At 46.1% G+C, this 60,948-nt stretch overlaps 2 protein-coding genes across 3 annotated transcripts; one reads left to right on the forward strand and one right to left on the reverse strand.

Moving 5' to 3' along the window:
* Positions 1-14,492: 14,492 nt before the first annotated feature.
* Positions 14,493-42,352, reverse strand: SAR1A (secretion associated Ras related GTPase 1A). Its single transcript, XM_044298769.1, has 7 exons — positions 42,197-42,352; positions 25,060-25,132; positions 24,846-24,965; positions 19,941-20,006; positions 18,643-18,746; positions 16,311-16,442; positions 14,493-15,611 (listed from the first exon to the last, which is right to left on the reverse strand). Exons 2-7 carry the CDS (start codon positions 25,115-25,117, stop codon positions 15,495-15,497), a joined length of 597 nt encoding a protein of 198 aa, XP_044154704.1. The 5' UTR covers positions 25,118-25,132; positions 42,197-42,352; the 3' UTR covers positions 14,493-15,494.
* A 4,035-nt stretch (positions 42,353-46,387) lies between these two features.
* Positions 46,388-60,042, forward strand: LOC122942491. Of its 2 annotated transcripts, XM_044300144.1 has the most exons (6): positions 46,388-46,510; positions 48,892-48,957; positions 49,033-49,158; positions 49,371-49,584; positions 52,879-53,037; positions 59,366-60,042. In XM_044300144.1, exons 2-6 carry the CDS (start codon positions 48,892-48,894, stop codon positions 59,512-59,514), a joined length of 714 nt encoding a protein of 237 aa, XP_044156079.1. In that variant the 5' UTR covers positions 46,388-46,510; the 3' UTR covers positions 59,515-60,042. The 2 variants fall into 2 exon arrangements, with proteins under 2 accessions (XP_044156079.1, XP_044156078.1); XM_044300143.1 differs by lacking the exon at positions 46,388-46,510 and having other exon boundaries at positions 48,690-48,957.
* The last annotated feature ends 906 nt before the right edge of the window (positions 60,043-60,948 follow it).

Here is a 60,948-nt window from a genome sequence, read left to right on the forward strand (position 1 = left end):
TCGGATGCAGACCCATTCACTTCAATTGGGCCGCAAAAGATGCAGACAGCACTCTGTGTGCTGTCCACATCCGTGGCTCCGTTCCGCGGCCCCGCTAAAAAAATATAACATGTCCTATTCTTGTCCGCGCTTTGCGGACAAGAATAGGCATTTATATTGCCGGCGCCCTTTCTGTTCCGCAAATTGTGGAAGGCAACACGGGCGGCTTCCGTTTTTTGCGGATCTGTGGTTTGCGGACCGCAAAAAAACAGAACGGTCGGATGCATGAGGCCTTGAAAGCAGGAAAATGGGCAATCAGAAGGATCTAAATGACTTTGACGAGGACTAAATTCTGATGCCTAAACGACTGGATCAGAGCATCTCCAAAATGGCAGGTTAAGTGGGTGTTCCCAGTATGCAGTGGTTAGTACCTATCAAAAGTGGTCTAACAAAGTACATGCAGGCAAATTCCATTCTGCACCACGACAGTTTTCATCCAGAGAGCGTCAAACAATCAGTGCCTTATGGGCAATTTATTAGACTTAGGCCGAATGCACACAGCCGTTGTTCACAGTGTTCACATAGATCATACCAGTGTATTACTGTACTGTGGCGGCAGCAGGGAGCGCACGGTGTCATAGCAACCCATGACGCCGTGCGCTCCTGCACTCAGCAGGAATCCAGGCCGCGGTTCCACGGACCGCTCACGGCCGTAAACAACGGCCGTGTGCATTCGGCCTTAGAAGAATGAATAATACAGATGAGGGATTTCTGACACAGGCAGGAGATTTGAAGGAGAGATTGATTAGAAGAGGTTATTTAGCAAGTGAGCTTGATAGAGCGATACAGAGGGCGTACGCGCATACAAAGGAACAACTACTGCGCAGAGAATAGGTCCGTGTTCACATTCCAGTTCAGCACGGTATCTGACTTGATTAGTGAGGTTATTTGCAACAACTGGGATACATAAAAAAAAATGAACCCAGTCTGAAAGACGTAGTCATAAAAAGACCTTCGGTAGCGTTTAAAAGGTGTCACACACACTAAAAGCTACATTAGTTAGGAGTCAATTTACAGACAATAAGACCACTAACTGTTAGGGCTTGTTCACACGACCGTATGGCTTTTTCTGTGTTTTGCGGACCGTTTTTCACAGATCCATCATTCCATTTTTTGTTTCTGTTTTTCCATATGGCCTATACAGTAGTCACAGAAAAAAATGGGCTGGGCATAACATTTTCAATAGATGGTTCTGCAAAAAACGGAACCGATACGGAAGACATACGGATGCATTCCCGTATGTGTTCCGTTTTTTTTTGCGGACCCATTGACTTGAATGGAGCCACGGACCATGATTTGCGGACAAGAATAGGCCAAGACTCAAAATCTAGCGGAACAGAATTGCGGACATACGGAAACAGGAATGCTCACGGAGTAAATTCCGTTTTTTTTGCGGACCCATTGAAATGAATGGTTCCGTATACGAAACGCAAAAAAACTTTCATGTGAACGAGCCCTTAACCAGCAGAAAACCGGTGAGAAACTATAGGTGCGGGGATTGTTCATTCTGCACCTATAATCACCAACAAAAATATGTCATGTATGGCGGGGTGAACCACAAAGTAACGCAATTGATCACCTGTAGGACAGTGTATGTGGTCTATATTGTTATGTGTCGATGCAGAGCTTTTTAATGGAGGAAAAACTATAAGACCAATGTTTGAAAGATTTTGAGAACATTTGATGACTTAAGGAGGTAAGATCTTTCCAGACCCCTACACCACTGTTATCCCCTATCCCAATAAAACACATAGTCCGTAATTCTTGGTGGAAAAGGCCATAGCAGCCGTTTATTAAATAGCACTAATAATCAAACATCATTTACAAACCATACATTAATAAATATCAATCAATAAATACAAAACATATCAATACAATGCACTAACATTTTACTTCTGCGGAAGGATCCTAGAAGGCAACCCTAGCAAGCTGCGATCTTCACTCCACCCATCTTTCCTTTACCCTCGGCCGCACTCGCCGACCCAAGGGCACCAAATCCTCCAAAACCATATATTCCTCTACCCCTGTAGGCCTTTTTAGCCCAACAGGAGCCCCCAGCTTTCAGCTTACCGAACCACATGGATGCATGCTCCAACGTGTCATGCACCTACTAAACAAAGTATTGCCTTCCAGGACCCCCCGTTAACCTGCCCCCTGCTATGACAAATTGAAAACAAGACAACCTAAAACAAGGGCGGGAGGGTGGGCAACTCTCCAAAAGAATAATGACCTCCGGTGCCGCCCCTCCCCCTCTACCCTGCATATAAACGGCCCGCGAAAATGACACGACACCCCCTACTCCTTCCCCGGCCCAACTCCACCCCTTCCATGAAAATTAACCCTATCCTGGTCTGCTACTTACCCCTCAGTCAACTGTCACTGCGCTACGCCTGCGCCTCGCTCCGTTGTCCTGAATTCGGTGAGGAAGGGAAAAGTGTGTCCCTGTCTCATTGAACATGTGCGCACAGCTCACAGAGGTAACATTAAGAGGCATTGAGGTTGTTCCTCCTTTAGCGCAGGGAGGAGATAGGCACCGCCTTTTGCTTAAAAAAGAAGTAAGGTGGATAATCCGCTCAGACGCGATTGATGCGCTGGGCCTAAATGAGAGGAATGACCGCAGTGCCTTAATCTAATAGCCTAGTATTGCTGTCAGATATTTTTGTTAGGCTTTGTAACTGTTTTGAATTGATGGCTAAAGGTCACAGGTGCTGCTGTTAATTGCAGGTTGTGACGCTTAAAAAGGACGCCGATACTGCACCCTATCGTCAGTAGCAGAAAGAAGCGCTTTGTGCACGAAACTGCTGTCGCTACTTTACTTTTTGGGAGATGTTAGTCCGCCCCAGCCCCATCTTTGTATGACAAGTTTGTCAAAGAATAAAGAAGTTTAAATCGTCCAGCGGAGAGTGCCACCTGTTTATTCTGTTCTCTACAATCAAGTTATTTCTACGGGCTGAGCACCATGTACACTGCATGATACAAGGGTCATCAGATTGATTTCAGTTGGAATACGTACTGAGCGGTGCCGCCAACGATTTCTTTTCGGTCTCTATTTTTGCCAACAAAGTACATGTATTTGTAAACTCGCAACAGGGCCAAGGCTCATTGGCCAGCCTGTCTAGTCCTACCGAACAGAAAAGCTACTGTAGCGCAAATTACTTAACGCTGGCTATGACTGAAAGATATGAGTCCACACAGCAACATAGTACATAAGGCCGAAAAAAGACATTTATCCATCCAGTTCGGCCTGTCATCCTGCAAGTTGATCCAGAGGAAGGCAAAAAAAAAACTGTGAGGTAGAAGCCAATCTTCCACACTTAAAGGGGTTGTCCGGGATCAAACTTATTTTTTTAAAAACATCTTACTCACCTTTAGTAGCCAAGTCTATGTTCCCAAGGTGGTTTGAGGTGTCTTTTACACTGGAGCATGGCTCCTACAGCCCTGAACAGATTGTTTACATAGCTGTTTATCTGTTTCTTCACTTCCTGCCGCACTGCATTGTGGGTCTCAGTGCAGGGCAGCATCTGCTGATTTCTCCTGTCTAACATAGTGTCCCTGCACCCACCCCCCTCATACATATTCATGAATCCTGCACAGCCTCCACTCCTCCTTCAATCCGCCCCCCTCATACATATTCATCCTCTTGCCTCATATTCCTCCCCCATATGTACACCCATAAACTTCTCCTTACTCTATCTCTGGCATCTGTCATGTGCTCAGTGTTTGCAGAGCTTAGAGACAATCGGACACCGTCACTGTAAGGGGCACGCTCCCACATGCATCCATAAACATACCGGACACCGTCACACTGTAAGGGGCACGCTCCCACACGCATCCATAAACATACCGGACACTGTCACACTGTAAGGGGCACGCTCCCACATGCATCCATAAACATACCGGACACCGTCACACTGTAAGGGGCACGCTCCCACATGCATCCATAAACATACCGGACACCGTCACTGTAAGGGGCACACTTCCACATGCATCCATAAACATACCGGACACCGTCACTGTAAGGGGCACGCTCCCACATGCATCCATAAACATACCGGACACCGTCACACTGTAAGGGGCACGCTCCCACATGCATCCATAAACATACCGGACACCGTCACTGTAAGGGGCACACTTCCACATGCATCCATAAACATACCGGACACCGTCACTGTAAGGGGCACGCTCCCACATGCATCCATAAACATACCGGACACCGTCACACTGTAAGGGGCACGCTCCCACATGCATCCATAAACATACCGGACACGTCACACTGTAAGGGGGCACACTTCCATATATATATATATATATATATATATATTTGTGTAAGGGGCTTACGGTAGTACAGTGAAGAGCCCTGGGAAAGCAGGGAATGAGTGCAGTCGGTTGTGGTGTGCCGAAACCGAGGATGAGGTAGGCCTGAGAAAGAAGAGGGCCTACCCAAGGAAAAGATATGGAAGAAATGAGTTGTAAATGAGTGGAGTTGTAAATGAGTGGAGTGGTGGGAGGGTCAAAAGCTCAGACCTCAATGATGCAGGAGCCAGGTAAGGGGAGTGCCCTAAATAGGCTGGAGGCGGACCTCAGCCCCTCCCACAAATCCAGGCAATCTGCCTCAATACTTGTGTAAGGGGCTTACGGTAGTACAGTGAAGAGCCCTGGGAAAGCAGGGAATGAGTGCAGTCGGTTGTGGTGTGCCGAAACCGAGGATGAGGTAGGCCTGAGAAAGAAGAGGGCAAAAATGGAAATAACCAGTTTATTGTAACCAATTGATGTATCAATGGCTTAACCCGACATGTTTTAGAAAGCCACTCTTGACTCTTGTGTTGGATTGGGAATGTATTGCGCGTAAGCGGATGACTCCCAGCGCCCCAATCCCCTGATGACATGAGTGAGGATGTTGGCACTGGAGGCCGTGGACGTGGCTCCAATGCGAAAGGAGTGCCCTGAGTAGTTGGCTGCGTTGAGGCCTAGTTGTGTGAGGGATGACCCGACATGGGTCATGAAGGTGGTGGTGGTGGTGAGTACCGAACCATGTAGTTGAAGTAGCGGTTGAGAGGGTAGAACTTGTGACGCTGTGAGCATCCAGGACCCTGACTGGACACCATCTGTAGTGCGTGGGGTAATGAAATGTTGACGGGTAAGTGCTGACTATTCTTGGAGTGAGGTAAGGACAGGATGTAGTGAACCATGCGTTTTGACAAGTGGGAGACAAGAAGACAAGGTGAGGTTCGGGTCGTGGAGGCTGTAGGAATTTCCAGGAACTCAGGAATCCGTAGATGGCCAAGTAAATTGCCGTTTTGATGATGGAGTTGGTATCTGTTTCAAGAGGCGTGGCGTCCAGTAAGTCGGATAATGCTTTGAAGATATGATTATGGGTAGCCTCTGGGCTGGACGTGCGGGTTCCGTTTCCTGAATACCTCTGAATATGGATTTGATCTGGTGCGAGGACATGAAGCTGATGTTATTGGGGTGTGTGATTAGCATATGATGTTGAAATGCCAGTGAGATATAGTTTGATGGTGTTATATGACATGATTTTGAGGTGGCAAAAAGAAGCCAACCCCGGAAGAGACGTCATGACAAAAGGGTGCGTGATGTTGTGTTCCAACAGGACCTGTTGAATAGTGTGAACGCTCTGTCGTGTGTTCTATGTGTATCGTCTGATAGTGCTAAGCGGGACAAAGACTGGCTATGCCGCATGATGCCTTCTAATCCAGAATGAGCTGTTTGAAATGATGGAGTGATGGAGGCCGTGGGTGACGCTGATGGGAGAGCTTGATGAAATGCCTGAAATTTGACGCGAGACAGACTGTCAGCTGCCGTATTGCAAACCCCCGGGACATGGAAACAATGTGAGAAGAAATTATTGCAAGCGGCCAACCAAGGAAGTCTCCGCAGAAACCTCACGATTGTGAGAGATTTGGAACGATCCTGTTGATGAACTGGCAGGTCGTATGGATGTCTGAATAGCACCGGACCGACATGTTTGCCCCTGAATGACCCCACGCTACGGCAGCCGCCCCGATGGGGTAGAACTTGAAAAGCGCTGAGGCAGCGGAGAATCCCTCCAAACCCGGACCGCAGGAGGCCAGCTGCCCCACAGCCAATCGTTCCCAAAAATGGCCGCGAGGCCTGTGGTAGATGCCACATCTGACCAGATAGAGGGGGAAGAGTCCGACGGCTGAGGGAGAAACAAGCCCCCGCCACTCCAGGTGGACAGAAATCTCCCCCACATGCCCAGAGCTGCCTGCAGCGTGGGCATCCAGGGACACCCCGTGCGAGTCGTGTAGGAGAAAGGGGAGAGGTGCAGGAGCCGTGATATAAATGAGCGACCCCGAGGTGGATGCGCATGGCAAAGATCAGGGAGCCCAACAGGGACTGCAGTTCTTTGCGGTTGCCGGTGCTGAGTTGAAGGTAGTTGTCTATGTGGGCGAGAATGTCCTGGATCTTGCCGGATGGCAAACTGGCTTGCATTGAGGCTGAATCCTACTGGGTACCCAGGAAACGTGATGACCGTGTCTGGCCCTTCTGTCTTCTTGGTGGCGATGGGTACCCCAGGTTCCTCCTCCGGTATTATGTGCGCCGGGCTGACTTCTTGGTCCTCCAGGCTAACGGTCGACGTGATCACTGGCAATCCGGCCGGCGCCGGTGACGCTGCCGGTGGTGACCCTGCCAAGGAGAGGGTCGCGGTGACTGATTCCAGCCTCTCCAACCTGGCGTTGACTTTAGACATGGATGACATTTAGGGAGGACAGCATGGTATGTATATCCCCTGTGCTGGACTGGCTAGGTCCTTCCCCTGCCTCCCTGTTATCGATTGGCGTGCGCAGCAGCCGGAAAAGCTCTGCTTCCCTCGCCGTGGCGGGGAAGGGAACATGCCGTCACCTTAACTCCGTCGTTATGCGCGGGATTGTCCAGGATCTGATGGGTGCTGGACTGGCTAGACCGTCTCCCTGGGTAGCAGTGACGGATCTAGCAGGGGTGCCAGGTAGGGAGAAGTTCTCTATCCCTTCCAGAGACATGGTAAAACAAAACAGTTGATTAGCTTGGGGAAACACAGGATCGTGCTGGCAAGCTAGCTAGGCCGGATGGCGAAAAATTATACTTGCATGGTGACAGATGAGGCCCTGCTAACTTGCCAAGCGGCTTGAGAGGCTCTACCTATGATTTGGCGCGAGGGGTTAATGAGGCCACTTGTGGTAGTGGCAGGAGCGTTGGCCTCTCGGTGACTGTAAGACAGGACTAGGGGAAGGGAGTGACAGGTGAGGCCCTCTCTATGCAACACGCGAGGCGGCTTACTAACGAGGTGGCGCGTTGGGCGGGTGCCTCTGTACGTTTGAGGCGGGGTGTCGGCCTCGCGGGACCACTAACTGCTGGCGAAGCCAAGAAGGGGGTAACCTAGTGGGATGATGGTGCCCCTAAAGCCAGCACGCTGACCCTAACGGGATTATTCGAAATGTAAGGAAGACTTTTGTTAATGAGCAGGTGAACATACCTGGTGGTAAGAAAAAATTCTCCGGATACATGGTAGTGCAAAATACAATATAGGTTGACCGCCTGAAAAAAAGGGGGAGGGTAGACATAAGATAGTGTGATGAAATGTGACAATGTACATGGTACATATGCATGACCCGGAGGATCATGACGGTTGTTCATGAAATGATAGCTTGCGCCTGGTGTGAGAAGAGACCAGCGCGTGGCGCATGGCCATGCACAAGTGGGAATGTGTATTTTGCAATCCAATGGAACGTATTGGTCTGTGTCCTTTAATTAGTTTTTTTTTTTTGTGTGGGGCTGCTGTGGTGATGTTTGACTTTGGAGGGGCGTGCTGGAAGGCCCCCCTTCAACCTGCACAGGAGGCTCCCCCTGTATGACCGGAGCCCCCTGATCTCAGCCGACCAGCCGGGCCGGACCATCCGACGGCGGCCCCCCGTATCAGATGCGGCGCGCACGCCCGCCGGGACACCGCGCACGCGCCGACGGAATCGCTACGCATGCGCAGAACCCCGGCCGCGCATGCGCAGACCAGGCACCAGGACGCGGCCGCGCGCCATCGGCCGCGCTGCAGGAGGAGCGGCAAACAGGCAGGAGGCGGTTTGGGAGGGGATGTCTGTGCAGCGGTCAGCCCAGAGGAGGTTGCAATGAATAGGGGGTGTGCCGGTTGCACCGCCGCTGGCCCCTGTAGCTGTGCACGTGAATACGGGGGGGGGGGGCATGAACGTTGCTGGCGAAGTTGTGTGAATCATGTGGATCATGCTTGGAAGTTTATGCGGGACCACTAACTGAAGCCAAAGAAGGGGGGGGGGGGGTACCTAGTGGGATGATAGTGCCCCTAAAGCCAGCACGCTGACCCTAACGGGACAGTCCGAAATGTGAGGAAGATTTTGGTAAATGAGCAGGTGAACGTACCTGGTACCAAGAAAATTCTCCGCATACACGGTAGTGTAAACAGTATAGGTTGACCGCCTAAAATAAAAGGGGGGGGGGTAGGTAGACATAAAGTGTGAGGAAATGTGTAAAGCATGTGGTACATGCATGACCGGGAGGATCATGGCGGTTGTTCATGAAATGACAGCTTGCGCCCCATTTCCACCTATCCATTGAGTATGATGCAGCAATTGTGATTTTTTATTTTTTTTTGGACAAGAGGGCCTGCTCATGATCTGCCATGTTTATTTCCAGGGTGTAGATGTGTTTCCCCGCCTCTGTGGGGCTGCTGGGGAGTGTGACTTGAGGGGCGTGCTGGGAGGCTCCCCTGTCGCCCGACGGCGGGCCCCCCGCACCAGATGCGGCTCGCACGGCCGCCGCGCATGCGCAGAATCCCGGCCGCGCATGCGCAGACCAGGCACCAGGACGCGGCCGGGCGCCACCGGCCGCGCGGCAGGAGGAGCGGTGACCAAGCAGGAGGTAGCGGAGAGGGGAGCCCCGTGGAGGTGAAATGAATGGGGGGTGTGCAGGTGCACCGCCGCCGGCCCCCGTGACTGCGAACGTGAATGACCGGGGGGCCATGAACGTGAGTGGGTGTGGTGAGCGTGGCCATGGAACATGCCTGGAGATTGTGACCGTGAGGAGCGACACCGGGAGCACGTGAACACCCATTTACTGGTGAACCCATGCGTCCGGAGTTCGCCCACGGCCGCCGGGACACCGCGCATGCGCAGAACCCCGGCCGCGCATGCGCAGACCAGGCCCCAGGACGCGGCCGGCCGCCATCGGCCGCGCGGCGGGAGGAGCGGCAACAGGCAGGAGGCGGCGGGGAGCGCAAGCCCAGCGAAGTTGACATGAACGGGGGGGAAAGGGGGGGGGGGGGGCCTGAATGAAGGATGTTGAGGGGTGAACCAACGGGGAGTGGGGCTGGGACCGACGGGGAGCTGACCGGAATCTTGTGGGGAGACGTGAGAATGCCTGAGAAATGAGCTGGCGGTGACTGCTGCGAGAAGCCGTGACCTGGGTGCAGCGTGTGTAAAACCCCACAGAAAAAAGGGGGATTACACCAGGAACCATTGCCGCATGCCGCCAGAGTGTATGACCGGAATGTTGGTGCAGATTGTGAATGAGAACGCATGCACAGGTGTGACAGAAATGAATACTGGTGACTTGTATGAGAAAACCGTGACATTGGTGCAGCGTATGATGAAATGAAATGAAATGAACCGGTACAGGGGCAACCGTGAGGCCCCGGCTGTACCGTATGGATGACTCAGAAACCACTGCCTGCAGCCGCAGGGGTGTTGTCCGGAGTGGTGATACGGTGTAGGTAAATTTATACATGAACAAGACATGACAGAAATGAAATGCTGGTGACCTGGGCGAGAAAGCTGTGACATTAGTGCAGCGTTTGGTGAAATGAAATTAACAGAAATGGGGGATTGCCCAGGAAACGACTGCATGCTTGCCGCAGGGGTGCTGACCGGAATAGTGGTACGGTGTAGACAAATTGTGCATGAACAAGGCGTGACAGAAATGAAATACTGGTGACTTGTATGAGAACACAGTGACATGGTGCAGCGTTTGGTGAAATGAATTGAACCGGTACAGGGGGCAACCGTGAGGCCCCGGCTGCACCGTATGGATGACTCGCAATTTAACGGGCAAAACGTGACCCCCAGTGAACCTGAGTAAAGCCGGAAAAATAGAACCGAAATGCTCCAAATCCAGAACTGATGGCAACGAAAAACTCCCAGAAATTCAGCGACTCGCAGGCAACTCTCCAGACACTCCACAAGCGACCTCCTCTCTCAAAAGCTCAGACCTCAATGATGCAGGAGCCAGGTAAGGGGAGTGCCCTAAATAGGCTGGAGGCGGACCTCAGCCCCTCCCACAAATCCAGCAATCTGCCTCAATACATATCTCTCAAGGTAAACCTTATATACTGACCAGTTGAAACCGATGTATAACCACAGGAAAGGGAAATGCACACACTGCAACTCCAAAAGGAGAATGTGCAAAAAAAGATTCATTCCAAAACACAAGTACGGGGCTAAAAAAATTATTTTAAACTAGACAAAAGCAGCCCCATTACATAAATAGGATTATCCGTTTATTTCAAATCAACAAAAAAAAAAATAAAGCAGACTGATTACACTAATATTACCCTTTTCTTTCAACTGAGCCATTGTTTTATCATCTTTTTTTTTTTTTTTACACAATCAACATGCCATTGTCTAAATGCAATATATGCAATCAGCGCGGCCATGTCATCCTGTGGTGAAAGGAATTCCTCCTTTCTAAAGCCTTCTGCCCCATTAGCTAGTAATTCTGATGGGAGGAGTTTTCTATGCTAACAAGCATAGTAATCCTCCTCCATTCATTGTAATGCTGAAGGGCCGGTGACGTCACCGACTGGGGGCGGGGCTTAGCGCGATGCCGGCCGGACAAGTAACCGCCCCTCCAACCTCTCTGCATTATCACCTAGACTGCCAGTGACGTCACCAACTGGGGGCGGTGCTTAGCACGATGCCGGCCGGACAAGTAACCGCCCCTCCAACCTCTCTGCATTATCATCTAGACTGCCAGTGACGTCACCGGGCTCCGTGAGCAGAGGAAGAGGAAGCTTTGCTCGCCTGCCAGGGACCCGGTACGTCACTGAAGATAAGAAAATACTCACTTCCGGCCATGAATTGAAACCAGGAAAACAGGGCTTCAGCAATATGCTCTAAAGCAGTGTTTCCCAACCAGCGTGCCTCCAGCTGTTGCAAAACTACAACTCCCAGCATGCCTGCACAGCCAAAGGCTGCCTGGGCATGCTGGGAGTTGTAGTTTTGCAACAGCTGGAGGCACGCTGGTTGGGAAACACTGCTCTAAAGGTCCCACATGCATATTTGTAATGTTTATGTTATTAGATTACTAATAGACAAATGTCCCCAATCCTGGACAACCCCTTTAAGGGGGGGGAAAACATTCCTTCCCGACTCCAATCAGTAAATTAGAATAAAAGGCCTCATGTACACGACCGTTGTTGTTCCGTTCCGCAAAATGGGGTTCCGTTATCCGTTTCCGTATGTCTTCCTTTATTTTTGGAGGACCACCAGACATGAAGGAATGTAAAAAAAAAAAAAGTCTTAGACAGGTTTGCCATGCAAATGATAGGAGAAAAACGGACGCAGACGACAATCTTGTGTGCCTCCGCGTTTTTTTTTTAGCCGTCCCATTGACTTGAATGGGTCAGCGAACTGTTTTCCGCGAAAATAATAGGACAGGTTATATTTTTTTTTGACGGACTGGACGCGGATGGAAAACGGTGCATTAGCAGAGTTTTCAACAGACCCATTAAAAATCAATGGGTCCGCAGAAAATCACAAAAAAACGGCACAACGGACATGGAATAAAACAACGGCATGAGGCCTAACTCCCTGGATCAACGACCCCTCTCTAGTAGCTATAGCCTGTGATATTATTACACTCCAGAAATACATCCAGGCCCCTCTTGAATTCCTTTATTGTACTCACTCAGTGTTCTATAGTCTCACTGCTCTTACCGTAAAGAATCCTTTTCTATGTTTGTGTACAAACCTTCTTTCCTCCAGACACAGAGGATGTCCCCTCGTCACAGTCCTGGGGATAAATAGATGATGGGATAGATCTCTGTACTGACCCCTGATTTTATATATAGTTATTAGATCTCCCCTCAGTCATCTTTTTTCTAAAGTGAATAACCCTAATTTTGATAATCTTTCAGGGTACTGTAGTCCGCCAATTCCAGGTATTACTTTAGTTGCCCTCCTCTGAACGCTCTCCAGCTCTGCTATGTCTGCCTTGTTCACAGGAGCCCAGAACTGTACACAGTGTGGTCTGACTAGTGATTTGTAAAGTGGTATAGTGTCCTCCAAAAACTGTTTATGGGAACTGGCACTTTGCATTTGTTAAAGGCTATGGCAACCTTTGCACAGATTTTATTTTTATTGGTCATATTCTTTACACCTGCAAAATTAAGCAATTTTATAAATAGTATTCATTAAAACTTTCCTACCATCTTGCTTTTGCAGTCCTTTGCCTTGTTGACCTTCCTGCAGAATCTGACATAAAACTATCAACACACTCCCATTTCTGATGTCTCTTTGCTCGCCCCTTTTCTGTTAGCATCAATGGCTCATCACAAGTGAGAAGAAATCCCATATGAGCTCCAGAAGGAGACATCACTCCAGGAATGAGGATGTGCTGATACATGAGAGCTAGCATTGACAGCAGTATCCTGGATACACCAACATCAATGTATCCACCAACATATGTAAAAACCATGCTTTTCACAGCCTTTAACCCTTTTTTTTCGGCACATATATGCTAGATGTCCCTGTACAAACAGTTTCTGTTTCTCAACAGGGTCATTAATTGGCCCTTTACTTAAATAAATAAAAAAAAAAAACACAACATATGGAGGATACTTGACAGAAACAAAGAACAGTAATATTAAAGGAAATGTGTCACCAAATTTTTTATCTGCCAGTTAAAATCAAATAGCAACACACATCCTTTTTTCTAATCTGATGTTATTTTCTGATAGTTTTTTTTATTTCCTGAACATGACTATGGAGGCGGCCATCCTGTCTGAGCTGTTCTTAAGAGCACTTACAAAGCATAAAAAAAATAAAAATTAAATAGTTTTACGGCAGGCCCATGGTCCATAGCCACAATAGGCAGGAGGGGACCTCATTGATTTCTATGGGAGGGTTTTCTAGACATGCTCTGTTCTCTGTGCAGATGACATTGTACAAGGAAAGAATAGATAAGGTCTGACAATGACCTATTGGGAACTGTGGATCCTGTCTTACTAATCCACAGAGGTGATATCATTAGAACAAGGCAGAATTAGAAGAAGATATAACTGCAGAAAAGTGATCTGTATAAACCAAGAAGTGGCACCTATTATTAGGCTAAGCAGCCAGGGCAAAAACTGCAGGAATTTTTTTTTTTTTTTTTTTTAAGGAAGTGCCCCTTCCTCATCATTACACTAAGGCCTCATGCACACGACTGTTGTTGTGTAGCGTTCTGCAAAATGGGGTTCTGTTGTTCCGTTTCCGTGTGTCTTTATTTTTGGAGGATGACCAGACATAAAAGGAAAGTAAAAAAAATTCTAAGTCAGGTTTGCCATGCAAATGATAGGGGGGAAAAAAACGGATTACAATCTTGTGTGCCTCCACGTTTTTTTGATATCCCATTGACTTCAATGGGGCTGCAAACCGTGTTCTGCGAAAATAATAGGACAGGTTATATTTTTTTTGATGGACTGGAACCACGGACGCAGATGGCAAACGGTGCATTAGCCGAGTTTGGAGAGGGCACTTGTATTATACTGCACTTCTGAGACAAAGTGTAATTAAGAGGAAGCAGCGCTCGCACGGAGTGCCGTCTACTCTTGATCGTCAGCGGTGTTTGAGCCCCGCAGATCTGATATTGGTAACCTATCCTGAGAACAGGTTATTAATATTAAGCGCTGGACAACCCCTTTAAGTTACCTGGTTCCCAACAGTATTTAATAGACTCCTATCTCTATGGCCTGCTATACTCTGCACTTATTAATTATGCAATCAGTATTGATGTGTGTAGAGCTCAGTGGACATCTGCAGCCCGATCGGCATTTACTAGACTGTGGCAATTTTTCTTTTACGTGTTTCCCCATAGACATGGGGGGGGGGGGGGCAGAAAATTGCAAATAAACAAAAAATGTGTCAGCACCAACCCTAACATATAAATGCAGAGTGCACAGTTCCTGAAAAAAAAACTCCAATCTCCTGATTAGTGGGTCCTTGGTCTATATCTGCTGGCAAAAGAAATACTGTCAAGCTTCTACTCTGGGCAGCAACTGCATCAATAAAATGCAGCAATTCACGATTCAAGCCTAAAAGGTAAATACATAAGCAGTAACCTCAAAATGAATTGTAGATGATGATCAGCGTCCATTAAGTGCTGGGGACGCATTGTTACAAATGGAAAATGGAACCAATTCACAAGTAATATCTGAGTGTTTTTACTTTATTGCAAATTCTATATATGTTGCAAAGTGGGAACTGGACAACCCATTGGTATTTAAAACGCAACTAAAATAATAACTTGAGAAAATATGATGTATACTGTGTATAGACATTTTTTACATATCTCCTTCCGGCTGTTAGTACTCTCAGGTCTGGGAGGGATAAAAAAACAAAAACAAAACAAAGGTGTATCAAAACCTGTTGACTTCCAGAAGGCCCTTTGAACACGTTGTAGTGAGAGTTGATATTAGACTAATAAATGACACCAGACACAATGCTCAGGTTGCAGTGAGCATAATTGCCACAAACATCAATCTAAAAGGGCAGTGAAGACATGAAGCCTCGGCAATACCTTTGCTTCAAAGGGCACTTTTCACTTCACACAAGTGAAAGAAAAAAAAAGAAAAAAAAAAAAAAAAAAAGAAGAAGAAAGGAAACCACAAAATGTAAATATCTCATGGTGTCTAATCCATGCTCTAGATACATATTAGCCAAATTTCTACAGCAAATTCATTGTTAGAGAGCAGGCCAGCCCAAAAACTATGTTTATTGTGGACGTCTAAGGTTATGATACGTGGATCAGTATTTAGTGATAAATGTAAATAGCATTAAATAGATTTAAAAAAAACAAAAACCAAAAAAGTTAACTCTGGACCAAGTAAACTACTTTAAAAGGAAAAAAAAAAAAAAAAAAAAAAAAAAAAAAAAAAGCCCAAAAAACAAATAAAACAGGGAGGGTCACTGCTTCGGCTGACACGTTCCTTAAAAATAGAATGGTTTTCTTTTGATTTGACTCATGATCAGAGGAGGGGTGCCCCACAAGACTCCTGGTTGTTGCATGTGTTAATCACTGCCTTCGTGAGTCTACCCCACACTGAGAAAGTCCGTCTGGATCAAGTCCGGAGGAGTTGAACTCTCTATAATCTGGTTTTGTTGGTTTTCTTGTGGTTTCAAAGGGAACAATTGGAGAAGAGGGGGGAAAAAGTTTCAGTCAATATACTGTGAGAGCCAGCGGAAGCCCTCGCCATAGCCTTGCCTCTTGAGCACACTGCACATAAACACTTCCATGGGACGGGCGTTTAGATCCTTCAGTGGCACGTTACCCTGCAGATGGAAGGATAGATCAGTTACAAGCATGAAGTATAATACGGCAATAACCTTACAGGGGTTGTCTGCACAGGAAACTGAGGAGTAACCCACTCGGGATATCCGATTATTAGCTAAGGCTCCATTTACACATCCGCAATTCCATTCCGCATTTTGCGGAACGGAATTGTGGACCCATACATTTCTTACTTCCGGGTCCGCAATTCCTACGCGCTTTAAAACGCGCAACACATGAAAACCAATCTTCCCTATGGGGCTGGTTCACATTTTCCGCGTTTTAACGCGCGTTTGAACGCGCTGTAAAACTCCCGACGCTCAAACAAGTACAGGGCTTTTTTGGGCCCGTTTGGGCCATAGACTCTTTGGACAACACTGCTGTCCAATCACCCAAAACGGCGCGTTTACTATTACAAAAAAACGCCATAAATACGCGCAACAAAATCGCGCGTAAAACGCGCGTTTGCGAACGCTTAGGTGTGAAACCAGGGTAAGAGGCCTGTCCAGTATGTAGGCATCTAGTGAAAACGATGGACGTCCATTGAGTTCCACAAATCCCTACTATGTTTGGAGTGGTGAACATACATTTACATTACAGATGAGCAGTGAGACCCTCCATAATCAACTGCTAATAAGGGGTAAATCAACAAAGTCAAACAGGGATGTCCTGGCCGCGAAACACAATAAGTATGTCATTACTTTTCCTGTGGTTTGACCATAAAGTCCGAATATTTCTCTCAGTCGCTCTTCACTGATCGCGTCGGCTCTGTCAATTTTATTACCGAGGATAAGGATTGGCACATTTGATATTGTTTCATCTGTCATGAGAGCCTGCAATGAGAAAACAAACTCTTACAATATCGCTAATATACGCCTACGGATAATGAACGGCGTCAATCCAGTAAGATGACAATGCCTATGCCCAATGTTGGTCTCATCCTAGTATCTACTACAATGCTATGGATGTGAGGCTGCCTATGCCAGGCACCTGATCACCCATCTACTGTAATGGAGTCATGACCAAGGTTATCCCTCATAAATTTACTGTTATTTGTTCTGGTAGGGGGAACGGCCTGCCAAAGGTCATCGAATCCAGCACAGACAAACTGATGCAGCACTGCCAGGCCCCACTGGATCTAATTGGAACCGGCGGGGAATCTGGCCTGTTTCCAGCATTCGTGCCGAGATTCGACCGGACAAAAGTCACATCAAGCAGCGTTTTTTTTTTGTCTGGCCAAATCCCGGCACTAATGCCGGAAACAGGCCAGATTCCTGCCGGGTCCCATTATGGGTTCTGGCTTGGCCGGATATGATTAACTCCGGCAGGCTGTTCCTTTACCATAATAGCCTATTGGAATTGTTTAGGGCTAGTGTAAGACTAGCCTAAAAAAGGGTAAATACAGTCTTTGCAATTTTCTGATGTCAGATGATGTCATTATGGTGTTTATATAAGAATGGAGATACTCCAAATTAAGGGGGTGTGGGTTCTCTTTCACTAGCCTAGGGCCAGTTTTACACAAGCGTGTTGGGTCCAGGAATCTCGCTTTGTGCGATGGCCGCATTTCCTGGACTAAACAGTTTTCCTCTGACCTGAACTCACATCATCATGACTTATGATGCTGTGAGCTCTTGCCTGACCACAGGGCTACTGAACTGTACTCATGGCTTTATGCGAGTACAAGACAGTAGACCTGCAGTCAGACAGGAACATACAGCATCATAAGTCATTATCCTTTGGTGCAGGTCAGAGAATTCAGTCACAGGAGATCTGTAACACCACGTTACAGTGTCTCCAATTCATTTACTGGTGAGCCTCTTATACACCAAATTGTCTCGCCTGAGAAAGCAAGGGTTTGCGGGAGTGGCAACATGAAAGGGTTGTTTAGTGGGTGGACCAGACTTAAAGGCTATGTACACCTTCTGCAGGATTTTTTTTATTTTTTTATTGCATTTTACTCATTTGGGGCTAAACAAAAATTTCTGTGGGTCTTTCTTAAAAATATTCAGCCGTTCTGTCACAAAGGGTTAACTGTTTGTGTGAATCTTACTTTCACTTTGTGCTGGTCATCTAAAAATGTCGGGAGTCATTTATTATCCTGAAATACGCCTATATTAGACTTATTTCAGGCGCAAATTGTGGTGCAATGGATATCTGTGCTGCAATCTGTGACTTTTCCCCCGCTTACGCCAAGTTTAAAAAAGTGGGCAAAAAAGGAAACTGGCCTGTCTAATTTATCATTTTCTATGCCTTTTAGGCATAGAAAAATGGTCAAAATGTAAGACAGCAATGAAGGTGGCTTACATTTAGACTGGCGCTGGATGCGCCAGTTATGTAGAGGCCGGAGTCTAAAACACCGGTCTTAATAAATGACCCCCTTTATCTTTAAAATTACTAAAAGATCATAAACATTAATCCGGTAAATATCAATAAGATAAGAACTGTCAGCTGAGCTGCCTGATGGAGCACAATCAAAATACAGAGGCTGCTACTAGAGAATCTCAAGGCTGTACAAAGAAGAGGGTTCAACATTTTATAATGAAAGATTAATTGAAAAATATATATTTTTAGCTCAAAATGAGTAAGATGCAATAATATAAACATGCCCGGTGTACATAGCCTTTAAACTGTTAATACACGTTAGAAAAATGCTGGCTAAACCTGTCCATTTTGGTGGAACTGGACGACCTTATACGTATGGGGATCTCCCAACTTCCCTTATGGATTTCAGCCACCATCAAGGGTCTCCTGCAGCAGCTTTCTTCTCTGTCCCCATTCAGTTCATTTGCATGCTTGGCTAGGTCAGGAGAGATAGCCATTGGTTCAAATAAGCATTCAGCCAACCATTATGGCCGGTCTTCAGATGCCTTTAAATTACTATATAGAGTACTTTAACTTCAGAAAAGTTGCTCTAGGTCAGTAATAGTTTTTATAGAAAGGGTTCATATAGAATTACTTCTCATTATTGGTGCACTTTTTGGTATTTATGACTTCTTTGGTATGTAATTATTTGTGTGAATTGCAATATCTTACATTGAGCTCCACTTTGGACTCCATAAGGCGGGAAGTGTCTGCACAGTCCACAAGAAACACAATTCCATTGATTGCTGGTAAGTAGTTCTTCCAAACACGCCGAGCTAAGGAATAAACAATTAAGATGAAAAGTGCATTGCAATTTTATATTCTTATTGTGCAATGGCACCTGCATCGAGATAAGGCTGAGACTGAACGCAGTTATTAAAACAGCCATGGAGAACTCCACTTAAATTCTGCCAGCAGATCTTGCTGCTAATCTGTAGTAAATCCACAGCTAAAATATCTACGTATATTCTATGGATTCGGAATGGATTTCGCCCATCTATAATGAAAGTGAAATCTGCAGTTCAATTCTCATCCACTCCGCTGCTACTGTATTCCGCTGCAAGATTTCCTTGAATCTACCCCAACGTCTTACAGGGCCATAAGTTAAAAATCACTAAATGGAATCAATGCCTCTACTGATGCTGAAAGGTTCTCTACAAAGCCATATTCCTGCTTACTCCATAGAGCTACATTACAGGTTCTGGGGGTTGAACTAGAGGCTCCTGAATGTAGCATGGTTTAAAGGTGCCAGGATTGAAAATCAGACATCATATAGTACATGATAATCTCTTTCTAACGAAGCTAGAACCAGCCTTGCACCTCATATGGATCCAGAGATCTCTAATTGTTCTGCTAAATTTATTTCAGGCTGGGCGCTCGGGAGAGATGGGGCGGGGGGAGTTGGGAATGTCCCCCTTCTGCTGCAGCTCTCTCCCCACCACAGCTCAGTGGGTGTGTCTTTTCTGCTGCAGCTCTCTCCCCACCACAGCTCAGTGGGTGTGTCTTTTCTGCTGCAGCTCTCTCCCCACCACAGCTCAGTGGGTGTGTCTTTTCTGCTGCAGCTCTCTGCCCACCACAGCTCAGTGGGTGTGTCTTTTCTGCTGCAGCTCTCTCCCCACCACAGCTCAGTGGGTGTGTCTTTTCTGCTGCAGCTCTCTCCCCACCACAGCTCAGTGGGTGTGTCTTTTCTGCTGCAGCTCTCCCCCTGTAACTATCAAAGCTTCTAACAGTAGATATAGCTGGTGGCAGTTGAAGGAGGGAACTGCATGTGTGCGACCACCTCAGAAAGTGGAAGTGCACACTACTATACTGATTAAACACCAAGGGTTGCCACTATAATAAAGTAAAAGCAAACATCTCACTTTTGATGCTGAATTATATTAAAATAGCATTTTAAATGGTAGCACAACCCCTTTAATCTCTCTCAAGTGTCTGATAATGGACAAATGTGTGCGACAAAGAATGCCCACCTTGTTCATGTCCACCAAGGTCAAAAGTTGTGAAAGTCATTCCAGCAATCGTCAATTCTTCTGAAGCTGTAAAGATAAAAGGGCTATACTGTAAAATACGTAGCATGAGATTACACAAAGGAACAGGTAAAGCTGAATTCCCCTTTCAACAGCATTTTCATTACTTCAGGTGCATTTACACTGCCCAATTGTCAGGCAGATTATTGCTCCCAAGTCGTTTCCGATAATCCGCTTGTGTAATTGAGGGACTTCATCCTTCATGCAGACACCTCAATCATTTCTGGGCAGCAGATTGTGCTGTGTGAACAGGATCTGCTGCCCAGAAACAATGATTCTGTATGAGGACGCGCGATAGCAGCAGCCATCTGTAGTCCCCATACAGTGGACGAGATCGCTGCAATGCTTCCTCCCTGATAACTGTCTACTTAGGGTCCATTCACAAGACTTCTTTTGGCCTGCACCCAATCTGCCAAAAATGTGGATTAGATGTGGACCAATTCATTTCAAAGGGGCCGCAAAAGATGTGGACAGCACACCGCGTGCTGCCTGCATCTGTATGTCTGTTACGCGGCCCCGCAAACAAAACAAACATGTCCTATTCTTGACAGTTTTGTGGACAAGAATAGGCATTTCTAACATAGGGTGGACAGTGAGGGACACACACGACCGGTATCTGTGTTTTGCAGATGCACAAATTGAGGACTGTAAAGTGGACACAGTCATGTGAATGGGCCCTAAAAGAAAAGTTCCACCTCTAAAAAAGGTTTACAGTTGAAAAGCATATAAAAATTAGACACACCAGTCCTAATAACCCTCGGAGGATCGGCGCTGGCCTCTACATAACTTTGGTGCATCTTGTAAGACAACTTCCTATTTTCTGCAGCCCGTCCCCTTCCCCGCTACGCCCATTTTTAAGAGCTGGTGTGAGTGGGGAGAAGTCGCAGATTGACCCCCTTAGTAAATCATATGCTTTATTGTTCTTATGATGCTTTTAAGTTAGGCTACTTTTACACTTGCAGCAGAGTGATCCGGCAAGCAGTTCTGTCGCCTGAACTGCCTGCCGGATCTGGCAATCTGCATGAAAACGGACAGCATTTGTAGACTGATCCGGATGGGGATCTGTCTTACAAATGCATTGCAAGAACGGATCCGTATCTCCGGATGTCATCTGGAGAAATGGATCAGTTATATATTTTTTTCACAGGTCCAGCATTGCAGTATTTTTAATGCCGGATCCGGCATCAATACATTTCAATGGAAATTAATACGGGATCTGGCGATCTGGAATTTTGGACGGAGATAATACAGCCGCATGCTGCAGTATTTCCTCCGTCCAAAACACCAGTTCAGTGACTGAGCTGAAGACATCCTGAAAGGATTTCTCTCCATTCAGAATGCATGGGGATAAAACTGATCAGTTCTTTTCCGGTATTGAGCCCCTAGGACAGAACTCAGTGCCGGAAAAGAAAAAAACGCTAGTGTGAAAGTACCCTTATTCCGTTTCGCTATTCATAGCAGCTCCATTATGGTTTGGTTCATCTGACCAAAAGGCTTAACTCTGTAACCGTCATCTGAGCTCCCACAATGCAGCAAGGAGCGCAGCAGAATTTTAAAGGGCATCTGTCAGCAGATTTGTACCTATGAAACTGTCTGACCTGTTGCATGTGCGCTTGGCAGCTGAAGGCATCTGCGGGTGCGGCAGAACGAGTGGAGCCTCTAGGTGTAATGGCAACGCCCTAGTTGCTCCTAAAAGGCTGATTTGCATAACATTTTCTCAGCAGTGTGAGCAAATATGACAGCTGACAGCTTTGGTGCACAGCTTTGCCCAGTGACTGTGTGCAGTGGTAGCGTGTCGTCAACATCTCCACTGCACCCAGGTAAATATAGAGCATGGTGGGAAGAATAAGAGAGTGGCAGCACAGGATGTGCCAGGTAAGTACTTACCAGTTCTATATTGCAGACTGATCCTTTTGAATCTAATCCCTTTAAAGGGGTTATCCCATCTTAGACAATGGGGGCATATCGCTAGGATATGCCCCCATTGTCTGATAGGTGCGGGTCCCACCGCTGGGACCCGAACCTACAAGGAGAACGGAGCCGGGGAGAGTTGTGGCTGGAGGACCCCGTCCGTCCACCACCAGGCGCAGCTCCCCGCCTCTCCCATTGAAGTGAATGGGAGCGTACCGCGCATGCGTGGCCACCGCTCCCATTCATTTCTACTGGGCCGACGGAAATAGCAGAGCCAGTGCTCAGCTATTTTCGGCGGCTCCATAGAAATGAATGGGGGGGCGACTGCGCATGCGCAGTGCGCCCTCCTCAAGTTTCTCCGCTCCGTTTCTGCTTGTAGGTGCGGGTCCCACACCTATCAGACAATGGGGCATATCCTAGAGATAGGCCCCCATTGTCTATGATGGGATAACCCCTTTAAGTTTAGCTAGATCTATTATAATAGCTCACGCAATAGAAATTGTATGACACCTTCAGCAAGACCCCTTTAGTACGACATAAACAGAGGCACGTGAGCCATAGCCATCAGCAGATCTTTCATTTCTCTGTATCCAAGATCCTGCGCTGCTCCTTTAATCCCTCTATATCCTATGTCTAGTACACTATCAATGTGATCTCTCCGAACATCCAAGTATAGAACAGGGCTAAATGTAGCTGTGTGTGGAATATGAGCAGCTGCTGGAAGACACTGCAGCTTTCTCTGGGTGCTGAATGGAGACGTAAAACTCCTTCCTTCACTACTTGGTAATTCACTACCAAGAAAACAACAGTGATGACCATATTGTCGTCTAACGTTCACAAACATAGAAATCTTTTTTATTACTCCAAACACAAAAACGTCCTATTGTTTTGTGTTTGCAGCTGCTATGCGCATTTAAACATCTCCATGGTAACAGACTACAAACCCAGTGTAGTCTGATCCTGCATTTAAATTGCCATCCACCTGTCACATTCTTCTTGCCAACTTTTCAAAACTCTGCAAGTAAGACAGATGAAGGGCTCATGCACAAGTAGTCATTTTCTTTTTCACTTCAATAGAAATAAGAAATGGTACGGGGCCACAGAATGGATGTGGACAACACACGGTGTGCCCCGTTGAAATGAAAGGGTCTGCATCCGATCTGCCACGGATGCAGACCAAACTTACGGTCGTGTCCATGGGCCAAAAGGATGCCGTAACCGCAGGATCAGACTACAAAGAGTTTGTTTCTAGTTTGTTGCCACAGATATATGCCAGTACAGGAGCGGTAGGCACAAAATGACTGGAATTTTTCTATTAAGACCATTTACAAAACTACTTCAATGAATGTATAAAAATCTTCAAATTCCCCGTCTCTGGCATCAGCAAAATACAAGCTGGTAGTTAATGCAGCTTGTAGTCGGATGTAGAGCATACATCAGTAGCCAGCTGAATGAGGGAATAGTGTGCATTAGGGTCCCTTCACACGTCTGTAGTGCATTGCAGATCCACAATACACCCGGCCGGCACCCCCATAGAACTGCCTATTCTTGCGGACAAGAATAGGACATGTTCTATTTTTTCCCCGGAGCCGCGGACTGGAAGATCAGTGGCGAGCTCTGGAAATGCGGATGCGGACAGCACACTGTGTGCTATCCGCATCCATGCCGCAATTTGCGGCATGGATGCGGAACCATTATTACGGACGTGTGAATGGAGCCTTATATGGCAAAACGCCACAGGACCTGTCACTATGAAAATGCAAGGCAATCTGCAGGCAGCAAGTTATAGAGCAGGAGGAGCTGAGCAGATTGATGTGTAGTTACACTGAGAAGTATTCAGCATAACATGTAATTTATTATACATTTATATCTCTGCTCCTTCCGAGCTCAGTAGTTAAGTTGTGAGAGTCTCTGATAAGACTGTCCAACTGGGAAAGAGAGCTTAAAAAGAGCAGAAATTTTAGAGAGAACAACAACAACAACAACAACATGCCTGTCACTAACTATTACTAATAATAATGGAGCATTTTTTGCATATAATGCTATGCTGTGCCATTCCTTTTATTCCCTGTAGTTCCTGAATGAACTGCCAGCATGTCCAACTGGGTGTTACCAGATTGGGTTCTGCCAATATTAGGCTGTGCCGCCGACAACTAGGCACACAGTAGGACCTTTACCGCAGACTTCATAAACTTTTTGTAGGAATAGTAGAGGAATGGCACACTGTAGAGTCATAAGAATAGGTGCTCCAGAATTGTTATTACATGGGGAGTACAAGTAGTTACTGAACCAGACCCGTCAGGTGAGGGGGGACCTGCATCACCCACATGACCTGTGTCAAACTAAATGTTGACATAGGTAGACCTGACATAGGTGAGTAAGCTGCTCTCTTTTCTAGAAACATGATATTTTGTATTTCTGCAAGACAATTTCACAATAACATAAAACTGAAATACTTCCAACATTGCACCTGTTCAGAGGGTGATGACTGTGCATCTACACAGGGGTCAGAGTAGCAGCCCTTTTGTAATCATTGCTTTCCATGTCTGTGTCCTCCCCATTAGGGCCTCATGCGGGCCTCATGTACACGACCGCATCTGTTCTGCATTTTTTTTGCAGATCAGATGCAGGCTCATTCATTTCAATGGGGCTGCTCAAGATGTTGACAGCACACCGTGTGCTGCCTGCATCCACACATTCGGCCCTGCAAAAAAGATAGAGCTTGTTCTATCCTTCACCTTTTTGCGGACAAGGATAGGACACTTCTACTGAAATGAAAATGAAAATGTCGGCATGCAGACGGCTGGGATCTGCGTTTTGGGGTAAACACTAACGGGCATGTGCCTGAGGCCTTACTCTAATATGATGCATCAAATGCTTCATACGGAACAACCAGCAATTGACATCTGCACAGCGGAAGATTTCTAGAATGCTTACTTGGATGTAGTGTGGGGACGTGCTGGCCAAGCCGGTCATCCTTCAGCATGTGTAGCAGCGTGGTTTTACCAGCATTGTCCAAGCCTAAAAATACTAGTTTCCCACACTTCTTGTATAATCCTGCAAGAAAATGAACAAGAAGTAAGAAAATGCAGATACAGAACGGGCAATCAATGCCCACAGAGAACATAAAAGATGACCCCTAAATACTCACCTAAAAACTGCAGGACACTGCTGAAGCCGTTATATAACCACTCAAGTATGAAAGACATTTCTGAATCTGTGTCCTGGGGGAAAGCAGAAAAAGAAAGAATCAGAGTGGAAGAAAGCTGAGCCCAGACAGGGTATATAAGGGGGTCTTCCCACCATGTTTGGCCACTAAGAGGTCTATGGCGCTATTCACACTGGCATTTTTATTTTTTTAAAGAGTTGGTGAATAGCTGTCGTAAAAAAAAATAGGACATGTCCTATTTTTGTCCGTTTCCATGGCTAGACAGTCCCCACTGAAATCAATGGGCACATTTTTAACGGCCATTACCCACTACGTTCTGGCACCTGCATATAATACATATTGGCTGCTGAGCCATGATGGCATATCATAGGCAGGATCACATCATTACCATCTACTGTAGAGAGGTGCCCCGACCCTAACCACCCTAGACAGCTCTGCAAGTGGTGGCAACCAGTCCTCCTCACATTCTAGGACAGGTTGCTGACCGCAATTTTAAAATTACTTCTGAAGAACCCCTTTAAACAGCTGTCCTCCACATGCATGGAGAAAGTGACCTGGAGCGCAGATATGCAGTTTGCCAATTTATGCCACGTTTTTACCCTCTGGATTTCACCCTTTGCAATGTAGAGGGTGAAATCTGTGGCAATTCTGCAGCAAAATGAGAATCAAAAAAGACATACATATTTTCCTGCAGATCCACAGCCAAAACTGTGGGGGGGTGTTTCCGCCTTGTTATGCCTCATGTGGACGTACCCATATGAAGAAAAGTTCTGCAACTTTCTAATGCACTTTGTACTGTTTGTAGTATCGCTCGTCGGCGATCATCTGGCAGTCTAATATTGTCGCTGATTGCATGATCATCGAGCAATTCAGATCTTTCAGCACGCGGAAAGATCAGGATTTGCTGGCAGCAGAATATGCTAATTATGATCTGCTGCCAGCAGATGGCATAGCGATTGCTCCTCCCCATGTTGCTGAGGAGATGCATGTAATAGCAGAGGTCTCCAAAGCAAGCAAGCAGGCGATTTCCGGGAGGAACGCTACCCTCCCAACAACAATCTGTGTGATTGGGGTGTCTAATACACCCTTAATGCTTTTTCAAGATCACTGCTTGCTGTAAGTGATCAGAAAAAAAAAAAAAAACTCAGCTACTGAAAATCTGTCCTTAGTGCCTTCGAACAGCAGCTGTATGATACAATATAATTGTAGGTGGGAGCTACCAAGTGATTGCTGCCGTGTTAGCTCACAGGAGGGCGGTCTACTCTCCTACACTATAGCAAACTGCTGCTGTGGACAGCACTAGATCAACTTGGTTTCAGCCTCTGAATGAAAATGGCAAGAATGAGAACGGATTGTGGAAATGGTACAAAAAGGAAAAAAATAAATAAAAATGGTATGATGCAATAAAGTTGCATAACATTTTCTTATACAATAAATAAAACCGCACTATTGTGCCCTTAAAAAAAAAAAAAAAAAAAAAAGGAAGAAGGGGAGCAAACTTTAATCTTTTGGACTCCATTGGCCTCACTAAAGTGAATAGATCCACAGAGCGATAAGTCTGAATTTCGTTTTCTGGTGGAAAGCTCAGCGGAAGGCTACAATGTAGGGTGGCCAGACGTCCGGTTTTAGGCCGGACAGTCCGGTTTTCAGGCTCCCTGTCCTCCGTCCGGCGCAGTGCCTGGACGGACACAGGGATGTCCTCCTTTTCAGTAGCTCACGTCTCAGACAGCAGCATTGTGCTGTCTGAGCGTAAGCTGCAGCAACTGACCGAGGCTTCTCTCACCCCCAGTCAGTCACTAGAGCCGCAGATATGGCTCCCTGTGGATGACTGAGGGGAAGAGAAGCGCCCCAGCTGCCCCCGTTTACCTTCCATTCACAAAGTTCTTCCCTCTCCTCCCCCGTGCTTTTTCCAGGCGATGGTGGGGGCATGGCTTCACTGGCATTGGGCGTGGCTTTATGTGGTTTGGGTCATTGTGGGAGTGGTTTGGGCCGGTCCGGCTTTCTAGGGTGAAGCCAGTGGCCACCCTACTACAATGTGATGTGAACAGCCCCTTATAAGTAGCTTTGATGGAGATTTTAGAATCTTTTCTGGATATCACTGGAGAGCTAGCGATATCACACATGAAATAAGTTCTGATATGGCGGCATAATTTATAGAAATGTGGTTTGCCACAAAAAAATAATAATGTTAAGTGCAAAGTTAAATCCTGAAGGAGTGAAGGCGACCTGTCGTTGCGATTCCCCCTCAGGGGAACCTAAGGGATCAGCTGTAAAGTCAATGTTTTGCTCACGGTCCTCCATATGGCGAGTACTGGGATGCTGACAGCACTGGTTTCTAGTCACCTGCTGCATCAGAGACACAAACAAGGCCGGCGTAAAATTAGCATGTGCAGATACTGCTGACTGCAAATGACTGTTATGTGACACCCGCGTGTACTTGTGAAATGACTCATGCTGAATCTCTGCGCACATCAGAGAGCACACAATTGCCACCGCTTCATTCACATGGCGGCAGCATTAAACAGTTTACCTTGTCCTACCGGCTCCCGCCCTACACCCTCCGATGAAGTTCAAATTATAAGCCAAATCAGCAATACCAATCATGATGCCCCGTATCGGGCTGGGACAATTTCCATGCCATATCCTACTACAGGACTGGTCGGTGAATGTAGATGGGAACCATGGTCACCCGCTGACTTGAGTGAATCATGGAGGTCCATGGTCTCCACTGACTTTAATGCGTGCATTCACACATCAGCGGTTTTTCACGGAGCGTGGGTTCGTGTTGGCCCCTTGGAAGCAAGCCCTATTTTGGCCTGTGATTACGCATCCCTCATGTACATCAGTCTACGAGTCCGTATAAACCAAGGACACAACATGGACGCTATCCATGTTTGGTCTGTGGTTTCCACAGATGGTTGGTAGAATATGATTTGAAATTAATTTCCAGCCTAACAGTGCCTTTGGAACACGGACCAAACATGGATCCTTAACAGAAAAACCACTGACCAGCTTGACCCGGATGTCATCACGGACGTTTGAAAAAAGGACAGGTAGACATGGTGTCGCAAGTAAAAACTATATGCTGCAGCCTCTGGTAAATACCAACCAGAGTAAGGATTTCATACCAGCTGGGCTCTTGGGCAGCAATACGAGGAAAATGAGGTGAAGGGATTTGTCATCGGCACAGCCGCAGCTGATAAATAGGAGCGGTTTACAAATTACCTCACTGAGCAGCACCTACTTACCCACCCCGCTTTCATTTTAAAGGGGTTATCCCATGAGTAAGGTAAAAAATAATGGACATCAGAAATCATATAGTACATGAAAATATCTAACAAGTTGGAACCAGCCCTGTACCTCACATTGATCCGGAGATCTGCCCATTCATTGTTGCAACTGTCCTGCTAGAATTATTTCAAGCTGTCAGCTCAGGAGGTGTGTCCTTTCTGCTGCAGCTGGGGGCAGTTGAAGGATGGAAATGAGCATGGGTGTCAACCTCAGCAAGCTGGACAGTGATTTTAGAAAAAGGGCGCAACACAGATAAATTTCAGTGAATCACTCAGCAGCTTTACTAAATGTTTTAATTTTGTGCAGTTACAAAAAGTTCAGGCGCTGGTTTGAAAAAACGTTGAATATTTTTTGTGGGACAACCGCTTTACAGAGGACCTTTCATGGGTCCAGACATTATGAAATAACTAGCAGGCTATGTAGGGATGTAATATTGCTTACTAGTTTGTCTAGGCGCCGCTTTGTTTGCCCGCTGTGCACCCCCGTTCACGTTTCCCGTCTGGTATGCTAATAGCATCGGTACAGGGAGGAGACGACGCCAGGGTCTATCAATGGGCGTCTCCTTCTCACTGGCTGTAGCGCGCTCCAGTCACAGCCAGGGAGAAGCTGACCTTTTTTTTCTCCCTGGCTGTGACACTCTGCGCTGCGATTGGATTGCGGCACAGCCAGTGAGAAGGAGACGTCCATTGAGAAACCCTGGCGTCTCCTCCTACCTGTACCGATGCTATTAGCATACCAGATGGGAAACGTGAACGGGGGTGCACAGCGGGCGAACGGAGTGGCACCCAGACAAACTAGTAAGCAATATTACATCCCTGCACAGTGCCCTACATAACCTGCTAGTTATTTCATAATGTCTGGACCCATGAAAGGTCCTCTTTAAGGCACGGACACTTGCTAGTGTTTGGGGACTTTTCAACCAATCACTGAGCTGACGATATAGTCAAAAGGGGTAATCCGGCCTTGCACCCGACAACACCTAGGGTACTCCCCCTGAACATAAAAAAAAAAAAAAAAAAAAAAAAAAAAAAAAAAACACACACACACCACACACACACACACACACACACACACACACACACACACCTTCCTATCTGCGGTCCCAACCACTGCAGGACCAGGAGATGGCTTGGTCCCAATCAAAGGCCTCATCAGTGGTGTACTGCTGGAGTCGCTGTGACTAGTGAGGGTTGTGATTGGCCACAGTGCTCACAGAAGGGGACCAGAAGGGGCCGCAAATACAGTAGAGCAGCGGCAGGAATGTGCTGTTTTTTTATATGGTCAGGGGAAGAACCCAGGGGTTGCCAGCTACAAGGCAGGACAATCCCTTTAAGTGAAATGATGGATTTGGCTTATCATTTTAGGGTATTATTACATATGTGGCTTGAGTCACGAGTTCTGCACTGAGGTTACCACAAACTGCTGGCCGCACCTGACCCTGCCAGCAAACATAGGTGCAGCCCAGCAATCATCTCTAAAACAGAGTGTGAGCGGATTAGGTCCGGTTGCTTTCAGTGAAAAATGCGCGATTTCGCAAGCAAGTTCATTCAGTTTTGAATGCGTTCGCATTCAGTTGTTGCACGCGCAATAAAAACTGAAGGTATACAAACAACATCTTAGCAGCCATCCGTGAAAAACGCATCGCATCTGCACTTGCTTGCGGATGCGATTTTTACGCAGCCCCATTCACTTCTACGGGGCCAGCGTTGCGTGAAAAAACACAGAATATAGAACATGCTGCGATTTTCAAGCAACGCACAAGTGATGCGTGAAAAACACTCATGTACACAGCCCTATTGAAATGAAAGGGTCCGGATTCAGTGCAGGCGCAATGCGTTCGCATCACGCATTGCACCCGCGCGGAATACTCGCTGTGTGAACGGGCTCGTGGTGGTGGTGGTCAAGAAAATAAAAGAACCAATACTCAACTCCCTGACTGTCCACCGCTCCCATTCCTTTGGTCTCATCACACTAGATATGCCACCACTGCCGGTGTTTTGAGGGGAACAGGAGCGGTGAGGGATCTGTGAGGAGTCTCACTGCCTTAACCCTTTCTGAGCCCCTCTTGCATTGCTTCTGCAACACGGCCCCATCAGACTGCTGCTTTCTCCACAGAGAGGATTTCTATTACCATACAAGAAAAAAAAAAAAAAGATTCTAAAAACCACAAACCTTAAGAAACGTAGCGTGGATCTGGGTGAAAAAAACCTTCATGCAGCGTCTGACTACACTGAGGGATAAGCAAGCAATCCCTGTGCTTTTGGCATTTGCCACAGTTTAACTCCACACAGGACCTTTATTGCACAATGACTCAACAAATCCAGAAAACATTACCGAAATGGTTGAACTCGCATGAACGGCTCTAAGCAAGCATGATACGGCTAATGTGTAGGACAGCCAAAACCAGCGCAGGATCCAGGCAGAATTCCAATAAAAACAAAAAAAAAAAAAAAAGGTATACAAAAAGTTATGTGACGTTACAAGGACTTTACCCTAAGTTCACACCTGAGCGTTTTACAGCGTGTTCAAACGCGCTGTAAAACGCTCAACACATGAAAAGCAATGCTTCCCTATGGGAATGGTTCTCACCTGGGCGTTTTACAGCGCGTACGATCGCGCTGTAAAACGCCCGACGCTCAAACAAGTACTTGAGCTTCTTTGGGGCGTTTTGACGCGCGTTTGTGGCCATAGGACACTGCAGTCAATGACACAAACGCGCGTCAAATGCGCGTTTACTATTACAAAAAACGCGCGTTTGATGCGCGTTTGGGAAACGCTCAGGTGTGAAAGCAGGGTTAGGGTAGGTCCACCCTGGACGGACACACTTTCCCGCTCCTGGCTGTCGTACATTTTTGTCTTCATTCCATTTTTGTCTTCATTCTTCATTCCAGTAAACTGCCATGAATGGAGATAAATGTGCGGGGCCCGATGGCCCTGCCCTCACCATGCCCCTTAGTCTGAAAGTGGAGATGGTGTTGCAGTGGGGCTTTAAAAAGTAGCAAACACAGGGACTGCGACTTTTAAAATTGTCCCCCCCCCCCACCTTATTCTTTTTGAATAGATGTAGTAAATCACTTATATGTATTCTCGCTATGACCTGTTTTCCTGAAATGGGAGACCAGCAAAAGTCAGAATTCACCTTTGTCATATAAACGGATAAGGCTACTTTCACACTGGTGTTTTGGTTTCCGTTTGCGAGATCCGTTCGGGGATCTCACAAGCGGTTCAAAACGGATCAGTTTTGCCCTTAATGCATTCTGAATAAAAAAGGACCCGCTCAGAATGCATCAGTTTGGCTCCGTTCCATCTCCATTCTATGGACACTATTGTGTCAGCGAAAACGGATCTGTCCCCGTTGACCTACATTTTGTGCCAGGACGGATCTGTTTGGTTCAGTTTTGTCAGACGGACACCAAAGCTCTGCAAGCAACGTTTTGGTGTCCGCCCCCAAAGCGGAACAGAGATGAAATGTTAAAGATAATACAAACGTATCCGTTCTGAACGGATGCAGACGGTTGTATTATCTGAACGGATCCGTCTGTGCAGAGCCATGACGGATCCGCACCAAAAGCGAGTGTGAAAGTAGCCCAAGACAAAAAACAAACAAACAAAAAAAAAAAAAAAAAAAAAAAAAAAACGTACATTCTGGAACTTGAGCTCGGTACAATGCAAGCAAGGTCTCTTGCACACGAACGTTGTGCATCCGTTCTGTGCATTGGGGACCACAATTTGCGGCCCCCAATGCATAGGCAACATCCATGTGGCAGCCGGGACATATCAAGGCCCATTCAACTTGAATGGGTCCGTTATCAGTCCGCACCGCAAAATAAAAAAATAGAACAAGTTCTATTTTTTTGCGGTGCGGAGGCATTGACAGAAATACCATAGAAGCACTCCGTAGTGCTTCCGATCCACATATCCGTGAATGGGTCCTCATCCATGATGAGGAGTGCACACGGGCCGCAATACGGCCACGGGTACACAACATTCGCATGCAACAGGCCTAAAGCAAAGAATTTACAATGTCTTATACGTGTTCTGCATGTGGAACGTGAAGTGGAGAGTCCCGTATAAGATCAGTCACGCCGCTAGTGTTTATTACTTTAGACCATGTTCACATAGTATGTTATTTTTAAGGTTTTTTTTTTATTTGCACTTTTTATGTGTTTTTGAAATACAGGGGGGGGGGGGGGGGGAATAAACTTTTAAAACTAACTAGCGTTTGTAATGCAGATTTTGGCTGTATAGTTGAAGCAGACGGAAGGAGAGCCGCACTGTGGGTCAAGCCTTGCAGATTTCTTAAAATCTCATGCCCATTGCTGCATGTAAATCTGCAGTGTTTATGCCACGTGTGAGCATACCATCACAGAGTCTGACAGCGGTTCTGACCCCTCACAACTGCTGACAGCTCTACAGAGGTGACTAGAAGAGCAGCTGAAGCTATGTGCACTGTCATATGCAGGTTCCATGGCAAGTGCTGAGGGTCAGTGCCCGGAGCTCTCTTGTCTGCGCTAAACGCTCCTCAACCCCTCCGATTGGCTCTAGTGGTCTCCTGACTGGATGCTGGAGCTGTCACTCAAAGCAGAGGTAAAGGAATTGGAAGCGTTCAGCACAGAGCCCGGGACATAACAAGAACCCCTCCAGAGCACTTGTGGTTGCAGAAGGACTGTCTGAAACCGTGATATGACAGCGCCCAAAAATATTCTTCAACTGCTCTTCCCATCGACACGGATGTTTTAAAGTGTCAAAACTGCTGACGAACCCCTTTTCAATCCACAACTGCTCCTCCATACAGATTAAAGGGGTTGTCTCACTTCAGCAAGTGGCATTTATCATGTAGATGCAGTTAATACAAGCCACTTACTAATGTATTGTGATTGTCCATATTGCCTGCTTTGCTGACTGGATTCATTTTTCCATCACATTATATACACTACTCGTTTCCATGGTTACAGACCACCCTCAAAACCATCAGTGGTGGTCGTGCTTGCACACCACACGAAAAAGCGTCAGCCTCTCTGGTGGCCCATGACCACACATTGGCCTAGTTCTTTTTCCTATAGTGTGCAAGCACGGCCACAGATACTGGATTGCAGGGTGTATAATGTGCATATAACTAGCAGTGTATGGAAAAAATGAATCCAGCCAGCAAAGGAGGCAATATGGACAATCACAATACATTAGTAAGTGCCTTGTATTAACTTTGTCTACATAATAAATGCCACTTGCTGAAGTGAGACAACCCATTTAATTCACACGAACTATATAAAACTCATCTGTGCTCAATCTAGATGCATAAAATAAAAATAAAAAAAAAGTCAGACTACACAGTGTCAGTGGAGGAATCCTTTTTCCTCACGGACCCATTCACTCAAATGGGCGAGTCTTGCATGAAAACTAGACCAAAATGGTGCGCGCCGCCATTTTCTGGACATGTGAATTGGCGCATTGACTATAGTGGAGCAGTGTAGTCCGGGTGCCTTTCGTTCCACACTTGCTCGTCTGTACGAGCCCTAACAGTCTTGGATTTCATCTCCATACCATGGGCATCCCATCATACAATTACACAACGCTTCAGTTTGGCAATAGGTGTAATATTTAGGCTCATTCACATTAGCGTACTGCTTATTTTTTTTTTTTTTTATAGGATCCCTGACCTTTTTCATTAACCCCAATGACATTTCATTTGTCCATCGAGTTGTATTTTTTGTCCTGGATAGCACGGTGCCGCATGCTACACTATTCACTCAAAGAGCAGTGGAAACCTGATGGGAAGGAACTAGCGCAAGTGTGAACGGAGTCCAATACCAGGACGTTATCATAACCGCTCTTTAGATTACAGATGGACACCTGCACAAGACGGTGTGTATCCGGATGTCTAGCAGCTGATGAATGGGACACATTGTAGAACTGTATACAGTAGCTGATAACCCGGAGCTGAAATCTGATGTGGCGCATTCACCAGGATTAGTATCCGGTTACATTTCTTGTATGAATTCACTGAGATACACGCAGAAAGGTTAACATTTCCTTCGCCCGTTTACACTGGAGACATTGCAGACCAGCCACAATTACAGCACAGGGATGGTTTGCCTACATAGGACCCATCTGCACAATGCGTGCTATGGAAATGGATGTATTGTGCCTAAGGGGACGGCCACACGGTCAGGTTTCTGCATGCAGTGATGAAAGCCAAAACCAGGAGTGGATTCAAAAAAGGGGGGGGAAGACATATCTGTCCTTTATAGTTGATGATCCACTCCCGGATTTTGGTTTCCAAAACTGCATCAGGAATCCCGACAGTGTGATTGTACCCTTAAAGGGGTTATCCTAGAAAACTAAATAAATAAAGACTTATCCACAGGATAGGTCATCTTTATCACATCAGCGGGGGTCCAAGTCCCGGTACCCCCGCTAATAAGCTGTTTCAGGGAGCCGCTGCGCTTACCGGAGCTCTGGCGAACGCTACACAGCTTTCCAAGGACAGCGCTGTACATCGTGTAGTGGCAGCGCTTGGTATTGCAGCTCAGCCTCATCGACTTGAATGGAACTGAGCTGCGACTCGGCCATGTGACTGATGTACAGTGATGTCACCGGCTGAGGAAGAGGCGGAGGCGCTGATGGAGGTGTTGAACCACTGCCGATCTGATATTGATGATGTCATTAATATCTTTTCCTGGATAACCCTTTTAAGGTCACGTGTATGCAGATTGGACAATTACATTTATAGATAATATTTGAAGGAGTTAGGGCTCATGCACACAACTGTATGTATTCTGCGGTCCGCAAAAAACAGATCCGCAAACAAAAAAATATAATGACATCCGTGTGCATTTCGTATTTTGCGGAATGGAGCAGCTAGGCCCCTGATAGAACAGTACTATTCTTGTCCGTAATGCGGACAATAACAGGACATGTTCTATTTTTTTTTGCGGAATGGAAATACGGACATACGAAAACAGAATGCACACAGAGTAACTTCCGTTTTTTTGGGCGGACCCATCGAAATGCATGGTTCCTTATATGATCTGCGCAAAAAAAAAAAAAAAAAAAACAGTAACGGACACGGAAAGAATATATGTTTATGTGCATGAGCCCTTATCCTGTGATGGCAAAAAAATTAAAAATAAAGCAATAAAATCTCATTAATCAATCACCGATATGTATTACACGTTAAAGATGTGCATATTTCATTACTTGCTGAAGCCCGGTTGGGCACCCATTCTGTTGAGCCAACTACTTCTCTTTTACTCCCAAATGACATATCCGTGATGACATTCGTGACATGGTCCGTGGTTCATCCGTTAAAAATCTGGTGTCCGATTTTTGCCCTCCGTATTCCACAGAAGTAAAAATTAATTTGCAGACCACCATCTAGCAACCACGCGTGAAACATAGATGCCATTTGTGTTGCGACTATTTTTCACAGAACCATAGACTATAATGAGCGTCAAGGATCCATAAACACAAACAAAAAAAATAGGGCATGTTTCATGGTGTAACCACGGACCGTGGTAGAGAACGGATGTGTGAACACAATAAAATCGTATGTGTGCTGTACATGGAGAACACAGACAGCCCGTGTCTGTGATTCACTGATGGCCGAATAAGGCTTTAGGCAGGATTAAAGTCTCTTAGTACATGCTGAGTGTCTGCAGGACTTGGCATATTCGTGTTCCCGGCCGAACCACTGCTATCGCCAACCTACACTACAGTGACCGCAAGGAGCCGGCACTTGTATTTGCTTAAAAAAGCGTGGCCCTTGCCTGAATACAGCCACTTGCCCGCCCCGCCCCCCCCCCCCATACTATCCAGGGCATCTGAAAGATAAGCCATTAAAGCTGCCCATATTATGCTGAAGGAACACTTTCCCAACGTATGACAGATGTCATACAGTTGCATCTGGCACCCAAAAAGCTCTCGTTCTAAAAAAAAAAAAAAAAAAAAAAAAAAAGAACCGCCACAGAAAAAGTTTCTGTGGTGGGCCTCAGTTTTTCTGTAGTCAATTGCTGTCTGCCTAACACACCTGCAGTCCCCACACCAAATTGCACCACCCTTCACCTGACATGAAACCTGTACATCCTTGGTCTACCCAACGGAAAGATGGCAAACCCGAGTAGCAACATACGAAAAATGGAAACAATGATTCTCTTAAAGGGGTTATCCGGTTTGTGCCATCATCCCCTGCAAAGGCCACTTCCATGATCACTGTGCCATACATTGTGCACATGATCCTAGCCTGGCATCAGAATCTGCAGCGCATGTCTGAAACTCTCACTAGCACTGTGGCAAGAGATTCAGACTCGAGCACGCACTGCGGGTTGTAACCCGATGTTCGGTACACCATTCCAGAAGTGGCCCTGGATAAACCCCTTAAAGAGGTTGCCTTATTTAGAAAACCCATTTTCATATACCCTTTTAGGGAATTCTGAGATAACAGAGGAGGGTCCCCTTTTCAGAACCCTTTTGGCAAGAGCGGAGAACAGTTATAAAGAGTGTCTCTCAGTCTGGAGGACTTGTCCTCTCCTGCATTACCAACTCATTGACGAACTAGCATTCTGTAATGCTTCATATCCCCAGCAGAGGCGCTGTAGAGAAACTGGATTTGCTGCCACATTTGCCCACAAATTACAGCTGATCACTGGGGGTTCCTGCGTGCAGACACAATCATAATCAAAGGGCCCTTCTAAAAAGTAGGGACTGTCTAAAAAAGGAGAACCACAGAGAAAGTAGACTGTATAATAAAGAAAAAATCGCAACTTTACTAAAGACCGTTTGCCCCCTTTGTTGGCTGGTTGGTGGGGTGTTTCGATGGGCCACCAATTGGCTTAATGAACATGTGCCCCGATTATTGGCAGGTACAAGAATAAGAACCTACACCAGAAAATACTCCAAAAGATCAATAGCAGATTTTAAGCAGTGGCTTTGTGGTTCCTGGGGTTTGTCCAGCACCGTCTCACAATACCGCCCTAAAACCTTGACTTGATTAATAAGACATCATGTGCTTGAGCTTAAGGAGCAATAGATATAAGGTTACACTAAGCACTCGCACATACAACTCGACGTGTTCAAGCCACCACATGAGTAGTCCATAATTATTTGCATCACAATTATAGTGTAGGGCCTGGCTTACATTTGTTCTTGCGATTCTGACCCGATATGAGCCAAAGATCTAAATACTCATCTTACATCTCACGCACATTACTTGTCTTACAGCTCTGTACAACCTTAGGCTTTGTTCACACGGCGGATTTGTCTGCAGATTTCCCATTTCAAGGGGAGTCTGCAATGCCTTCCATGGGGGCCTGGATTATTTCCACAGTTTTCCAAACTGCACCAAGGATCTGTTTTCCTTGGCATGGACATTAAAGGGATTCTGTCACCTCCCCTAAGGCAAAAAACGATTTAAAAGCAGCCATGCAGCACAGCTTACCTGGATTAGGCTGTGCTGTTCTATCTTGAAATCCGTCCAGCAGTTACTTCAAAAAACGAGTTTGATCAATAAGGAAATGCGTCCTGAAGGTGCCCAGAGGGGCGTTTTTTTCTTCTGAGAGAGCCCAGTACCGCCCCTCTTTCAGTGCCCAGCCCGCCTTCCTTGTACTTCCTAACCGCCGCCCCCAGCCTGCCACAGCCTCCCATCCCTCTCCTCCCCCTCCCTCACGCCGAACGAAGTCTCGCACAGGCGCAGTAACCACTGAGGGCTGCGCCTGTGCGATCATCAGGAGACTGAGGGCGGCAGCTTCATCTTCGTCACTGGGCATGCGCCGAGCCCAGTGACGTCCGATGTTAGCTCTTTCCCTCAGTCAGCCTGGTAGGAAGCGCAGAGGATTGCCGATCGGCTGCTGCACCCTGCGCTTTCTCCAGTCTGCCTGCCTTTACTTAATATAATAATACCTAATTCGCCCCAACAAATACTTATTTCTTTCCTGAAGGGAGGGTGGGGAAAGAAATCGCTGGCCGTCTTCACTGTGGCAGGCAGACTGGAGAAAGCGCAGGGTGCAGCAGCGATCGGCAATCCTCTGCGCTTCCTACAAGACTGACTGAGGGAAAGAGCTAATATCGGACGTCACTGGGCTCGGCGCATGCCCAGTGACGAAGATGAAGCTGCCGCCCTCAGTCTCCTGATGATCGCACAGGCGCAGCCCTCAGTGGTTACTGCGCCTGTGCGAGACTTCGTTCGGCGTGAGGGAGGGGGAGGAGAGGGAGGGGAGGCTGTGGCAGGCTGGGGGCGGCGGTTAGAAAGTACTAGGAAGGCGGGCTGGGCACTGAAAGAGGGGCGGTACTGGGCTCTCTCAGAAGAAAAAAACGCCCCTCTGGGCACCTTCAGGACGCATTTCCTTATTGATCAAACTCGTTTTTTGCAGTAACTGCTGGACGGATTTCAAGATAGAACAGCACAGCCTAATCCAGGTAAGCTGTGCTGCATGGCTGCTTTTAAATCGTTTTTTGCCTTAGGGGAGGTGACAGAATCCCTTTAAGAAGACCACAACCCACGGACAAGTCCCACTGAATAGGGATACAGCCAAGGCAACTGCGTTGAGAAAAAGAAGCAACTTTTGATCCATGAGTTTTGGATCTAGAGGGACCTTCCTTTATATTTCCCATACCGTTTAAATCTACTGCTGCCTTTGGCTCAAAAAGAGGCATGAAAAAGTTCCACAACAGTTGCTGCTTTGAAAAAAATAGTATAAAAAAAAAAAATGATTGTGAAACCACCTTACAGTTGTATGGAGCCGCATTATAGCGCATATGTAAGTCTATGGGGCCATAGTGTACCATGGCATGCCTCCAATCTCACAGGGAGACTTTGGTTCTGTTGGATACTGTATCAGAATTTCTCCAGTATATGGTGTTCTATGAAAGCACCATGCAGCAGCACACTCAGTGCATCCGTGGTCATGGCTTTGCTTCAACTGCAAATGAATAATACTCACTAATATAAAATCTATACAAGTTCTGTGGAGCATTAGCTCCATGTCTCATGTATGGACCCTGCACAGGTGAGCGTGTACAAGTCCATACAATGGAAACATATGCAATCTGCACAGTTCCACAAGACACTGTATTCTCCCTTATACAGAGTTCGAAGGTAGATATCTTCCTGCACATAGCAAGAGAAAAAAAAAAATTTGTGTAAAATCAGAGGCATGGAGACAAATTATGGATCCCGTGTCAAAAACTCGAAATACAACCATGTTCATGCGATTCAAAGAATATTTGCTATATTCCTTTTGGGATATGTTCCGGTTTTTGGCAAAAAAATAAATAAAAGAATACGAAAGGAAGCCTGAACTGAAATGCACAGCCCAATATCAGATGGCTATAATACATCCATAACCCAGAACCTCTGTGGTCCTACAGAACCAAGCTTAGAACACCATAAAACCATGAGGGTCCAGCACAGCAATGGATTCTATAAGGAAAAGGTTCAATGACAAAGTAAATCCTAACCAGGGGATGAAAAAGATCTACATCAGAAATCTAATTTTAGTAAAATTTAAAATTACCAGTACTTCTCTTCTATCCTGCTGTCCATGTGGCCACCCTGGGAAAATGTAGACAACAGGAAACAACATGGAGAACTACCACTTATTAGACACTGGTGGAATATCCTAGTGAGGCCACCATGGTCTTTGAGGAGACATCCCTGTTAAAGGGGTTGTCCAGGTTCAGAGCTGAACCTGGACATCCCTCCATTTTCACCCAGGCAGCCCCCCTCACATGAGCATCGGAGCAGTTCATGCTCCGATGCTCTCCTTTGCCCTGCGCTAAATTGCACAGGGCAAAGGCATTTTTCTGAGTTCCGGTGACGTACCGGGCTCTCTATGGGGCTGACAGGAACCCCGGTGACGTCACCGGCACTGATGGGCGGGATTTAGCTCTGCCCTAGCCAGTAAAACGGCTAGGGCAGAGCTAAAGCCCGCCCCTCAGAGCCGGTGACGTCACCGAACACACTGCTGGGCGGAAGTTACCGCCCGGCAGTGTGTTATTGAAAACACAAGAGCCTGTGCCCTGCGCGATCTAGCGCAGGGCACTGGAGCGCATCGGAGCATGAGATGCTCCGATGCTAGGCTCAGGGGGGCTGCCGGGGTGAAAATAAGGGTATGTCCGGGTTCAGCTCTGAACCTGGACAACCCCTTTAAGTTCTTGTTGTCCACACCTTATTCAAAACTTAAAGGGAACCTGTCACCAGGATTTTGGGTATAGAGCTGAGGACATGGGTTGCTAGATCGCCACTAGCACATCCGCAATACCCAGTCCCCATATCTCTGTGTGCCTTTACTGTGTCAAAAAAACGATTTGATACATATGCAAATTAACCTGAGATGAGTCCTATCCCTGACTCATCTCACGTACAGGACTCCTCTCGGGTTAATTTGCATATGCATCAAGTCGTTTTTTTTACACAATAAAAGCACACAGAGCTATGGGGACTGTATATTGCGGATGTGCTAGCAGCCATCTAGCAACCCATGTCCTCAGCTCTATAACCCAAATCCCAGTGACAGGTTCCCTTTAAGGCTTGATCCCAAAACATCTTGTTACAGGAAAACCTCCAAAAGAAGCATCTCATCAGGCTTTGTCCTCTTCACTAAGTGTGTACGAGTATAAACCAAACATCATCTCTTGAAGATCCAATCTGTCTTGTAGAAAGTTCTGCCTACTACTGTGTCCTGATGAGAAGCAATCCAGCGCTGAACTCCAAACAGTCATTGTTTTTTTTTTTTGACAAAACAACCCTTCCAAAAATCATCCAAGGGTGGGGTCGGGAGCCAGAACGTGAACCATGCTGTGGGGTACAGGTTTTGACCCAAGTCAATACCCACAAGTACAATGGTGACAAGTAGGAGCTCAGCCTATGAATCCTTGCTTCTATCTCTGTGTGGCATTCCAGATCTTGAAGAAATAATTTCTGCTGAACATCCCAAAGCAGCTTTCATATTCCAATCATAATTAATGACTGAACATGAAAAATTACTACCAGAATACATTTACCATATGCCTACAAAGAAATAACGCCCACATGATGCCAACAGTATCTTCTGCTGAGCTATGTCAAGTATCACCTGGATATGGGTCAACAATTAACGTAATCCAGACTGTGACTTTGTAGAAGACGTTTATACACCACTGAGGACTACTACCCATCATGAGGACAATACTCTTTAGAATTGGCCATTTTACAGAGGCACAACTACTAGACACTATTCGCCCACTACAATCTGGTGGTCCGGAAATATGGTGGCTTCTCAAGTATGACACTTCGGCACTTTGAGGACATCAAGAAAATGCCTCATCCAGATGGCTCAGTCCTGTCGATAGGTTCACTAGGACTACAGCAACTGTGGACCTCAAGACGGGACGATGATCAGACCCCAAAATGTGGAACATTTTCCCCAGAAATGTATATTTTCCTACGATCAAGACAAGTGTACCATAGCGAATTATTCTGATGGTGGAACGTCGGCTGGGCTTAAGATCTACAATGCCCACATAGTCCTACACAACCACGGTGCCAACAGATAACACATCAGAAAAAAAAATCAGCAAAGGTCTTATAGCTTCCAAATTTCCCCACTGGTCACAGGCGATGGTCTTATAAGCACATACACACTGATCACCAGTATGGGTCTACAGCCATTGTAAGGTCCCTGCCCTGTAGCAGGATGTGGTGGCCTCAACTCCATACATCTGCCTGATATGACTATGGCTGGATCCCAGTGTGGCCACGTCTTATTAGACCCGGCCCTGCTGTATGCGGCCTCCCCAGCGTTTGTCTCGCCGATCATGTTCCGCCACCAACATCCGCCTCCACAGACCACATTACCTCCTTCCGTCTCTCCGCTTCTCCCCTTTCGTACCCGGTGGCAGCGGCTGTGGCGGCGACTCCTCCTCTTCTCCCGGTCCGGGGCCTTGGACACTAGCTTGTAAAAGAGAAGAGACACCGGAAATACGTAGCAAAAAGGGCAGCCCGGACTGACAGCAGGAGGGAGAGCGGCTTCTTCAGGGCGCACTACGCATGCGTACAGGGTTGGGCCAACGCCACAGTGGCGACTGGGCATGCGCAGTAGTTTTAGGTATGCGTGTCACCGACGAAGCAGGCAAGAAGTGCAAGCCTGAAGATTACGAGTGGTTCGGCTGCGTGGCTCTTCTTGGGTCACGTGACCTAGTGATGACGTAGTGACTTGAATGTCACAGGGAGTCTCCGACTTCTTGTTTTTCGTCTTTTAGAAACGAGCTTGGCAGGGATTTGGTTCACAGCCGCGTCACTTACTTACCACTCCTAATTTATTGTAGCCAGCGAATTCCTGAGAATATTTATGGACATGCTGTCAACTAGTGTGTACAATGGTTAACATGTACAGTTACTTCAAGGGCTAGTCTTTAGAGCTTATGTCATTGTCAATAGTTTCTGGGGTCTGCTAATGTGGGGTTAATGACCATGACGAACCATATAGTCACAGTACGTCAGGTAAGGAAACAATTAAAATGGTGGCAGTGAGGGAAGATGACGTGGGTTGGCGGTGCTCAGATGTTAATAGGGTAAGGAACAATAGGTAGGCATGTGACGGGCTTCAAGAAGGCACTTTACCTGAGAACAAGACAATAAAACCCCACACTTCCGTACAGTGATCATGTTTGCTTTTATGACGGTGGTCCACAGCCACGGCTAGCATACCGCAGGGTTACTTCTCAGTGGAAAGGACTTATAGGGGTTTTCCTCTAGATAGGTCCTCAGCATCTGATCGGTGGGGGTCCTGTGAGCGTTGCGGCCTTCTTGCTACTTTTCCTAGGCCAGTGACATCACGTTCATCGTTCACGTGGGATAGGTCATCAGTGAAAAAAAATCTCTGAAAACCCTTATAAGGCTAATTACATAGTAACATAGTACATAAGGCCGAAAAAAGACATTTGTCCATCCAGTTCGGCCTGTCATCCTGCAAGTTGATCCAGAGGAAGGCAAAAAAAACCCTATGAGGTAGAAGCCAATTTTCCTCACTTTAGGGGAATAAAAATTCCTTCCCGACTCCAATCAGGCAATCAGAATAACTCCCTGGATCAATGACCCCTCTCTAGTAGCTATATCCTGTAATATTATTACACTCCAGAAATACATCCAGGCTCCTCTTGAATTCCTTTATTGTACTCACCATCACCACCTCCTCAGGCAGAGAGTTCCATAGTCTCACTGCTCTTACCGTAAAGAATCCTCTTCTATGTTTGTGTACAAACCTTCTTTCCTCCAGACGCAGAGGATGTCCCCTCGTCACAGTCACCGTCCTGGGAATGAATAGATGATGGGATAGATCTCTGTACTGACCCCTGATATATTTATACATATTAATTAGATCTCCTCTCAGTCGTCTTTTTTCTAAAGTGAATAACCCTAATTTTGATAATCTTTCAGGGTACTGTAGTTGCCCCATTCCAGTTATTACTTTAGTTGCCCTCCTCTGGACCCTCTCCAGCACTGCTATGTCTGCCTTGTTTACAGGAGCCCAGAACTGTACACAGTACTCCATGTGTGGTCTGACTAATGATTTGTAAAGTGGTAGGACTATGTTCTCATCACGGGCATCTATGCCCCTTTTGATGCAACCCATTATCTTATTGGCCTTGGCAGCAGCTGCCTGACACTGGTTTTTGCAGCTTAGTTTGCTGTTTATTAAAATTCCTAGATCTTTTTCCATGTCAGTGTTACCGAGTGTTTTACCATTAAGTATGTACGGGTGACTTGCATTATTCCTTCCCATGTGCATAACTTTACATTTGTCAGTGTTAAACCTCATCTGCCACTTATCTGCCCAAGCCTCCAATCTATCCAGATCGCTCTGTAGTAGTATACTGTCCTCTTCAGTGTTAATTACTTTACACAGTTTAGTGTCATCTGCGAAAATTGATATTTTACTATGCAAGCCTTCTACAAGATCATTAATAAATATATTGAAGAGAATAGGGCCCAATATTGACCCCTGAGGTGCTCCACTAGTGACAGTGACCCAATCTGAGTATGTACCATTAATAACCACCCTCTGTTTTCTATCACTGAGCCAGTTACCCACATACAGATGTTTTCTCCCAGTCCGAGCATTCTCATTTTATATACTAACCTTTTATGTGGTACAGTGTCAAATGCTTTGGAGAAGTTCAGATATACGACATCCATTGATTCGCCGCTGTCAAGTCTAGAACTTACCTCCTCATAGAAACTGATTAAATTTGTTTGACATGACCGATCCCTCACAAAGCCATGCTGATATGGCGTTATTTGCTTATTTTCATTGAGGTACTCCAGATAGCATCTCTCAGAACACCTTCAAACAGTTTACCCACAACAGATGTTAAACTTACCGGCCTATAGTTTCCAGGCTCTGTTTTTGGACCCTTTTTGAATTGGCACCCCTGTCAGTATAGAGTCTGCAAATATCAGAAATAAGGGTCTGGCTATGACATTACTTAATTCCCTTAGGATACGGGGGTGTATGCCATCCGGTCCTGGCGATTTGTCTATTTTAATCTTTTTAAGTCGCTGATGTACTTCTTCCTGGGTCAGACAGGACACTTTTAATGGGGAATTTATTTTTACATTCAGCATTTCATCTGACAGTTTATTTTCCTCAGTGAATACATTGGAGAAAAAAATATTTAACAGCTTTGCTTTCTCCTCGCCGCTCTCTGCGACTCCCCCCTCATTACTCTTTAACGGGCCGACACCTTCAGATTTATACTTTTTAACATTTATATCATTGAAGAACATTTTAGGGTTAGTTTTACTCCAGCTGACCGGGCAATTAAAGGTGTTTTCCGGGAGTTTTAGGCTGCATTCACACGACCGTAGTTTTGGTCTGCATGTGGACCCATTCATTTCAGTGGGGCTGCAAAAAATGCTGACAGCTTTCCGCGTGTTGTCTGCATCCGTATTTCCGTTCTGCGGCCCCGCAAAAAAATAAAAAAAATAAAATAAATAGAATGCGCCCTATTCTTGTCCATGTTGTGGACAAGAATAGGCATTTCTAACGGAGGGCAGGACGTACCTGCAAAATGCGGAACGCACACGGCCGGTATCCATTGTGCGTATCCGTGATTTGTGGAATGCAAAAATGGATACAGATGTGTGCAGGAGGCCTTATATTGATGACCTATCTCCCGGGACCCCCGCCGATCAGCTGTTTGAGATGGCGCCAGCGCTCACAGTAGCCCCACGGCCTTCTCCCTGCTCACAAAGCACAGCGCAGTACATTGTATAGCGGCTGTGCTCAGTATCGCAGCTCAGCCCCATTCACTTCAATGGAGCTGAGCTGCGCCTAGGCCACGTGACTGATGACCGTGACATCACATGACCTAGGAAAAGCTGAGAAAAGACTGTGGCGCTACTGTGAGTGCCAATGCCTGGGTTTCGGACCACCACCGATCAGATACTGATAACCTATCCATAGGATAGATCATCAGTATTAAACTTCCTTAAAACCCCTTTAACGGGAACGAACCCTATAATTTTGTGACTGTGAGCGGAGATGTGAGATGCTTTTACATAAAGCAATCACCTCCGTAGTTTGTGGATGAGCTATTAGTACTGTGACCACTTGTCTGAATACATACAGTATCTCACAGAAGTGAGTACACCCCTCACAGTTTTGTAAATATTTTATTATACCTTTTCATGGGACAACACTGAAGATCTGACACTTTGATACAATGTAAAGTAGTCAGTGTACAGCTTGTATAACAGCGTAAATTTGGTGTGCCCTCAAAATAACTCACCGCCATTAATGTCTAAGGCTACTTTCACACTGGGGTTTTGGCTTTCCGTTTGTGAGATCCGTTTAGGGCTCTCACAAGCGGTCCAAAACGGATCAGTTTGGCCCTAATGCATTCTGAATGGAAAAGGATCCGCTCAGAATGCATCAGTTTGCCTCCGATCCGTCACCACTCTTCAGAGTTTTGGTGTCCGCCTGACGATGCAGAGCCAAACGGATCTGTCCTGGCACACAATGTAAGTCAATAGGGACAGATCCATCTGTAATGGCTCCGTCTGAGGCGGATCCGTTTACATTCGTTTTGCTCAACTGAGCATGCTCCATAAATGTAACCACCCCCAGCAAACATAGCGCCCATTTTGGATGCAGTTCAGAGCAAACAGGTATGTATGGAAAGTTCTATTTCTCTTTCTTTCTTTCTTTCTTTCTTTCTATCTTCATGGCATTGGGGGCAGATTATAGCACTGGGATGCGGGTGCTTGGACAGATGGCAAAGAGGTGTGGGGGTGATGGCAAGGTGGAGGGAAAGGTGGAATATATGGTGGGGCTGACTGCATATATGGTGGTTTAAACCTACAAAACCTCTCTAACGCCGACAGCACTACACTCCACCTGGGACACACAATGTGATAGCAAAAAAAAACTGTGGGACCAATTTTAAAAAAATTATACCAATTTTATTTCAATAATATATATAAAATATGAAGAAAACGGGCAAGATGGAAAAAGATATACAGAGAAGTGAGGGGCAAAACCTCATTGGACAGCCATGTTAGGCCTCTTTCACACTTGCGTTGTCCGGATCTGGCGTGTACTCCACTTGCCGGAATTACACGCCGGATCCGGAAAAACGCAAGTGTACTGAAAGCATTTGAAGACGGATCCGTCTTCAAAATGCTTTCAGTGTTACTATGGCACCCAGGACGCTATTAAAGTCCTGGTTGCCATAGTAGGAGCGGGGGAGCGGTATACTTACAGTCCGTGTGGCTCCCGGGGCGCTCCAGAATGACGTCAGAGCGCCCCATGCGCATGGATGACGTGTCATGCGATCACGTCATCCATGCGCCTGGGGCGCCCTGACATCACTCTGGAGCGCCCCGGGAGCCGCACGGATGCTAAGTATGCTGCTCCCCCGCTCCCCGCTACACTTTACCATGGCTGCCAGGACTTTAGCGTCCCGGCAGCCATGGTAACCATTCGGAAAAAGCTAAACGTCGGATCCGGCAATGCGCCGAAACGACGTTTAGCTTAAGGCCGGATCCGGATCAATGCCTTTCAATGGGCATTAATTCCGGATCCGGCCCTGCGGCAAGTCTTCAGTTTTTTTGGCCGGAACAAAAAGCGCAGCATGCTGCAGTATTTTCTCCGGCCAAAAAACGTTCCGTTCCGGAACTGAAGACATCCTGATGCATCCTGAACGGATTTCACTCCATTCAGAATGCATTAGGATAATCCTGATCAGGATTCTTCCAGCATAGAGCCCCGACGACGGAACTCTATGCCGGAAGACAATAACGCAGGTGTGAAAGAGCCCTTACTCCACAGTACTGTGATAATAGTCTCCAGATAAAAGGCTACACCCTGTGCCTCACAAAAAATTGTCAAAAAAATGTAAAAAGAAATAAAAATAATATATAACAAAAGTAGTAATAATATACAGCACCCACCCCTATAAGGGATTACGGTGTGAAACTCTTGCTGCAAAATAAGCTATGACCACCAAAAATATGGAGTGGATGAGAAGTAACCAACGTCCAACCTCAGTATGTAACATAGGTCTAGTATAGACAATGTGGCATAACGGTATCACATGGACACATTATACACAGGACGTACCTGAGGGCATGGTCTGACCAAAAGCAGGTGAAAAGCCCTAAGCGCAAGACCTCAACGCGCGTTTCACCGTAAAGGCTTCGTTAGGAGGTACAAAAGATTTAAAGATATATGGTGGGGCTGATGTCATATATGGTGGGAACGAGGCACTGTTGGTAGGTCATAGAACAGGGGGCAGGTTTTAGAGCAGGGATGGGGGGGTGACGGCAAAGATGGCACTGAGTGGGGGCAGATAGCCCATAGGTGTTGCGGGTGTCGGGAGGGTGGTGGTGGGGCAAATGTACTATTTAGGGGTTAAGTAATAGGGGGCCGATGATTGCTCGGTGGGGGCATGTTGCTCAGAGGTGGTGCTGATTGCAATTTTGGGGGGCACGAGGGACTGTTGGTGGGTCATGGAATAGGGGGCAGATTATTGCACTGTCGGGACCAGGATGGCACTGAATGGGGGCAGATAGAAGAGAGGTGTGATTGCAGGGGGGTGGAAGAGGCACTGTTGGGGGCTCATGTCATGTGGGTAGATTATGACAGGGGGGGTTGGGTTGATGTTAATTGAGGGGGCAGATGGCACTGAGGGTGGGGCATATGTCAATGGGGGTTGCTGTTGGCGGATTATGGTATGGGGGGAGTTTATGGCGCTTGGAGGGTGGGCGATGGTACCGGGGGGGGGGGGGCAGATGGTAATGCAGGGCAGCAGATGGCATTGAGGGTGGACAGATGGTACTAAGGAGCTTCAAAATCAAGTTCATTTGAATGATGTTTTTAATGTTTTTTTTTCTTTATAGCATCTACAAAAGTGTAAAAATAATTTGTTTGAGAACCCAAAATTTTTTATTAAAACGGACGTTTTTAAAATAAATATTATATATCTGTGACATCTCTGTGGACTTGTTCATATAGCGTGTTTATTTTCATTTGTATTATGTCTCTACAGATGTCTGAAGCATCAGATAGTGCTCACAGAAGGCCACCGAGAAGGCGTTGTCGCATTCAGCAAGCAGTAAGTACAAGCGACAATATGATTTTCTAATACAATAAGATTCAGAAAATGAATCAGTATGTCTCTTTGTTCTAGTCTTCATCATCCACAAGCTCAGCCCCCGCAGCACCATCTCCAGCACCATCTCCTGTTGCGGGGTCTTCGCGAACATCTGCGTCACCAAGGGGAGGTGGATGTAGCACTGACCAGGACCGGCAGGAAGTAAGTATATTTGAGTATATTTGAATATAATTTTTTTAAACTTTTTTTTATGTTTTAGGAACCTTCAACTAGAGCTGCCAGGCAGGATCCTCCAGTATCCTCCACAGCTCGTGGGAGACGCCGTGGCGGTCGGGGATGTAAAAATATTGAATACGTAGTTTTATTCAATTTATATATATATTTTTGGATAATTGGTCTTTTCCTTCTTCCAGGGTTCCAGAGTCTCCACTAGTGATGATATGGAGTTCGTTGTCCCTCATATAGACAACGAACTCCTTATCCAGCTGGTGGAGGCGTGTCCCGCGTTATGGGACCACACCAACCTCCTACATGCTGACCATCATTATACCAAGCGGCTCTGGATGCATATATGTGATTCTTTATTCACCAGCTGGGAGGATCTCACTGCGGCTCAGAAAGATTTTGGTAAGTACAGCAATATGTATTTACACCTCATGTACAGTCAGGTCCATAAATATTGGGACATCAACACAATTCTAAATTTTTTGGCTATATACAGGTCCTTCTCAAAAAATTAGCATATTGTGATAAAGTTCATTATTTTCTGTAATGTACTGATAAACATTAGACTTTCATATATTTTAGATTCATTACACACCAACTGAAGTAGTTCAAGCCTTTTATTGTTTTAATATTGATGATTTTGGCATACAGCTCATGAAAACCCAAAATTCCTATCTCAAAAAATTAGCATATCATGAAAAGGTTCTCTAAACGAGCTATTAACCTAATCATCTGAATCAACTAATTAACTCTATAAACACCTGCAAAAGATTCCTGAGGCTTTTAAAAACTCCCAGCCTGGTTCATTACTCAAAACCGCAATCATGGGTAAGACTGCCGACCTGACTGCTGTCCAGAAGGCCATCATTGACACCCTCAAGCAAGAGGGTAAGACACAGAAAGAAATTTCTGAACGAATAGGCTGTTCCCAGAGTGCTGTATCAAGGCACCTCAGTGGGAAGTCTGTGGGAAGGAAAAAGTGTGGCAGAAAACGCTGCAAAACGAGAAGAGGTGACCGGACCCTGAGGAAGATTGTGGAGAAGGACTGATTCCAGACCTTGGGGGACCTGCGGAAGCAGTGGACTGAGTCTGGAGTAGAAACATCCAGAGCCACCGTGTACAGGCGTGTGCAGGAAATGGGCTACAGGTGCCGCATTCCCCAGGTCAAGCCACTTTTGAACCAGAAACAGCGGCAGAAGCGCCTGACCTGGGCTACAGAGAAGCAGCACTGGACTGTTGCATGTCATTCGGAAATCAAGGTGCCAGAGTCTGGAGGAAGACTGGGGAGAGGGAAATGCCAAAATGCCTGAAGTCCAGTGTCAAGTACCCACAGTCAGTGATGGTCTGGGGTGCCATGTCAGCTGCTGGTGTTGGTCCACTGTGTTTTATCAAGGGCAGGGTCAATGCAGCTAGCTATCAGGAGATTTTGGAGCACTTCATGCTTCCATCTGATGAAAAGCTTTATGGAGATGAAGATTTCATTTTTCAGCACAACCTGGCACCTGCTCACAGTGCCAAAACCACTGGTAAATGGTTTACTGACCATGGTATTACTGTGCTCAATTGGCCTGCCAACTCTCCTGACCTGAACCCCATAGAGAATATGTGGGATATTGGGAAGAGAAATTTGAGAGACGCAAGACCCAACACTCTGGATGAGCTTAAGGCCGCTATCAAAGCATCCTGGGCCTCCATAACACCTCAGCAGTGCCACAGGCTGATTGCCTCCATGCCACGCCGCATTGAAGCAGTGATTTCTGCAAAAGGATTCCCGACCAAGTATTGAGTGCATAACTGAACATAATTATTTGAAGGTTAACTTTTTTTGTATTAAAAACACTTTTCTTTTATTGGTCGGATGAAATATGCACATTTTTTGAGATAGGAAATTTGGGTTTTCATGAGCTGTATGCCAAAATCATCAATATTAAAACAATAAAAGGCTTGAACTACTTCAGTTGGTGTGTAATGAATCTAAAATATATGAAAGTCTAATGTTTATCAGTACATTACAGAAAATAATGAACTTTATCACAATATGCTAATTTTTTTAGAAGGACCTGTACACCATCACAATGGATTTGAAATGAAAACTAAGAAGATGTGCTTTAGCTGCAGACTGTCAGCTTTAATTTGAGGGTATTTACATCCAAATCAGGTGAACGTTGTAGGAATTATGCCTCCCACTTGTTAAGGGACCAAAAGTAATGGGACAAAATAATAATCATAAATCAAACTTTCACTTTTTAATACTTGGTTGCAAATCCTTTGAAGTCAATTACAGCCTGAAGTCTGGAACGCATAGACATCACCACACGCTGGGTTTCATCCCTGGTGATGCTCTGCCAGGCCTCTACTGCAACTGTCTTCAGTTCCTGCTTGTTCTTGGGGCATTTTCCCTTCAGTTTTGTCTTCAGCAAGTGAAATACATGCTCCATCGGATTCAGGTCAGGTCATTGACTTGGCCATTGCATAACATTCCACTTCTTTTCCTTAAAAAACTCTTTGGTTGCCTTTGCAGTATGCTTTGGGTCATTGTCCATCTGCACTGTGAAGCGCCGTCCAATGAGTTCTGAAGCATTTGCCTGAATATGAGCAGATAATATTGCCGGAAACACTTCAGGATTCATCCTGCTGCTTTTGTCAGTAGTCACGTCATCAATAAATGCAAGAGAACCAGTTCCATTAGCAGCCATACATGCCCACGCCATGACACTACCCCCACCATGCTTCATTGATGAGATGGTATGCTTAGGATCATGAGCAATTCCTTTCCTTCTCCATACTCTTCTCTTCCCATCGCTCTGGTACAAGTTGATCTTGGTCTCATCTGTCCAGTGAATGTTGTTCCAGAACTGTGAAGGCTTTTTTAGATGTCGTTTGGCAAACTCTAATCTGGCCTTCCTGTTTTTTGGGTTCACCAATGGTTTACATCTTGTGGTGAACCCTCTGTATTCACTCTGGTGAAGTTTTCTCTTGATTGTTGACTTTGACACACATACACCTACCTCCTGGAGAGTGTTCTTGATCTGGCCAACTGTTGTGAAGGGTGTTTTCTTCACCAGGGAAAGAATTCTTCGGTCATCCACCACAGTTGTTTTGGTCTTCCGGGTCTTTTGGTGTTGCTGAGCTCTCTGGTGCGTTCCTTCTTTTTAAGAATGTTCCAAACAGTTGTTTTGGCCATGCCTAATGTTTTTGCTACCTCTCTGATGGGGTTGTTTTGTTTTTTCAGCCTAATGATGGCTTGCTTCACTGATAGTGACAGCTCTTTGGATCTCATCTTGAGAGTTGACAGCAACAATTTCAAGTGTGCTATTTGCATTTGGAATCTAACTCTGGACCTTTTATCTGCTCATTGTAATTGGGATAATGAGGGAATAACACACACCTGGCCATGGAACAGCTGAGAAGCCAATTGTCCCATTACTTTTGGTCCCTTAACAAGTGGGAGGTACATGTGCAAACTGTTGTAATTCCTACACCGTTCACCTGATTTGGATGTAAATACCCTTAAATTAAAGCTGACAGTCTGCAGTTAAAGCACATCTTGTTTGTTTCATTTCAAATCCATTGTGATGGCGTATAGAGCCAAAAATGTTACAATCGTGTCAATGTCCCAATATTGTTGGATCTGACTGTATAACCTAACACCTTCAGAATATTTTAATATTAATTTTATTTAAATTTTTTTCACAGTTGAAAAGGTTATAACTCGTGGCGATCAATCCGGGACCGCTTCAAGAGAGATTATAACAGGGAGGTTCAGGCCCCGAGTCGATCCGGAGCAACCTCAAAGCCGCAATATATGTATTCTGCGGCTTTGGAGTACTTACACCGGACGCAGGCTGTTAGAAGGTGCATTTTTTTTATTATTCTTAACCACTTAAGGACCTCAGGTTCATACCCAAATGGCACCCAAATGAATCTTACCTAGTTTTCTTCTCACAAATACAGCTTGCTTTTGGTAGTATTTGATTGCTGCTGAGATTTTTGTTTTTCTGATATTAATCAAAATAGACCGCAATTATTTTTTTTTAAGTGTATTTTTAACTTTCTCTGGTTAAATTGTTCAAATATAATTACATTTCTATACAAGTTTGTGTCAGAATTTATTGTGCTACATGTCTTTGATAAAAAAAAAAATCCCCTCAGTGAATACCTTGGGGTGTCTACTTTCCGAAATGGGGTCATTTGTGGGGTGTGTTTACTGTTCTGGCATTTTGGGTGGGGCTAAATTGTGAGCAACCCTGTAAAGCCTAAAGGTACTCATTGGACTTTCGGCCCTCACGCACCTAGGCTGCAAAAAAGTGTCACACAGGTGGTATCGCCGTACTCAGAAAAAGTAGGGCAATGTGTTTTGGAAGTATTTTTACATATACCCATGCTGGGTGAGAGAAATATCTCTGTAAATTGACAACTTTGTATACATTTTTTTAAAAGTTGTCATTTACAGAGATATTTCTCACACACAGTATGGGTGTATGTAAAAATACACCCCAAAACACATTGCCCTACTTCTTCTGAGTATGGCGATACTACATGTGTGACACTTTTTTGCAGCCTAAGTGCACAAAGGGGCCCAAATTCCAATGATTATCTTTAGGATTTCATAGGGCATTTTTTATGCATTTGGATTCCAGACTTCTTCTCATGCTTTAGGGCCCCTAAAATGCCAGGGCAGTATAAATACCCCACAAGTGACCCCATTTTGGAAAGAAGACACCCCAAGGTATTCCGTGAGGGGCATGGCGAGTTCATAGAAGATTTTTTTTGTCACAAGTTAGCAGAAAATTATATATATTTTCTTTCTTGCAAAGTCTCATATTCCACTAACTTGTGACAAAAAATAAAATTTTACATGAACTCGCCATGCCCCTCACCAAATACCTTGGGGTGTCTTCTTTCCAAAATGGGTTCACTTGTGGGGTATTTATACTGCTCTGGCATTTTAGGGGCCCCTAAAGCGTGAGAAGAAGTCTGGAATCCAAATGTCTAAAAATGCCCTCCTAAAAGGTACTCATTGGAATTTGGGCCCCTTTGTGCACCTAGGCTGCAAAAAAGTGTCACACATGTGGTATCGCCATACTCAGAAGAAGTAGGGCAATGTGTTTTGGGGTGTATTTTTACATATACCCATGATGGGTGAGAGAAATATCTCTGTAAATGACAACTTTTCCAATTTTTTTTATACAAAGTTGTCAATTTACAGAGATATTTCTCTCACCCAGCATGGGTATATGTAAAAATACACCCCAAAACACATTGCCCTACTTCTCCTGAGTTTGGCGATACCACATGTGTGACACTTTTTTGCAGCCTAGGTGCACAAAGGGGCCCAAATTCCAATGAGTACCTTTAGGATTTCACAGGGCATTTTTTACGCATTTGGATTTCAAACTACTTCTAGAGAAATCTCGTCTTGCAGCGCCGCATACACCGACTTTTGTGTAATCTGACAGCAGCGCAATGCTTCTGTCAGAATGCACATCAGTTCTGCAGCTGGGTGATCGCTTGGTCCACCTAGAAGGTAAAAAAAAAAGAAACAGGCAGCAACGCAATAAATTTATTACCTTTATATAACATTTGAAACAGAACATTAACTTTTATAAACTTTATTGAACTTTTGAAACAGAACATTAACTTTTTTGCTTACCTGTGATTTTTTTAAAATGTTTTTCAACACCAAAAAAAGCGGTGTGCATTTCGCATTTTATGAAACGTTCGGCCCATAATAAAACAGTCCTATCCTATTTTTGGGGTGACAAGGTGACTAAAAAATGGCGAATGCTCACCGCAAAGGAGATATTTTTTAATAATTTAATAGTTTGGACAGCGCTATTTAATATGTTTATTTATTGTTTATATATTTTATATGTAAAATTGGGAAAGGGGGGATTTAAACTTAATATTTTAGGGTACTTTCACACTAGATTTTTTCTTTTACGGCATAGAGTTCTGTCCTAGGGGCTCTATACCAGAAAAGAACTGATCCGGCATATCCCCATGCATTCTGAATGGAGAGCAATCCGTTCAGGATGCATCAGGATCTTTTCAGTTAAGTCATTTTGACTGATCAGGCAAAAGATAAAACCGCAGCATGCTACAGTTTTATCTCTGGCGAAAAAAAACTGAAAATGTGCCTGAATGCCGGATCCGGCATTTTTCCCCATAGGAATGTATTAGTGCCAGATCCGGCATTCAAAATGCCGGAATGCACCCGCACTAAATCCGGACCCATTCACTTCTATGGGGCTGTGCACATGAGCAGTGATTTTCACGCATCACTTGTGCGTTACTTGAAAATCGCAGCATGCTCTATGTTGTGCGTTTTTCACTCAACGCAGGCCCCATCGAAGCTAATGGGGCTACGTGAAAATCGCAATCATCCGCAAGCAAGTGCGGAAGCGGTGCGATTTTCACGCATGGTTGCTAGGATGAAAGCCTATTCACTGTATTATTTTCCCTTATAACATGGTTATGAAGGAAAATAATAGCATTCTTTAATACAGAATGCTTAGTAGAAGGTCAATATAATAAACATTGGTGGTGCAGTGCGCCCCCCAACACCCCAGTATGATAAACATTGGTGGCGCAGTGCGCCCCCCCAGCACCCCAGTATAATAAGCATTGGTGGCGCTGTGCGCTCCCCCAATATAACAAACATTGGTGGCGCAGTGCGCCCCCCCAACACCCCAGTATAATAAACATTGGTGGCGCAGTGCACCCCCCCTCAATATAATAAACATTGGTGGCGCAGTGCGCCCCCCCAACACCCCAATATAATAAACATTGGTGGCGCTGTGCGCCCCCCCAATATAATAAACATTGGTGGCGCAGTGTGCCCCCCCTCAATATAATAAACATTGGTGGCACAGTGCGCCCCCCCAATATAATAAACATTGGTGCCGCAGTGCGCCCCCCCAACACCCCAATATAATAAGCATTGGTGGCGCAGTGCCCCCCCCCCCCAACACCCCAGTATAATAAACATTGGTGGCGCAGTGCGCCCCCTCAACACCCCAGTATAATAAACATTGGTGGCGCAGTGTGCCCCCCCTCAATATAATAAACATTGGTGGCGCAGTGCGCCCCCCCTCAATATAATAAACATTGGTGGGGCAGTGCCAAGGGTTAAAAAATAAAAAAATTATTAACTCACCTCCTCCAATTGATCGTCTCCTGTTCTTTCTTCAGGACCTGTCAAAGGACCTGTGGTGACATCACTGTGCTCATCACATGATCCATCACTATGGTAATAATGGACCATGTGATGAGCTCAGTGACGTCACCACAGGTCCTGAAGAAAGAACAGGAGACCGGCAGCTACGCGATCAATTGGAGGAGGTGAGTTAATTATTTATTTAACCCTCATTGGCACTTCCCACTGTGCCACCAATGTTTCTTATACTGGGGGGGGGGGTGCACTGTGCCACCAAAGTTTCTTATACTGGGGGGGCGCACTGTGCCACCAACATTTCTTACACTGGGGGGGCGCACTGTGCCACCAACGTTTCTTACACTGGAGGGCGCACTGTACCACCAACGTTTCTTATACTGGGGGGGGCGCACTGCACCACCAAAGTTTATGATACTGGGGGGGGGGGGGGGGCGCACTGCGCCACCAATGAAGATAACTGACCTGTTAATACAAATACAGGAGGCGGGTGCCGGAATCAAATAGCCGGCACCCGACCTCTGACAGGGAGCTGCGATCAGTTATCTTCATTGGTGGCGCAGTGGCCACAGCCCCTCCCCTCCTCCTCCCGTCTCTCTTCTTATTGGCGGAGGTGGTGGCAGCAGCACAGGGGGAGGGAGACTCCTCCACTGCGCTGCTGAGAAGAACATCGGCGGTGGGGCAGGGAACTATCAGCTCCTGTGCCTGCCGCTGTATTCAAGGGCAGAGCTGCGACGGGGGGTCTAGTCGCAAATGGCGACAAGACTAAAAAGTCTTGTCGCCATTTGTAAATTCTAAGTCGCATTGGCGACCATTTTGGTCGCCATTTGGAGCCCTGCACAAGGCAGCCCTCTCCCCCCGTGCAAGTCGGGTATTAACAAGCCGTTGGGGGAAGCCCCGGCGACTAGGTCGAGTGGTGCCACAGCATTGAATTCCGACTAGATGTAAGTGCCGAAAGAAGGCCACACTTGTGTAAAAATTGTCCACGTATAAGTGGTACACCTTGTGGAGTAAGGGTGACACCAAGTCCCAGACAATCTTGCCACTGCTCCCCAGGTAGTCAGGGCATCCGACCGGCTCCAGTTTTGAGTCTTTTCCCTCATAGACCCTAAAACTATATGTATAGCCTGTGGCCCTTTCACAGAGCTTATACAGTTTGACCCCATACCAGGCGCGCTTGCTGGGGATGTACTGTTTGATGCCAAGGCGCCCGGTAAAATGTACTAGGGACTCATCTATGCAGATGTTCTGATTGGGGGTATACGCATCTGCAAATCTGGATGACAAATGGTCTATGAGGGGACGAATTTTGTGGAGCCGGTCATAAGCAGGGTGGCCTCTTGGATGACAGGTTTTATTGTCAGCGAAATGCATAAAGCGCATGATGACCTCAAAGCATGCCCTGGACATTGCAGCAGAGAACATGGACATGTAATGTATTGGGTCTTTAGACCAATAGGACCGCAATACATTTTTTTTAGTTAGACCCATGCTGAGGATAAGGCCCAAAAATATTTTAAATTTGGAAACTGTGACTGGTTTTCACCGGAAAGGCTGGGCATAGAAGCTTTCCAGATTGGCGGTTATATAGTCTGTGGCGTATCGGTTGGTTTCTCCCACAATTAAGTCATAGAGATCCGCGGTGAAAAACAGCAAAAAAAAAAACTGAAGGGCCGATCCTAAATGAACTGTCTCCATGCGAACTCCAGACTGGGCGGTGAAAGGGGGCAATACGGGTGCGGCGGAAGCAGGGGATTGCCAATTAGGGTTTGCCAGCACCTCTGGGATACTAAGGGCTCTACGGGCCTGTGAACGTGGTGGCTGCGACGGGGGAGTTAATGCACATGCCACTGTACCAGCTTGAACTGCCCTTCTGGTGCTCGCCACTTCACCAGGGAATACGGCAGTGCTGGTAGAAGGTAAGGTCCAGGATGTGCTGCTGGTGTATGCCGCACCATAAACAAGATCAGCGCTAGCACCACTCTGCTGCAAATGAGGCTCATCATGCGGGGTATGCAGAACACTGACATGGGATCGGGTACGCCTGACCGTAGCAGGGACCTCAACCTCGTCATCTTCGCTAGCAGTTAGAGTGCCACTGCTGTCTACAGGTTCATATTCTGAACCACTGGATTCAGTGGGTGAGGCGTCCCCATCGCTTTCATCCATCACGGCCAGAATCCTGTAGGCCTCTTCAGCGGAATACCCTTTGTTTGACATTTTGGGCTAACTAAATTAAGGGGGTATTACTCTGAGACTATCCACGAAAAAAGGCAAAACTGCCTAGTAAAAAGGAGTGCTTGCAAAGTAAAGCTGCGCTCGCTAATAAAGATCCAAAAAGCTCAAAAGTGATCTTTATAGCGGTGCAGCGATTTTACGGTGTTTTTGCAGTGATCAGAAAAAAATATACTCTGTCACTGCGGTGGGGCGGACTGAACGCAAGTGTGCGCACAAGATCAGGCCTGATCGGGCAAACACTGCGTTTTTTGTAGAGCCTAATGTGACCCTAATGTACTTATATAGATCTGATTGCGATCAGTCTTGATCACTTACAGATACTATATAGTACAGGTGCTGATTAGCGACAGTGATGACGCTAATCAGCGACTAATCAGTGACTGCGGTGCGGTGGGCTGGGCGCTAACTACCTGACAAGTAAAAGTTTTTAAAAATCTACAGCCTGCCAGCCAACGATTGCTGCCGGCAGGCTGTAGATGAACTTCTGAACTGCGCGATCCTGTGAACGCGCGCTCCTGTGAGCGCGCGTTTACAGGAAATCTCGGGTCCCCCTATTGGCGTGATCGAGACCTGAGAACACCACCTCCCGTCACGGGAGGTGGTTAAAATATATATCAAATAATTTTGCTTTCCTCTTCCTATGACAGCAAGGGGCTGCCTGAGACAGAGGAGAGTTTGGCCCCTCTGTTTCATGCAGCCCCCTACAAGAGGTAGGCATATCATAACCTGGATGTAATAATTCATAGCCTTTTTTTTTCTTTTTCTCCACAGTATTGCCAGCAGCACATGGGTGCCAGAACCAGCTCTTAAAGCGGACCTGGAATCGGCCGCCACCCCCAGCCCACCTATCTCTCATGCACAGGTTTAGGACAATACTGGGTCTCACATTGGAGACAAAGTGTGACGGATATGTTGAATAGCAGGAGATCTGGTTGGAGCCGTCAGGAGGATTATGGTAACCTTGTAGAGATCGTTTCTGGCGCTCTAGAAGGTTTTGCAGAAGATATGAGGCGAGTGTTGGATGACTTTGCATGTCGCCTGGAGGGGGCGGAGGCGACGCGTCAACTCACCGTTCACCAACATTACCCGCAATCCCTAAACCCCCCTGATGGACCAAATGACGCCCGAGCAGGTGCATGAGTTTAAAAATTTTGTGGAGAACGGGTGGTGGGAAATTTTGCACCGGCCCACACCTACCCCCCATCCACCACCTACCCCCCATCCCACTATTTCCAACCATTCCCTTTCCACCAACCATCCCATTCCCGCCATCCGTCCCTTCCCCCCCCCCAAGCATGTGTTGAATCTTCCTTCCTTTTCTTCAACGTCTTCTCCTCCTCACTATACCGCTCTAACTTCTTTTCAAACTACCTCTTCAACACATGTTCAGGAATATTCCAATTCCGACCCATCCATTCTCAACACCCCTCAAATACCACCTGCATTTTGGCCTGCGGCCGGTCTTTTTTATCACTCCACAGAAGACAGGGGGGCTACCGCTGCCAGTCCAAGGATGTCCACCCTGCAACGCTCCACCTCCACTCGACGTTATCAAAAATCATTTTTTTTTTTAATTATTTATTTATACAAATATTTACTTATTTTCTGTTAATTTATTGTTAATTAAATATTTTTCTTGTACTTTACTGTGTGTTCTTTTTTTATTTCCTGGTTCAGGATATCATCACCTATGGCCACTCCAGCTGTTGGGAAATTAGAACTCCCAGCAACAAACAACATTGCGTTTATTATAACGCTGGTAGAATCTAAAATTGGTTTCTAGGAGTTTTAATTTCCCAATGCCTGTAGTGCCAAAGTTGGCATAATCTTTGATGGTGAACGATCAATAACGGGCTTTCTTATAGCTCCTTATTGATCATATTCTGGCTGATTGGCACATAAACAAGCAAATGCTTGTTCATCAGTCAATCAAGTGTAAATCCACATGAACCCTTGTGGGAGTCACGGTACATGTGATTTAGCCTCATCAACAATTCAGTTACTAGAGAGCCCAAAATTTAACTTTCAATCTTTAGCACTGATGAAGCTGTCACATGAAGTATAGTTATTATCACAAGGGACATGATCCACATGAACCCCTGTGGGAGTCACGGTACATGTGAATCAGCCTCATCAACATTTCAGTTACTAGAGAGCGCAAAATTTTATTTTCTCTCTTTAGCACTGATGAAGCTGTCACATGAAGTATCGTCATTATCACAAGAGACAGGAAAAGGACATGATCCACATGAACCCTTGTGGGATTCACGGTACATGTGAGCCAAATCAACAATTCAGTTACTAGAAAGCGCAAAATTTAACTTTCGCTCTTTAGCACTGATGAAGCTGTCACA

This window comes from Bufo gargarizans, chromosome 6 (genome assembly GCF_014858855.1).
Source record: "Bufo gargarizans isolate SCDJY-AF-19 chromosome 6, ASM1485885v1, whole genome shotgun sequence".
NCBI lineage: Eukaryota > Metazoa > Chordata > Amphibia > Anura > Bufonidae > Bufo > Bufo gargarizans.

What these genes read in the sequence shown, in the direction of transcription:
- LOC122942491 (XM_044300143.1), top strand. Translation starts at nt 48,880, where the DNA reads ATGTCTCTACAGATGTCTGAAGCATCAGATAGTGCTCACAGAAGGCCA. An exon ending in GTTGTCGCATTCAGCAAGCA is followed by an intron (nt 48,958 to 49,032) that starts GTAAGTACAAGC and finishes TCTTTGTTCTAG; the next exon opens with TCTTCATCATCCACAAGCTC. An exon ending in TGCGGCTCAGAAAGATTTTG is followed by an intron (nt 49,585 to 52,878) that starts GTAAGTACAGCA and finishes TTTTTTTCACAG; the next exon opens with TTGAAAAGGTTATAACTCGT.
- SAR1A (XM_044298769.1), bottom strand. Translation starts at nt 25,117, where the DNA reads ATGTCTTTCATACTTGAGTGGTTATATAACGGCTTCAGCAGTGTCCTG. An exon ending in AGTCCAAAGTGGAGCTCAAT is followed by an intron (nt 16,443 to 18,642) that starts GTAAGATATTGC and finishes TTCTCATTGCAG; the next exon opens with GCTCTCATGACAGATGAAAC. An exon ending in ATGGTCAAACCACAGGAAAA is followed by an intron (nt 15,612 to 16,310) that starts GTAATGACATAC and finishes TTCCATCTGCAG; the next exon opens with GGTAACGTGCCACTGAAGGA.